The 72,089-nt window shown below is 28.4% G+C and overlaps 5 protein-coding genes across 9 annotated transcripts in view; 3 read left to right on the top strand and 2 right to left on the bottom strand.

Annotated features, from left to right (window-relative positions):
- LOC111310846 (AMSH-like ubiquitin thioesterase 1) overlaps positions 1 to 514 on the bottom strand; it is a 10,346-nt gene extending 9,832 nt beyond the window's left edge. For all 4 annotated transcript variants that reach the window (XR_016345157.1, XM_022910232.2, XM_089765804.1 and 1 more), the window contains exon 1: positions 291 to 514. Coding sequence is in view for 3 of the 4 variants with exons in the window: in XM_022910232.2 (XP_022765967.2) it covers positions 291 to 404 (114 nt within the window). In the remaining variant the exon portion in view is untranslated. The remainder of the gene's footprint in view (positions 1 to 290) is intronic.
- A 7,291-nt stretch (positions 515 to 7,805) lies between these two features.
- LOC149516782 (uncharacterized) lies at positions 7,806 to 8,267 on the top strand. The gene has a single exon (XM_089765214.1). The coding sequence runs from the start codon at positions 7,806 to 7,808 to the stop codon at positions 8,265 to 8,267; it is 462 nt and encodes a 153-aa protein (XP_089621340.1).
- A 21,420-nt stretch (positions 8,268 to 29,687) lies between these two features.
- Positions 29,688 to 33,844, top strand: LOC111310837 (cysteine-rich receptor-like protein kinase 10). 2 transcript variants are annotated; one of them, XM_022910225.2, is made up of 5 exons: positions 29,688 to 30,073; positions 32,000 to 32,210; positions 32,323 to 32,560; positions 32,726 to 32,876; positions 33,390 to 33,844. In XM_022910225.2, exons 1-5 carry the CDS (start codon positions 29,873 to 29,875, stop codon positions 33,759 to 33,761), a joined length of 1,173 nt encoding a protein of 390 aa, XP_022765960.1. In that variant the 5' UTR covers positions 29,688 to 29,872; the 3' UTR covers positions 33,762 to 33,844. The 2 variants fall into 2 exon arrangements, with proteins under 2 accessions (XP_022765960.1, XP_089621929.1); XM_089765803.1 differs by having other exon boundaries at positions 29,959 to 30,073; positions 31,986 to 32,210.
- Positions 33,845 to 40,234: 6,390 nt separating this feature from the next.
- Positions 40,235 to 44,834, top strand: LOC111316905 (uncharacterized). The gene is made up of 7 exons (XM_089765802.1): positions 40,235 to 40,280; positions 40,979 to 41,074; positions 42,767 to 42,851; positions 43,623 to 43,647; positions 43,727 to 43,810; positions 43,926 to 43,956; positions 44,053 to 44,834. The coding sequence occupies exons 2-7, from the start codon at positions 40,991 to 40,993 to the stop codon at positions 44,161 to 44,163; spliced, it is 420 nt and encodes a 139-aa protein (XP_089621928.1). The 5' UTR covers positions 40,235 to 40,280; positions 40,979 to 40,990; the 3' UTR covers positions 44,164 to 44,834.
- Positions 44,835 to 45,053: 219 nt separating this feature from the next.
- LOC111316897 (small ribosomal subunit protein eS7-like) lies at positions 45,054 to 47,191 on the bottom strand. Its single transcript, XM_022919135.2, has 6 exons — positions 47,034 to 47,191; positions 46,493 to 46,576; positions 46,321 to 46,394; positions 46,110 to 46,233; positions 45,574 to 45,756; positions 45,054 to 45,367 (listed from the first exon to the last, which is right to left on the bottom strand). The coding sequence occupies exons 2-6, from the start codon at positions 46,565 to 46,567 to the stop codon at positions 45,248 to 45,250; spliced, it is 576 nt and encodes a 191-aa protein (XP_022774870.1). The 5' UTR covers positions 46,568 to 46,576; positions 47,034 to 47,191; the 3' UTR covers positions 45,054 to 45,247.
- Positions 47,192 to 72,089: the final 24,898 nt, after the last annotated feature.

The following is a 72,089-nucleotide window of genomic DNA, read 5'->3' as shown; positions in this document are numbered from 1 at the left end:
ATTAAAATTATATTCTTTTTAGAGAACGTAATTTTGCTGAAAAAAAATGTTAAAATTGGGGTTTCATTTTAGTTATTTGTTCATTTTAAATCACTAATCATTCTATTTTCCTCTATTTGCTTTTGATTTTTAGCAACTATTTAGGAAGCAAAACCGAATAGCAAAATGCAAATAACAAAAGAAACATCCAAACGAGGCTTAAGTCTCCTTAATCCACTAAAATACCAAAATTATGGAATGCATTACAAGTAATTTAACAGGAAAATAAATACATTTAATAAGAAATAAACCTGTTTGAGAATATTGTCGGCGATCCGGTAGTAATATCGGAGAGAGATCCGATTATCAACATCGAGTTTTTGCGCACTCGCCGCTATGTTTATTCTCTCCGTCGAAGACCTCATCCCTTCTTCTTCAAATTTTCCCTTCTTTTCCTTTACTGGTTAGCAAAATAAAGTTCGGTGGACCGGCGAAGTCCGATCATTTGAGAAACGTCGTCATCGGCGGATTGGGCGAGAAGGAAGGGACGTGGTACAAAAGAAAAAAGTCATTCAGCAATCTGTTAGGGGCAATTATGGAATTGCGTAAACTTTTATTTCGTCATTATTGCAATATTTCCTACTCTTTGGCAGCCGGGTTTCGGCACCCCGTGTTCGGCCCGAGCAAGAATTTTTTTTTTTTTTTTTCTTTTGTTTCAAGAGCAACACGATCTTAACATGTCATTTATGCTGGAATATGTTAAAACTTTTATCAATTACTTCCTCCGTTCTATTTTTTTATTTATTTTTTTAATATTTTAAAATATTTAGAATTTTTATATTTTAGAATTATTTATTTAAAATTTATTTTATTTTTTATATTAAAAAATAAAAAATTTTAATTTTATAAAAAATAAATTTTAATATTAAAAACACCTCAAAATTAATATTTAAATAATTTAAAACAGATAGAGTATTATTTATAAATTGATTAAATACAATAATGATACCTAAATAATAATGTGAATATTTAATTAATTTGATAAGCTTTTTTGAAAAAAAAATTTTATTATTGGGTTTTTTTTTAAATATAAATTGGTTATCTAAAATTACAAAAATGACATCGCTACATAAACATAATGACATAACCAAAAACTTGGGTCCATATGCATTAAATTTCATTTTATTTATCAAAAAAAAAAAAAAACTTGTGTCGATGACATCAATTTAATAGAATTAATTTTTTTATTTATAATATTTTGTTACTTAATACAACTTTGATAAAATAAAATATAAAAAATATCTCATAATATAATACAATTTTTTAATAAATAAATATTTTCTTACAATTTTATCTATAATAGAAATGTATCTCAATAATTTTGTTAATGGTGTCATATATTATTTTTCTTTTTTCTACTATATATATTGTTCAATTTAAAAAGTTGAATGAATCAATTGACCCATTCAACATAAGATAGTTATGTCACAGCATACACATATTCCATACATATAAACTATACACATCAAATTTTATTTTTCTTCAATTTAATTTTTTATGTTGTTAAATCTTTGTATATGTAAATTTGTATAATTGTTACATGTATATAAGTTTTCTCCCTTGTAAAAATATTAATTAAAATGATCATTTGTTAATATGTTTAGTCAAAGATGATAAGATGATTTTCTACCGATAAAAGCACATTTTATATAATACAACATGATAAGAAGCGGCGTACTATCAATAAAAACAATAAAAACACACCATACGTAATGCTAGTAGGTAACGTTTAACTTGTTGAAAAAACAGACTAGCACCAAAAACATAAACTCAAACAATTGTTCTTAAATAAATCACCATTTGTTAACCCGACCATCATAAAAAGAATGTTATAAATCTTTTAAATGTTAGGCTAAACAATTCCAACCTTATTATATCAGCGAAAACGAAATCAAATAATCAATTAAGTAAACACAAGAGATAATTCAATTTAATCGACTTACGTCCACAGATGAAAAATAAAATTCACTAGTTATAAAAAATTAAAAATATACAAATAAAATCATTAACTTCACTCAATAATTAATACTCATAAGACATTCTCAATCTCTTCTAATCTTATGAAGTATTCTCAACTCAAACAAACACATATCCATATACACCCTTTCAATACAAACAAATACATACTCATATATATATATCAATTCATCATACCTATGTGAATTTTTTCAATCTCTTTTAGTTCACTCATAAATATACACATCCATAAGATATCATCAGTATTTTTATAGGGTGTCTATCCCACAAAATCTTACAACTCTCTTATATCTTTTTTTCATACTAACTTTATAGAGACTTCAAATATTTATAAGTATATAAATTTACTTATTAAGAATTTTTTTCCTCTTAAAATTCTTATTCTATAAGTTTTTTTGTCCATAAAATAATATCTAATAAATCTCAAACAAATTTATCATGCAATTTGAGTTATTATTCTTAACATTAAATACCTACCAAATGTCTTAATTAATAAATAAAAATTTTTGAAAGATTTTTTTTTATTTATGTTAAAAAATATTTGAGCTGTTATTGGTTGACTTGATAGGATTTGAATATTTCCCTTGTAAAACTTAGATTTGAATTCCATTATCAATAAATTTTTTTTTATGGACAATCTACAATTGATGTAAGTTTGTTGTAAAGTCTGTGATCTATGTTGATTTTGAAATCGAAACTTTCTTGACATCTCAAACTTTAAAAAAAAAAATGATATGAGTTGTTAATGTGGGAGAGCAAAAGAGATAAAAATGGAAGAAGAAGATAAAAAGGGTAATAATTGTTCGAACTATATTCGATTTGAATTTTTTTAGATAATGTATAACATTATAAATTTTTAAAATTTAATTTAAATTTGAATTGATTTAGATAATGTGTAATATTATAATTTTTTAAATTTTAATTTGAATTTGAACAGACTTTTTTAAATTGATTTATTTGAATTAAATTTTATTAATTTGGTTTGATTAATTGGTTTTTAAAATTTAAGATGTTTTATATATTATTGTACTATGATTTTTAATATATTTAAATAAATTTAAATATAAAATAATTATTTTATTTTATAAAATTTTAAAATATATAAAAACTAAAAATATATATACTTTGGTTCAATTCAATTTTTTACATTTCAATTCGAAATTTGATATAAACCTAATATATATATTTAACATTTAAATATAATCCTCATTGAATAAAAAAACCGATATAAAATGAAGTAAATAATATAATTTCAAATCAATTTTCAAGATTTTCGATGTTTTTCATCCTTTCTTCTGGGTATGAGCTGTCGGTATTAACAATGTACATGAAAATGCACCAATGTGTTTTTTTTTTTTTGAAAGAAATACCATTTCATTGCATTTTAAAATCGATACAGCATCTCAGATTCAATATTACAAAGAACCTCAGGTACTTCATCTAGCCAAGCTCTATCTTCTCTGATCTCACATCCAAGCTTTAGGAGCTTGTGGGCTGCTACGTTGCACTCTCGGCTTGCATGCATGAAAACACAGTGGGAGAACTGTCTGGCCATCATTCTTGCCCCTTCTATGATGGGCCTTATCATTGAGAGGTCCTCATCACTTACTTTCAGTCTCTTTATGATACTAAGTGAATCCCCTTCCAGCATTATTTTCTGAAGCCCCAGACCTACTACGAATTCCATTGCTTTTACTACTGCATGTGCTTCTATCACAAACGGTTCCTTTACTCAGTCAACTTTTGCGGCCAAGCCCCAACAATTCTTCCTTCTGCATTTCGAACACCAGCCCCAGTTCTTCCCTCGTGTTCTTTTTGTTTCAATGCACCGTCGAAGTTCACTTTATGAAAACCACGTTCACAAGGTGTCTATGCTCATTGGTGAGCCATTTGTTCAATCTCCATTGTCCTTTGTGCCTCAATGAACTCACAACTGTACTGCCGAATAAACTCTGCAACTTGATTGGGTTTTCTTCTCCCCTCCCCATGTAGCTCCCTGTTTCTATCAGACCATATAGCCCAAAATGCTATGGCTAACCACTATATTTGTTCCTCGTCTACATCCCGGACCATTCGCTGAGCCCATTCCTTATCTTTGTCAGTGATTGTGTCTGTCACGTTCCAATCATGATTTAGTTGTTTCCATACTCCAGTCGTTACTGTGCAATCCTTCAAAGCATGCTGTATAGTTTCTGTTTCTTGCCCACATCTGAAGCAAATGTCAGTGACTGGTATTTGTCTACTCTGTAATTTTGATAGACTGGTAAGCATCCTCTACATGTTTTCCATGGAAAAACCTTTTATCTTGTTCGGTATTGCAGCATCCCATATTTTCCTCCGGCATTCTTGATTACTTCTTTGCCCTGTACAATCCTATTATGACTCCCTTGGCATAGATACTTGTAGCCACTTTTCACCGCATAAATACCTCTTTTGTCATAATGCCATACCAGTTTGTCTTGCATCCCCACCTTGCTAATCAGTATTAGACTTATGGCTAAAGCTTCTTCTTCAGAAAACAGTTCCTCGATCCCATGCATTTTCCATTGCTTGGTTCGCTCATCAATTAGTTCTTTAACCAGCCAGTCCTCATTTTCTCTTTTCGCTTCTGACTTGGGTATGAAATTTGAAGCCCCTGCCAACCATTTGTCCTTCCAGACTCTGACCGAGTGCCTATCCCCTATTCTCCAACGTGTGCCTTATCTGATGATAGCCAATGAAGTCCAAATACTCTTCCAGACTAAATAAGGATTTTTCCCCAGACCATAATCCAAAACAGAGTTGCGTAGAAAGTACTTTGCCCTCAAAACACTATAAGCCAACGTGTTGGTATTGCTATGTTGAACTTCTCCATATCCCGAAAGCCCATCCCTCCCTCATTTTTTGGTGTGCACATGCTTTCCCAGCTAATCCAATGAACCCCTTTCCTATCTTTATTTTGTTGCCACCAGAACCTGCTTATCATACCATTCAGTTCGTTGCACAAAGCCTTTGGTAGTAAAAAACAGCTCATGGTGTATGTTGGCACCGGTTGAATTATTGCTTTAAGAAAAATCTCCTTGCCTCCTTGAGAGAGAATTCTATTGCTCCAGCCACTCATTTTTGCCCGAACTCTGTCTTTGAGCTCTCTGAATGCCCACCTTCAATTTCTCCCTACCAATGACAGCAGGCCCAGATATTTTTCTAGTCAAGTGATACTTCAATATTGAGGATCTCCTTTATTTCATCCTTCTGATTCTCAAATATGTTTCTACTAAAAAATATGGTCGATTTGGCAAAGTTGATACACTGTCCAGATATGTCTTCGTATCTCTGTAGCACATGCTTCATCTTTTTGCTCTCATTCCTATTTGCTTTTACAAATAACAGGCTGTCGTTAGCGAAAATAAATAACTTTCAGACCATTTCTGCTTGCTTGTAGCCCGTGTATCAACCTTTCCTCCTGCACCTTTGAGAGGAGGGCTGAAAGTTCTCTTTGACGAAGACCTCTTTCTGGTTTGAAACTGACAGTAATACCACCATTTTCCACTAAAGAATATGTAACAAATGTAACGCATCCTATGATTAGCTCAGTTCATCTCTTTTGCTCCAAAAAATTCCACTCCACCCTATCGTAAGCTTTGCTTATGTCTAACTTAAGGGCAAAAAATTCATCCCTACCCCCTTTTTCTTCTTTAATATATGTAGCATCTCATAAGTAACAATCAAATCACATTGTCAAAAATTAGGCGATTGGGTACAAAGGCACTCTGGGCTTCACTAATCACCTAGGGAGGATTTCTTTTAGCCTGTTAACTAATACTGTTGCCACAATTTTGTATAAAACATTACAGAGGCTTATAGATCCAAATTGGGCCACTGTCTCGGGTTTTTTACTTTGGGTATAAGCACAATGCGAGTGTTATTGATATCCCCAATATTAGCTATACCATTCAAATAATCAAGTAAAATTGTATGATAAATTTACCAACAGTAGAACCAAAATTTTTGGTAAAAGAGGGCAGGCATACAGTCTGGTCCAAGTGCTTTGGTAGGGCGCATTTGTTTGATGGCTTTGTGTAACTCCTCTTTGAATTCTGTCAAGAACAAGCTATTTATCCCATCCGACACTCGGGTTTCCACTGCCTCAAGAACATTTTCAAAATTATTTGTTCTTTTGGATTGGAATAGATTCGTGAAGTAACTAGTGACAATTTCTTGTATTTCTTATTCATCATAGTTGCAGTCACCATTGGTTCTATTCATCCTACTAATACTGTTCCTCTTTCGCCTTTGAGACGCCTGAGCATAAAAGAAAGCTGTGTTCTTATTCCCATCTCGTAGCCAATTGATTCTTGATTGTTGCATCCGCCAAACTTCTTTTTCCAGAAGTCCATTTAGTTCCTCTGTCAATATTCTTTCGGCCTCAAAGTTACTTTCATTTATTACAAAGCTCATGCAACTCGTCCCTTAATAAATTAATACGGTTTCCCATGCACGTGAAGCTCTTTTTATGCCATTGACTTAGTCTTGTTTCTACATGGGAAATCTTTTGGTCCAACTTGTTGTCCTTCTCATCCTCCACGCGTTTTCCACTATTGTCCTACACTTGGGCTCATGGACCCACAAGTCTTCAAAGTGGAACTTGCACTTCTTTTTCTTCGCCTTGTGGTCCTTTTCATATCCAAGTTAACCACAATTGGACAATGATCCGAGATGGATGATACTAAGTGTAGTACTTCTGCAAATGGGAAAAGATCACATCAAGATTTTATTGCTACCCCTCTGTTTAGCTGCTCCTTTATGTTGTTCGCTGTTGTCCTACCCTTTTCCCACGTGAACCAAGTCCCGTTGTAGCCAATGTCTTTGAGCTTATAGTCTTCCAAAGCTTCTCTAAACGGTCTCCCATGCAAAGTCACAGCAAATCGCTGCTTACTGCTAACTCCTAAGCAATGTCCATGACGCATGTCTCCTATTATGATTTGGTTCCCCATAAAAACCCGTGAATCTCCACTTTCCTGTGTCCACTTCCTCAGTAACCTCTACATCAATGTGAAATTTAGAGAAACTTCAGGGTGTTACTTATCACTATTTCCTCCTTCCACAACAGAACTAAACCTCCACTTCTCCCATCAGCATTCACACCAATACAAGATTGCATGCCACTGCCTCTTCGTTTTTTGTCCAATTTATTTACATGCAGTTTTGTCTCAATCAATGGGGTTCTTCTTGTTTGATTAACGCTTTCAGAGCTCTTCTGCGCATGGGTTCCCAAGGCCCAAGCCCACGGTAATTCCAAGCTAAGGCCTTCATGTTTCTTGGCGGGACTGGGGCCCAATCTCTGCCATTATTTCAATTTCGGCAGCCACTGCTCTTTTTCTTTTTTGCTTGGCTTTTGGTTCCTATGGTTCCTCTTTTCTGTTCATTTTCCAGCTTCATTTTCCCCATTTCAGTTTTCTTTTCTGTCTACCCTTGTCTCTTCTGAACATGTTCCTTGAATGTGTTCTGTGGGAGTGAGTTTCAATCTTGTCTTTTACAAGGTGTTTCTTCCTTGGGATCTCCTTAATTATTCGATCTCTAAGGATTGGTTAGTTTTCTTTCATAGTAACAGTGACGATTTTTTTATAGTTTGCAAAGGTGGTAGGGAAGGAGTATCAGTTTCTTGGGACTGAGATAGGAAGGTAATTAATATAAGTAAAGAGACATAGTTAGAAGAAGTAGAGAGAAACCTAGTCTTAACGGAGAAAGAAAAAGACCAGGTTATCACTGAGGGCTATGGAGAGGGGCCAAACGAGGACGAGAAAATATGGATGGTGGCTAGAGTTTTAACCAACAGATCGATTAACGAGGACGCATTATTTAGAACCTTGAAAGTGGTATGGAGATTAACAAAGGAAGTCGATTTCTTCGCCTTAGATACGAACCTATTTCTACACAGATTCGCAACCAAGAAAGACAAACAAAGGGTTCTGGATGGTTCACCTTGGTCTTTCAATAAAAACTCGGTTCTGTTCTATGAATATGACGGAAATCTTAGGCCAACAAACTATGTCTTCGAAAGGGCAAGCTTTTGGATTAGAGTATATGGACTGGCATTAAACATGTTGAACCAAAAGGTGGCAGAAAGCATTGGAAGAAAGCTAGGAGTTGTACTAATGGTAGACAATAACACAAGCAATTACGAAGGAGTGCGTCATTTGAGAAACAGGGTTAATGTGGATATAAGAAAACCTTTCAGAAGGTTTGTATCAGTAACGAGTGCTGATAGGTGAGCCTCTGTCAGAGGCATGCTATGATATGAGAGGCTCCCTACTTACTGTTATATCTGTGGATGTTGCTAGTGTAGAATGTAGTACATTAATGTGATTGAAAGATTTAATTATTGATAAATAAAATTATTTTTTGTATTAATTTTATTTATATTTTAAATAATTATGTTTGAATAGAAACAATTATCATATGACAAATAGTTATAATTATTTGAATATAACTAGATTATTATTCATAAAAGTCATGATTATACAAAAGGTCATAACCTTTTGAATAAAAGTTTATGTATGTTTAGTTATTATAAATAGATTTTTCAGTATAACCATTTTCACTGTTTCTGTTTGAAGAATTTTGAGATTTCATTGTATCTTAGAGGCATAATTACCTTTTAAAAGTATTCTTCACATCTTAAAGCCACAATTATTTTCTATTATTTCTATTCTCTTATCTATTTTTCTAACAATTTAAAGTAAATTATGAAATTCATATTTCACATGAAGAAGATACAAGAAAAAAAATTGGCAAAGTTAGCAAAATCAACTTTTGAAACAAGTATTGAAAACTTTAATTATCCAAATAGTTTTCTTAGTGACATAAATACTAAATACGAGATAAGTTTCTTGATATTATCTTTCTAGTCTTTATCTACTAAAAGAATTGATGATTAATAATTTATAAGAGACATTGAGTCTTATTGAATTTTGCTTTTTGTATTGATTATTCTTTTAATCTTTTGATTCTGAATTAAATTATTTAATTTATGATTCATGATTTTATGTATGTTATATGTGGATTTTTTTTATTATGGCATTGAATGGTCATGAGCATAAAATGGATAGCTTTGATTATGAATCTTTTATAGCCTTGTTATATTTTGGTAAGACCATAGGTATCAAATCAAAATGATAAAATTCTCAAGAATTATTTTAAGGCATAAAAGAAATTGTGAATTTATAAATTTTTTCAAAAGAGAAACAATTATATATGTCCTTATCATAAAATCATATTTGATGATCCATATTACATGATTATATTTTATTGACAAGAGAATAATGCATGATTCATATTATTTGATTTATATAATATTATTTAAACAAGAAACAAACATATTATCTAAGATAATTTCAATTGAATTGGAGAAATTATATAATTTTTTGTAACTAGTTATAATGCTTTCTATTTGTTAGGTGAAAAAATTTCATGTATTTTATAATTTGGACACAGTTTATTGTATTGTGTGGTTATACATGAAATCTTGATTGTTTTTAATGATATAAATCGTGGTAAATATGACTTTAGTGCCCATGATAAAATAAATTTTAAGTGTTCAAGAGTTGGAATGAAAGTCTCAAAAAGAGATTATAAAAAACATGAGTTTACTAGTTTTAAGGGTGATTATATTTAGTATTATAATTATTGATGCACACTTTTCTATTGAGTTGAAATAAAAGTTTTGAAACTTTTATGAAAAAAAATGTTAAAATATAGAATATTTACTAGGGTGATTATATTTGGCATTATAATTATTGATGCATACTTTCCTATTAAGTTGAAATAAAAGTTTTGGAACTTCTATGAAAAGGAAATATCAAGATATAGAATATTTACTAGCTATCTTTCACTAAGAGTGAATTTGGAGGCCTTCTACTTAAAAAAAAAAAAAACTACCAAATAGTGAAAAGATAAATGAAATGATAACTTGGTTAAGTATATATGATATCTTGATAATTGAATGAGACATTCTTTTATAAAAAAAAAAATGCAAATTCGCACTTAGTGAGGGTTATAAGAATCAAAAGAAGTAAAAATTGCCACCATAATATTATAAGATTTTAATATAATTTATGAGCAAATTATATAAACTAATAAGTTTAGTACAACTTATTAAAGTAAAATCATAAAAGTTTCTTAAATATTTTAAAAAGACTGAAATGGTTTGGTCTATTCATTAAGTTTATCCAATTGTACTAGAAAAATAATTGTATTAAAATAGATAAAAGTGTAGAAATAAAATGGTTGAAATTTTATATTAATGAGTATAGAGGTGTGGTTACAACCAATACCATCTATTTCTTAAAATGTAAGAACAAGAAAACAATATCTAGAGTATATAAATGATATACAAAATGAAATATTTGTACATATTAACTTGAAATGATTATATTAGAGATTCAATCTCAAATGGAGATAATTACAATAAAAAAAATTAAATTCCAAGATATTTTGTTACTGATATTACAAGTAGAATATATTTAAACCCTTACTATTAGACAATAATAATAAAAACCTAACTTTGAATTAGTACCTCTAATTACAAATTTTAATGCGTAAAAACAAGTTGTTGTCGTATCTTTTAAGTACTAGTAAAATCTATTTAAATTTTAGAAACTATTATGATCCATTACCTTGGGATGATGAATTTTTATACTTTTAATGAAATTTATTATTTAAATGTTTAAAAGAAATGGAAACATAATAAAAATTCTATCTATATAAACATAAAAGTGGTGTTGTTTCAACAAAAAAAAATTTGGTCTCTCTTATAAATGTTTATGAATAGAATAAGTACATGGCCTCAATAATATTAAAGCAGTTGTAAAGCTCTGACAAAAGAATAAGTAAATATTATATGTGTTATATTTTCAATTCTAACACTAGGAGTGGAGGTTTAATCTATGGATACCATTAATTTTGTTAAAATTCTAAAATATATAAGCTAATTAAATGTTTAAATCGACATTTACTTTTTTGTATTCATAATATTTATTTATGTGAAAAATTAAAGATTTAGCATTGACATTTCAAACTAGTAGAGATTGTTGGTAGTTTAAAATATAATACATCCCACATTGGATAAAAAGATTTAATTATTAATAAATAAAATTAATTTTTATATTAATTTTATTCATATTTTAAATAATTATGTTTGAACAAAAATAATTATTATATCGTAAATAGTTATAAAAGTTATGATTATATAAAAGATCATAAGCTTTTGAATATAAATTTATATATGTTCATTTATTATAAATAAATATTTAATATAATTATTTTCACTGTTTGTACTTAAAGAGTTTTAAGATTTTATTATATCCTAAAAATATAATTATTTTTAAAAATATTTTTCACGTCTCAAAATTAAAAATTTTTTATTATTTTTATTTTCTTATCTATTTTTCTAATAGTAGATGCTTAGGGCACATCGAGGTGGAATGTAACGTGAAAAGGGAAAGCGACAAAGATGATAAGCAAGCGAGGCAATATGGAGATTGACTGCGAGCATCACCGCCAAGAAACAGAACCAGAGGAGTGGGACCAACTTCCAATAACTATGACATACTAGTACAAGGTGATTTTGGGGTACGAGAAATCTAGAGAACAAAAGGGGGGAGAGAAGCGGTAACACCTCAACACCACGGTTGGCTTGCAACGGGGGGATGAAGAAGAAGCTGAATATGGAAAAGTATAAGTAGGAAGGAAAAAAAAAAAGAGAATCAAGGGATAAAATCCGTGATAGAGGCGAGATAGAAGGGATTGAGGATCAACGAATTAATAACGCTGTCTCTAAGCATATTATGGAAAATTAAGAATGAGGTGGGGAATAATAACGAAGAGGGGGGGCCACGTGGAGATATTGGATATGGCTTGCTCAGATAAAATAGAAAGGTTATAAACAACCCAAACAAGACAGCGGGGCAGAAAGATATGCAAGAAGGCAACAAGGTGGATGGAAGAATCAAAGAAGTAGAGCAACACGTGGATGTGGAAACAAAAAATACAACAACCGTGGCATGCAATATTGACGAAGTCACTGAGGAGAAAATGCACCAATATGTTTGAAAGCAGCTAAGTGTGAATTTCTTAGAAAATTACAATTAAATACCTATCAAAAACCGGCTAGTCTACAATTAGAGTTTGACGCTTGGATCAAATCGAGCGTCCTAATACTATTCTCTCACTTAAAAGTTTTCATTGGATTTGATTAAAAAGCTGGTTAACACATTTTGACTATAATATTTCGGTTAAATACTTAATTTAAAATTTAATATATTTGAATAATTTTTAATTAAAGATAAAATTGAATTTCTTTTAATTTGTTCAAATCAAAATTTTTAATGAAAGTATTGTATGCACGCAATTAACTTTATACGTGACAGAAAACAAATATAATATATATATATATAAGACGGCAAAAAAAATTGATTCATAAAATAAAACATTAAATTAAATGAAAAGTTTTTCTTTTTATAAAATTAAGGTTAAGGGAAGTTACTTTAAAAAAAAAACAAAAAAAAAAGTAGTCATAAGGGTATTTATAGATTTTTTTTAAAATTTTTTAAATTTATAAATTATTTATTATAGGAGTATAAAGATTCAAATTTAAATATTTTGCATCTAAAAGCCTTAAATTCTAAATAACTTATCACTTAATATTGCTTTCCTTTTTTCATCTTCGTTAGAGTCACAATAATAAATCTGGGCAACAAAAACCTGAAGAAGGGAAAAAATGGATAAGGCCACGACGGCTTTTGGATTGTGGCTATAAAGATTCGAAGAACCGGAGAAAAATGGGTGTGTGAGAGAGTGTGAAGTACTACAGAGAGTGAAGAGAAAATGAAAGTAAAACAATTAAAATTTTATTTAATATTTTTATTAGTCAGCTGTCCCTTTTTACAGCTATTACATATATATATATATATATATATATATATTTTTTTTTTTTTTTTTCACATCTCACAATTCACGAGTAACAACGGGTTTGGTTAACTTCTGTTAAAAAGTTTTTATACGACCAAATTTGAAGACGTTTAATTTTTATTTGAGTAAAATTAAAGATTATATTTTTAATTAAAAATTCATATAACTATTGAATTCAAATTGAGCACTGACCTTTTGCATAAGTGAGTGTTTGGATGCAAGAGTAAAACCAAATCAATAGTATTCGGTTACTTTTTTAATTTTAAAAAATAGATTATCCAGTTTTTTTTTTTAATTAGACAAATCAGTTACTTAAAATACAATATGGAGCTGATATTTAAATAATAAGTTATTCGGACGCATCGTAAAAGTCAATATGTACACCATCCAATTATATTATGTCACATTAGACAATTTCGAAATTTGTCTATTTTTAGTTGTAAGTTTGACCATGCTTTATTATCTGACTTTTACTTTGAACATATCATTAGTCAAAAAAAGTTTTAAAAATTAAATTATCTAGAAGTCCTTATATTTTATTAAAATTCAAATTTTAATTTATGTTTTGTAATTTATAAAAATTTAATTCTCACAATATTTTAAATTGATAATCTTAATCTAATTATTAACTTCATAAAATTTTTACAGTTAAAAATATTAAAATGATAATTGACCCGATGATGTAAATTTTAACTTTATTAATGTAGGATTGATTTTATTGATGTTGTCATAACGTATAGATCTGTGGACCTATCGCTAGACACGGATGAAAGGAGTTACCATCAATCTTTTTTTGTTAGGTGTGATTGGTCACCTGAAACATATTCTGGTCTGTAAAAGCAGATATTAGATTCGATAATTGATTACACATAAAAAAAGTTATAGTACCCCACAATGCCCATCCAAAGATAATACCAATTTCATTCCAAATTATCCAAACTTTGATTATTTTTTATGATTTATCAAATAATTTAATGTTGAAGATTAATCCTAAAATTATCTCAATAATTTAAAATAAATGAGAGAAAACACAACTTAAAAACTCAAAATATAAAATGAATAAAAATAAAAATAAAAAAAATAACTGCAAAACGGATCAGATCTGAAAGCAAATAGATGAACAGATCAACTAAAACACGCGTGGGTCAGGACCTCCCCATTTCATACAACTTTGCACGAAGCACTTTAAGTGCTTTGGCTTTGTTCATATGCTGGGATCGTTTATCCTGTAAGAAAACTGTAATACCAGTGGGTAAATGTGTGACTCTAACTGTACTGTTGGTGGTGTTTAAATGTTGATCACCCGTAGACACCGGATTTTATCCGAATCTATATTTTTTATAATCTAAAAAAATTAATTAATTAAAAAAATTAAAATTTTAAATAAAAAAAGAAAAAAAAAAAAAGAAAGACAAACAAAAAATCCAACCAAAAGAAACAAAATGGAAAGGGCTGGTGCCAGCGAGTGCTGTGCATGACACCGCTAGCCATCCACGCCCTGCCACTACCTCTGCCATCATACCACCCCCTCGTCCAGTCCCTTCACTCCATCAGCACACACTACCACCATTTTCAACCATATAAAACACTCGATTCTCCCTCTTTTCAGAATTGGCTGGAAACGCTCGGAGATCCCCTCACCAGAACACCAGAAAGATACGCACTCAAACCAATAGGCACTACCAAAAAAACCTCTCAGGCACAAAAAAAAATGCAAACCAAACACCTCCAAAATACCCAAACAAAAAAATAAAACAGATATACACAAAAAAACACAGTCCTCCCCACAGGGAAGAAACTCAACGCTATAGCCACCTGAAATAAAAAAAAGAAATCATCAGTTTAAGGCATCCGAAAAAAAAAAATAAGGAGAGATCAGAAACTTCGAAGACCAATTCATGACTATCAAGGCTCTTTCAGGTCAAACGAAGGTTGGATTCAGAAAGAGAGCATCGAGAAGAATTTTTGACAATTTTTTAATCCTTTTTTGATCATCGATAACCATCGCCGATGGTGACCGCATGACGGCCGACACAATGCCTGGCGTCGATTTCTGGCGGAAGCTAGAGAACCCCAAAGTTTTTTTTTCTGTGAAATGAAATGAACTGAGAAAAAAATTTGATTTTTATAGAAAACATAGGGGTAAAACAATGTCGTTTTAAGCATTGGACCAAAACGACGTCGTTTCAAGCATAGAAGATCCGTGCGTGGATCGAACCCGACTCGAGATCCGCGTAACTCGACCCGACGGTCCACTTCAGCCAGCTTTGAATCTGTTCAGATGAACCGTCAATGAATCGATTTGAACCGCTGGATCGTCGAACCGTTGATTGAACTATCAAACCGATCAGATCGGCCCATACCAGCGTTGATCGGTTCGGGTAAAAAAAAAATTTTTTTTTAAATTTTTCTAATTTTTTTTATATACTATTATTTTATTATTTTAAGTTTTTATATTTATGCATGATAAATATTTAAATTTATTAGGATAAATATCTAATTATTTTTTTAATAATAATAAAATGAAAACAATATAGGATAATAACTAAAAAAATATATTAAAAATATTTAAATAATAATAATGGAATAAACTTTTTATTTTTTCTATCTAGATGTTGGAGGGAATAAAAAAATATTTTTCTAAAGAAATAATTCTGCCTAGATATTGAAGAATTATTATTAATAAATTTTCATAAAAAGAAATATATAAGAAATTTTTAACTAGTTTTCAAAAATTATAAAAAATTAAACTTGCTTCGAAAGTACGCCTAGATTATGAAAATTTTTAGATATATTCGTGTTTTAATTAAACCTCAAACCCTAGACTTAAACTCTAAACCTTTACCCTAAATCTATTTCAAACTTTAAGGATATATTAAAAGGTTACCCTTATCTAAAAAATTCAGCTGTATTATAGAAATAATGGATAAATTCACTAAGTATAGTCACTTTTTTCCTTTGTCTTATCTTTTTACAATTATGAAAATTGCTAAAATATATCTCAGCCAGGTTCATAAACTACATATGACACCAAGAATTGTTATTTCTAATAAGGATCCAATCTTCACTAATCTATTTGGGCAAGAGTTAATGAAATTATTAGGAACCATAGTTCATCTAAGTATAGCTTACCATCTAGAATTTGTTGGGGCAAACGAAAAGGATTAATTTATGTTTGAAGCAGTATTTATATTATGTGTTTTCTCAAGCCTAAGAGTTAGGTTCAATGGCTACCATTAGCCAAATGATGGTATAATATAAGCTATCACACTTATCTAGGAATGTCTCAGTTTCAAGCTTTGTATGGTTATAAACCACCAGCCTTAGCATGGGATACAAATAGTCAAGCAAAAGTGGCGAATGTGTAAGAGTTACCGAAAGATAGAGAATAAGTTAGTAGGTTGATGGTTGATAAGTTAAATAAAGCTTAACAAAAGATAAAATTATATGTTGATGGAAAAAAAAGTGAAAAAGAGTTTTAAGTGGGAGATGAAGTGTATTTAAAACTCCAACCTTATAAACAAACCTCTTTGGCCCTTCAAAAAAGTTTAAAACTTTCATCTAGATATTGTGGTCCATATCCTGTATTAGCCAAGGTTGGTTCAATTGCTTATAAATTGTAGTTACCTTTTATTTCTATGATTCATCCAATGTTTCATGTTAGCTTGTAAAAAAAAAAAAGTTAGAAAACAAGGTAGTCCCAGCCAAGCTCTACCAAAAACTAATGAAGATAGGCAACCGTATGTATATCCTACTGATGTGATTGATAAACAAGAAGGCTCAACAGGGTTGTCACTCAACTCTTAGTGGTATAGTCCAATTTAGAGCCTAATAATGCAACGTGGAAAGATTATACAATATTAAAGTTACAGTTTCCAAATTTTGATCCTTGAGGAGAAGGATCTAGTGAAAGAGGGTATTGTGATGAGCTTGAAGGAAAAAAGTTGTATGACTATGGTAAAGAATGAGCAAGAATCATTAAGAGATAAGCTGAAAGCTAACAACGAAATGGGTGAATACAAGAAGGAAGTAATTGTTGTAACTGGCTAGCATCCAATTATTAGGTGGTTATAAAGAAGTCTAGAATAGCAACTATCGAGAAATTATGAAGTCAAATTGTGAAGTTAACTATTAATCTATTCACTAGAAATACTATAAAATTTTGTATTTTTTGCATTTTTGCAATTCTGTTAGCATGACAGTTGTATTTAAATAATTCATTAGCTGTAATGTAACTTTCATGAATGGAAAAGTTATCTTATCCTTTCAATTCTCCTATATTCTCTTCTTAATCTCGTTATTCTCTAAACTGTTAACCAAGTCACAATTGAGTCGTGACAAACTATGCCTTAAATTATCAATGAGGAGCAATTCTCCTTTCTAAATCAATGGTTAATAAAAAAAAAAAAAAAAGAGTTTGAAGGGGATTATTAATGTTAGAAATGAAGATAACTAAGGTGGCAAAAGATTATTAAATGACGTAAATAATGGGTTTTACAACACTTCCAAATAGAATTTAAATTTTTTAAAAAATACATAGTAGTGTTTATATTGATTATAGTTTTCCTTTTTTTTTTTATAAGAAACCTCTATGGTTAAAAGGAAAAAAATAGGAAAAAGAAGGAAAACTTATCAATTTATTCCTATCTAAGGGTGTAATCGATCGAATTTGAGTTAATACAATATTAAGCTCAAGCTCAAGCTCAACTTCAAATTCGAGGGTCGAAACTTGGCTTAAACTCGATCAAGTTTTTATTTTTTTAGCTCGAGCTCAACTCGAGATAGAAATTGAGCTATTCGAACTCGTTCGATTAACATATAAAAATAAGCTCAATTCTTATATTCGACAAAAGCTTGATTATTTGTACTATAATTCAAACTCAAATTCGAGATATTTTATTAATTAAATTAATTAAAATATATTAAAATATAAAAGCTCGACTAGACTCATGAGTAACTTGAGCTGAGTATAAGAATGCTTGAACTCAGTTCGATCCATAAGTCAAGCTACTCGAGCTCGACTCGATAATAACTTAGCTGAATTTAAGTTTTATTCGAATCAAACCCAAGTAGCTTATGAATACTAATGTATCATTTACACCTCTATTCTTACCTTGCATTGACAACAAGTTATTAGTGGGGGCCTTACGTCTTTATTTGCGTGGCACAACCTTTTTATTTTAAACAAAACATATCATCTAGAACAATTATATTATAATTAATTAATTAAAATTTAAAATTACTTAAAATTTGTTAAAATATTATATGGAGTTTATACTTATAAGTGATAGATCTTTAAGTTCTTTATTACGATTGTACAATTGTAGGATTATAGTAAAAAAATTATAAGTTAAATGCTCATTTTTTACATGGGATCACATTGGTTTAAAAGTTGATTCAAATTTGAAAAAAAAAAGGTATAATGCGTTTGAACTCAATTGAATCCGATTTACTAGAAAAATTAATAATTTGATTTTGTCCAACCCAAATTATTTGAATAAAAAATATTTTGAATTTGAAATGATTCGAAATCGAAATTATCCGAATATAAAATAATCTAAAATTGAAATTATCCAATTCTAATGACCCAAAAAATTTACCTGAAACAAGTGTAGCTTAAATTAAGTATAATTTATTTTTTAAAAAATAATTTAATAAAAATAATATTTATAACATAAATTAATAGTCTACTAATATTTAATAACTTTAAATATTTTTATTTTTGTTGTATTTGTCGTAACGTCTAGATCCGGGGATCTATCGCTAGACATTGACTTTTAGGGAGTCGCCACCAATCTTTTTTTATCTAGGTGCGATTGGACACCTAAAGAATCTGTCCTTTCAGAGAACACCTATATTTAAGGGTCCCTAAAAGAATAGGTTCAGGTCTGCTAACCAGAACAGGGTTCGGGAGTTCGGTTACATGTGAGGAAGATTATAGCACCCTCACAACGCCCATCAAAAGATGGTACCAGCTTAAATTTGTGCTATCCAAAAGCTTTAAAATTTTACCAAGTAGTTAATTATTGAAAATTATTCTCAATTGACTCTAATACTTTTAGCAGAAAATTGAGAAAATTCTCTCACCTCAAGAGTATGCAAGAAAAACTACTGTTTCACTTACAGAGGCTCCGTCGTCGGATTATTTAAAGAAAAATCAAAATCAAAATCAAAATAAAAAGGAAGGAAATGATGATTGTTCTTGTGTAGGGAAAATTGATACTTTCAACTTTTCCCCAAAAATCTTTTTGAAAATTTATTTTTAAGGAAAATTGATACTTTCAACTTTTCTCTAAAAATATTTTTTGGAAATTTTGATTTTCAAGAAAAATTGATACTTTCAACTTTTCCTCAAAAACCCTTTTTTCTGAAATTTATTTTTAAGGAAAATTGATACTTTCAACTTTTCCTCAAAAACCCTTTTTTTTTAAATTTATTTTTTTAAGGAAAATTGATATTTTCAACTTTTTCTCAAAATCTTTTTTTTAAAAATTTATTTTTAAGAAAAATTGATACTTTCAACTTTTCCCCAAAAATAAGTTTGGAAAGCTTTTTTTTTAAGGAAAATTGATACTTTCAACTTTTCCTCAAAAATATTTTTTTTGAAATTTTATCATTTTATTTTTTTTTATTTTTTTTGAATTCACTCAAAAATTAATATATAAATAATAGGCAAAACAACAAAAAAAATATCAAAATAAAACACACCTTGACTCAGGATTGTAACTTGACTTCACACATAAGAAACTGTTCGACTTGTAGCTCAAGCTCCATTTGCTGATGTGGGCTAACGGCTCGGGTGGCAATGGAACACAGGCCATCGTTTCAATTTCTGCCCCTTTTCTAAAGTTTTTAGAAATACATAGCTGCAAATTCCCAAAGGTTTCCAGATTCTGGTGCCAGTGTCGCCCCATGCCTCCATCACTGGTCGCCGTCACTGATATCCGTTGACTGTCGCTCCCCGACCTTCATCCAATTACCAGTTTGCTTTGAAACCTTCGGCCGAACTAGTCTTGGCCTTCTCTTTCACGTATTCTAGCTGGAATTTATGAAAAAAAAAATCCTGGAATTGGTGTAAATTCGAGATCAAAATCGCAGTCTACCTTTCTAGAGACCAAAGCCTCATCGTCAGAGATAAGCTGGTCTGCCCATTCAGGAAAATCAAGAAAACCTGGATCTGTAGACCAAGAACCATTATTTTCTTTATTGTAATGACTCGATATTGTAGATTAAGGCAGTGCTGAATTTGACGATTGTAGTAATGGCAACGCTGCAGCATTAGTTGGTGACACTTCACTATTGGGGGGTACACGAGTTGCATGGACCAGAGGCCTTGTCATCAGTTCCCTTTTTGCGGACACCGGTTGAGTGTCAGGCAACTTTAAATATGTCTTTTCCAAATGTGTTGAAACAGCTGGTAAAGATAATGTCATTCCTCCAAACACCCCCAGGTTACCGGGCTGCCTTGCACCTGGTCTCTGAATGGATAAAGAAGGCCGTGCCTCCATGCCAATAAAAGTTCCCGAAGCCCCCTTGTTACTGCGCCAAATGCCAAAAAAACTAGATAGAAACCTCATAGTATTCAAAACCCACCAAAAAGAATCGAATCCAAAATTTTCACTGCCACCCAGTTGGTTGACGGCCTCAACAAAGGCTTCATGAAGTTCTGGAATTATTGCTAGTTTGATAGTACACTCGTTGGGTTTTTGTGGCAAAAGTGGTGGCGAAAGTAAAGATAGTTTGTGGTTCTTGCCAGTTGGCTGATGGATTTTGGGGTGTGCTCAAGCAAAATTGGTAGCGGGATCAGGGAATATTTTTTGTCAGTTTCTGATCTCTGGATCTTTCTTCCTGTTGCTGCTCCTTAGCTTCCTGTAATTTCTGCAAAAGAGTAATCAGCAATATAAGAGAAAGAATCGAAAGATGAACCAAACACTGTTCACGGTTGCGTTCCAGCAATAAATCAGATGCAGAATTATATTCAGTATCCTCATCAACAAGATAATCAAAGGACGAAGTAAACTGCAGGTCTCCTTTGGACCCTAGAGCCAGTGATGAAGTCGTTCGAACACTGGCAAGAATTAAGTGGAAGAGGCCAGGAGTCCAACCATATACTGGCCAATAAACAAGAGCTGATGCGCCAAGTTGGCAGACGACTTCAAAACCAAGGACAGAATCAGGATAGGGAGAGGATAAATCAGCTGCCCAAGCTGCAAGCTTGGGGCTTACTTCTCCATGCCATCGTAACAATGCCTTTCAGTTTTTCTCCTTTTCCTATTCGGATTCCTCCTACTATTCAGATTCCTCCTCTATCTTTTTTATGTTTTTTTTCTCTCCTATTCGGATTTTTCTTCTCTCTTTTTCTCCTCCCTCCTCTCTAAAAGGCTGAAGAACTCCGGTTGAATGTTCGTCGGATTCTGGAAAATGTCACCGGAATCTGAAAAATTTCACCGGAAGTTAGTCGGAAGTTGGTCGGTTTCTGGAATTTTAGTCGAAAACTGGGCATATCGCCGAAAACTTCAAGTTTGACCGGAATATTCACCGAAAAATTCAAACTGCGTCGAAAAATTCAACCGAAATCTGGAATTTTCCAGAAATTCCCAGAAAAAATCGCCAAAAATTTCTAAAAATTTTTTCTCACTCCCAGAACACTCCTAAACTTTTCTTAGCTTCCTATACGCCTTCTTTTCTCTCAAATCAGTAGCTTTACTTACTGTTTTTTGTGTGTCTTGCATTCTGTTCCAGAGTCCCTTTTATAGGGATTGATCAGGAGTTCCTGATCAATCCCAATTCCTCCTTGGACGGGAATTCAATCTTTGAATCCCACTGGACTCTTCTGATTGAATTTTCATTTCCAATGGGATTCTTCAGCCTTCAATCTCAGCCTTCCAAAATCAAAATCAAATAAAATAAAAAACTAGATAATTAGAGAAGATAAATCAGCAGATATTATAGGATAAATAATAATAAAAAAAATATATCAGATATATAATTAGATAAGTAAAAATACAAAAATGAATAAAATAAAAAAGATAAAAAAATATATATATATACATAAATAATAAAATACACATAAATATTAACAAAAAATAAATAAATAAATATATACATATATTAATACATAATAATAATAATAAATAATACAATACATAAAATACAAAAGAAGAAGAAAAGAGAAAAAAAAATACAAGATAAAATTGAATTGGGCTTACCCATTTGGGCCAGGCCCAATTGATCTGGGCCGGACCCAATTGAGTGTCTACAGTATTTATATAAACCTTTGAGATTATCTTTTTTAATCATGAGTATTTTTTTTAGTTACGATTATAAAAAATTGAAAATTAGTTTTTTATATTATTATAATTAAATTCATTTTATCTTGTTATACACCATATTTAAGTTTTACAATTAGACATCACAAATAAAATTTTTATGATATCAAAAATGAAAATTGAATATATACTATAAGTTGATGAAAATGTAATTTTGAATAACTTAATATTTTCTGAACTAGCTCTGAATAAGTTAATTACAAGTGATAAATTTTGATTTTAAAAATCATTCAAAATCTAATTTGGTTTTACTGTAAAAATTAATAACTTAAACTTAAGATGACACAAATTTGAACGAACCTAAATTTGATCTGATCAAAATCCAACCCAACTAGATTTTTTGTATTGGTTTTCTCTTGGTTTCAAGGTGCATTACCAACATTAACATCATCATTTCAAATGTACTTTCAATTGAAACCCAGCTCAATTTTAGCATTAAATTTGATTTGAAATTTAATTTTGGAAGAAATGATGATATGTGAGGATAAAGACGTTTTATAGTAGTTAATTGATAGTCTCATTTGTATATCTAATTGAATGCACACACTCGTCCGTTAATTAAAGATGAGAGAAAAGATAAATGGTACAACATAAATTTATTATAAAGTTAATGTTAAAATATGAAAGCCCCCTAAATTTTGATGGAAATACAATTGCTCTTTATTAATTTAGAAATTACGTTCACACAACTTCCCTTCCATTCAAAACTTCATCAAGTAATTTTCAATACTACCTTAGAATTTGGTCAAAATTTTAATAAAATTTTAAGAGTGATAATTATTTTTTCTAATTGAATTAACTAATTTAATATATTTAATACATAATTTAATTGTAATTTAATTAAAAATTAATTTTATGGTAAGAGTAAATTTCATTTTAAGAACTAATTGAAACTTCTTTCCCTTTTATAAATAATTAAATCCCATAGTTTTATGATTAAAAATTAAAAAAAAAAAAACCTTAAGCAAAAGAAAAAGGCAAAGAGATAATAAAAAAAAAAAAGGCAAAAAAAGAAATCTTATATAAGTATATGAAAACTTAAGTCTTTGACCAAAAAATATCTAATATAGATGATTTTTTTGACACGTGAATGATTTTAAATAATTGTCATATGTCTTGCATTTAATTATTTTTGTTTGATTAAATTTAAATTTAACAAGTTGTTTCAAATGATAAATTATATTTATTTCTTTTTATATTTTAATTTTCTTACTTTTTTACATTTCACGTGAATATATAATCTAACTTCATAAAAAATGTATAACCATTAATTTAATCCTTGATTGTCAACTTGAATTTAGATTTAAATTTGAATTTAAGGTTAATTCCATATTCTAATAGTTTCTTTTCAAATGTATTGGTCAAATTCAGTTTGACATAATGAGTAAACTTAAAAGGAAAGTAATTGAAAATAAGAAAATTATTTATATATATTATCAATTGACTTTTTTTACAGGCTAATACATATCTACTATTTTTAGTTATTTTTTTAGTTTTTAAATATATTTTAAAAATATATGTCATCTTATTAATATCGCTTGTAGAGTTTAAAATGAGAATATATTTGATAATTTCTCTTTAAAATATATATTTTTTTTATCCAAATTATTTAATAACTCAAAATTTCTTCTTTCAAGTATGGGTGATAATAATTCAGATCGGATCGGATTTGATTCTATTTTTTGAGATAATATATAATGTATGAATTTTTAAAATTCGATCCAAATCCAAACAAACATCTTTTGAAACTGATCCGATTCAAACTAAATTCTATTGGCTCGATTTGATTCATCGGTTCTTAAATTTTAATTTTTTAATTTTTATATATTATTTCAATAGGATTTTTAATATATTTAAATAGATTTTTATATAAAATATTTATTTTTATTTTATAAAAATTTTAAAAATATATAAATTAATAAAATATATAATTCGATTTAATTTGATTCAATTTATTTATTTTTATTTTTTATATCCCAATCTGAATTTGATCCAAACTCAATATATATATTTAATATGCAAAATTAATATGAATTAAATAAAAAAAATTATCTGAATCGAACCGAATACTATAATTTCAAATCAATTTCAATTTTTTTTTCATCCCTACTTTCAAGCAATAATTTACATATGCCTTTATTTTCCATTAATGGTCAACTTTTTACCATCAAAGTTTCTATCATTAAAATATATATTTAATGGTTATTTTTTCGTGCAAGTAAAAATGTTACAAGGTAGACAAGTTTTTTGTTTATTAACTTTAGAATTTCAAATCACACTGTATAAATAGTCATCACATTTTATTGCCTTATTTTAAATATGTTTGACTTAATACTGAATGACTATTAATTAACTTGCAGTCAACCATCGATTTTTAAAATTTATATTTTACCTTTAATCTATAGCATACAATTAAAAAATTCTCCAAAAAAATTGGAGTTGAACACATGTCTCGTATAACAAAATTATTCCTTTATCCTTTGAACAATGAGTATTTTCTTGGATGCCACATATTTTATGAACTGGATCAATAATTGAATTATTTTTATTGATTTTGACAAAAGTAAATGAGCTGAGAATTTGCATAGTCCACTTTTAAAAATAAAAACCCTAAACCAAGTAACATAAATAAATTTTGGTAATTTTTAGTTGAGCTATTTTTATTAAAGCACTTTTTATGTTGTTTAATAAAATTTTCTATTATTATTAGACAATTTATTCAATTATTTATAAAAATTTAAACTGATAAAAATATATTACCATGTATAATAAACTAATTATTTGCAAATTTAAAGAGGAGATTTTGATTAAAACTATAATTTTTTAAAATAAAATTATATTGCTTGGAAAATGATTTTTTGTTTTCACTTTTTGGATATCAAGCATATACATTTTGCATGTCAGATTCCAAAATTTGCACATTATAGCCTTTACATACTTCCTGAGATTATTACTACTTTTTTACCTTAGTCAATTAAATTTTTTTTATCATCAATATTTTTGAAAAAAAAAAATCATGAATTTTAATTATATGTCAAAAGGTAAGTTTCTTTTAATAAAAACCTAATCTATACTTTCATAGATAAAAAGATCCCGAAAGATCTTCGGACTTATACGTGTTCAGTTTGTCTTTCCTTCCCACGGTTTTGTTTTTCATTGTTTTTAACGCTTTGCTTTGGTAGCTGAACTAAAATTAAATGATATTTGAAATGAAAGAACAAAAGTGACTCGAAATACTGTAATGTCAAGTCTGTGAAAGCTCTCATGCCTTTCTCCATCTTTTACTCCTTTTTGTCTTCTTTTTTGTTTTTTAGCCTGTTAGTTTCTTTTTGGGTTTGAAGTTTCTCAATACTTTGGTTTTTTTTTTTTTTTTGTGTTTAATCTTGTGGTTGCCATTTTTTTTTTTTTTTTTTGTTGTTGTGAGTTTCCCAGTGGAAGGAACAAAGCCAATGCCATGAGTAAACGTGGTGTTGTTCGTGCTTAAGGGAAAATAGGTCCTGTCGAGGTGCCACCGCTCTTTGATCGGAGACTCCATATTTGCTTTCCCCAACGATCACCTCGAGTTTAGTCCGTTTCTTTCTCTGCAACTCACTGCATATTTAATAAGTAGTTAACATATTGCTTTGCTTTTTATTTTAATTCTCTTACATTTGAGAAATTGTTAGGAGTAGTAATTAAAAGACAATTGTTGCAAGAGAAAGCTTTAAAAAGTGTAGTGCTAGACAGCTGAAAGAGGAGACGAGTTTGGAAATAGGGAAAGCAGAGTACTTAACAATGACCAACAACCTCTTCGATGACCTCTTAGTTGGCGATATATTGGATGATTTAAATCAAATTCTCACTCGATTTTCGTCAATTTATCAATGTGTTAGAGCTTAGTTTCGTAGAACTGAAATTGAAATGCAGATCCATTGGAACACGTGTTGGGATGGGTCTAGAAGCAGTGTTTATGAACCAAACGCCCAGCTCCAACAAGACCTCGAAAATATGCTAAAAAGGCCAAGGAAGCCAACAACAGCCAACACTTTAGTGTTGAAGAACACCGCAGCTTTGATATCATTTATTGGATTAAAAGCTTTAAATTCAATCATATCAGCAGAAGTAAAATTAAATAATAAATTAAATATACAAAAGATAATAATTTAACATGATTCGATCCAATCAACTTACGTTTATAGATGAAAAATAAGATTCACTAGTTGTAGAGAATTATAAACATACATCAAATCATCAACCTCACTCAACAATCAATACTCATAAGACACTATCAATCTCCTCTAATCTTATGAAGTATTTTCAACCCAAACAAACACAAACTCAAATCCTTGTGTACATTTTCAACATAACTAAACACATACATATATGCTCTCATATATCATATTTATGTGGATCATCTCAGTCTTATCTAGTCCACTCATAAACAAACATACACACCCATAAGATATAGAGCCCCAATACTCTTACGAGGTGTTTATCTCACAAAACTCTACAACTATCTTACATCTTTTTCTCATATCTAATCATATAGAGACTTCACCTATTTATAGCCATACAAACTTACTCATTAAAAATCCCTCTCCTCTTAGAATTTTTCTCCTGTAAGTCAAACTTACCTATTAAGAATATTTTTTCTTTTAGAATTCTTCTTTTACAAATCAAACTTACTTATTAAGAATCTTCTTTCTCTTAGAATTTATTTTTTGCAAGTCTTCTTATCCATCAAGCAATATCTGATAAATCTCAAACAAATCTCTAACAAATTTCAAACAAATCTCTTATGAAATTTGAGTCATTATTCCGAACATTTAGTTTATATTTGATTCATGACTTTGCTTTTACTACCCTATATGGTTTGATTCTACGTTAATTATTTTATCTTAATTCAATGCAAAGTAAGTCACTACATAGATTGTGCTTTCAAATTCGATGCTTCACTATGGATCTCTTTATCTATCTAACCCATAATAAAACTAGCAGCCATCAATTAATTCAAAACAAACATAAAAATAATTATGATCTGCAATCAATTTTATAAGCCTCCAATCCCATTGATAGTGTTCTTACTTCATACAGCTCCAATTCATGCAACTTTGCCTTTGCTTGCATCAATGTTGTACATTTATTTCTCTCCTATAATAATAATTTCACTATTGCATTTGCATGCTCATATACTATAATTCCTCAAATGTCAAAGTGTGATTTGTCCTGTTAAGAAATCAAAATATTATTACGTTTTCTTTGATTCTATTGATTTTGTTATGTTTTTTTATTTTTTTAAGTTAAAATAAGATTCAATTTTAGTAATTTTAGATGCTTATAAATGGGGAAAAACTTTCTTATGAAAGGTTTTATGGAATTTTTTTATTATCAGAAGGAAAAAATTTTATTATAAAAAATGTAAGCATGTACAATCTACAATCAATTGCTAAAATCTTTTTTCTTTTACAATATAAGTGAAAGCAATGTTTCCTCCAAATCTTAAACTATTTATCATAGTCTATCATGACAATTTATTTAATTATATGTTGAATACCATTTAATGTTTACTCTTCCGTTCTATAAAATAGTTTATTTTCCACCACAAATATTTTTATATAATTAATTTTTCTTTATTCATGCATTGCTTAGATGAAGTAACACTTAATCTTAAAAGTAAAGGTTTCAAATTTAAATATCGTCTTCCCTAATAATAAACATTATTTTTATTGTAGAGTTGTTTATTGAAAATTCTTTTTTTATCCACTATTTAAAAATCATGTAAAATTCTATTTGTGTTATATTTTACAAAAATTCTATTGTAAATTATATTTGTTTTGGTACTTAAGAAATGTTATTAAGCTGTATATTATAATATGTTAATGAGCAAAGAATAAAAACTTTTTTATAGCATTTTATATTTTTGATGATGGATTAATTTATATAGTGTAATTTTTTTAATTTTATATATTTTCTAACTTTTGATTTAAATAAATTTAAGGGATGAGACAGATAAAAAAAATTAAAAAAATGATTTAATTTTATCATTGGATTTATTGAAATTAATTATTAAAAAATATGTAAAATTAAAAAGTTTTACACTATGTATGTTGATATCTCCTCTTATATTTTATTAGATAATTTTAGAAGAAATTTTGTTCTTTCCTTTTTTTTTTTTTTTCTATACGTATGAGAAACTCTATCATAAAAACTCTACCAAATCTTATTAATTGATATTCCATTGTATTAAAGCACAAGATTTAATATAATGATTTTAAAAAAATCATCCACGAAATTAAATATAAGTATTATATAAATATATATTACCACTGTTAATGAAATTAGATTCAAACTGTATTATCATGAATAAATTTATTTTATTCAAATTATGAATTAATGTTATAAAAATATAAAAAAAATTATAATAATTTGTACATCCAGTGGACTTTAAAACTAATGGAGAAGTAAATAACAAAAAGGTATATTTTAGATTTAGCCATTTATTTATATTTATTATAAAAAATATTAATAATTTGTATATTTATATAATATTTTATACAAAAAATATATATTATAATTCGTATAAATATAAAATATAAAATATATTTTTTGTTAAATTTATATATAATTTTTATTAAAATTTTAAATTATATAATTTTTATATCTTTTTTATATCATCTTATCATATTATATTTTAAATTAATACATCTAATATATTTGTTTCTTTCTTTTCGTTAACCTAGCAATTAAAATCATTACCCTTCAAAGAGGGTGAGAGAGTACGTTTTTATACTTTTCACTCAATTTAATGACGTACGACGTGCCTACCTGAAAGCATAATTTAAATAGTGTTAATAATTGTGTGATTTATTTATAACATGTTCAATTCCGCGCCCCATTTCTCAATATAACTTTTATATGTGTAATTATAATCTTATGGAGCCAAAAATTTTACAAAGGGCCAAATAGCAAATATATATATATATGAATATAAATGTACATATGCTAATATTGCACATGTATATTTACACACTGAAATATATATAATTATAAAAAAAACAAAATTTTAAATTATTTTCTTGGAATATATAATAAGAATTTTGTCTTAATCAAATATCATATAAAAAGTTTGGGTATTAATTTCATTTTTTATTTTATGGTAATTATAAATTCTAGTATAAGAAAATAAAAAAAGGCACACATACTTAAAAATGGGCTTAAAGATAAAAATATAGAGAACAGCACAACAAAAAACGGGAAAGAGAGTATAGACCGAAACAGAGACCCGAATTGAAGATTGCAAATCCCGCCGCTGATTTAAAAAAAAAAAAAAAATGCGAACATCATTTTCTCTCTGTTTTGGACGACAAAAAATTCAAACATTATTTAGTAATTTGTAACAAAACGACAAGTCAAACCTAAAATTTCTTGCTTGTCGATTTCGTTCCAATTAAACCAAGTCAATTCTCGTACCAGAACAACAACCCAGCAAACTTTCCTTTCTCTTCCTTTCTTAATCTTCTTCTTCATGCTTACTCGTCCTCGTTGTACAGCCCAACCTTGATTACGACCCTCGGTATTCATTGGGGCCGGCCCACTCCTTCATGGGATTCTTCGCTAAACTCTTTGCTTGCATCGAGAAACGCCTCAAAGCCTCACGAAGTGGCTCCACCAGGGAAGACGGAGCGGACGAGGGCTCCGACACTCACGGCCTTTTCTTCGAACTTCGTGCGCTCCAAATTGCTACTAACTATTTCTCTGAACTTAATCGCCTCGGTCATGGTGGCTTTGGTCCCGTCTACAAGGTACGTTTCTGTTTATCTCAATTTTGCCTCTTTTGGCTAGTCTAGTGAATTGTTTTTTCTTTTGCTATTTATTTATGGTGGTTTCTAATAGGGAAATTTTGTCTGCTGAATATTTCACTTTAAAACTTTTGCTTTTTTGTGCAATTTTTTTTTAAAAAAAATTTTAAGCTCTTGAATATCTGATGAACAAATATTCTTAGGTTATTGCTTGTGAAAAAGCAATAAATAATTACAATCTGAACAATTTTAGTTTCTTTTGTTTGTCGCTTTGGTTTTTTACTTCTTCAAAAGTAAAAGAAAATGATAGAAAACAATGTCATAATTGATTAAATATAATAATAAACTAAAATACAAAAAATATCATGCTTTTTTGTTCTCCAAAAAGTTAAAATTGTAGCTTTTAATTCTTCTAAAAATTTATTTGCTTTTGGATCCGACCGACTACCTTAGTGTTTTAGAACAAATAAAATAATATTATCTTTTTAGAACAAATAAAATAATATTATCTAAGGCATGGATCAAAAGCGTTTCATGATCCAGTTACACTTGTTAGTCGTTAGGATCAGGATCCTATAGGCCAAGTTTCTTTGCTATAAAATTACCAACACCAAACATTTTTAAATAGAGGACCTATCCCACCACATTTTTGTAAGAGCACTTAATGGCGTGGAGAATATATGGGGAATGAAATTGAACATACAAGGACAAGGATGGCTGTGGAGGAATGAAAATGAGTCGCGAGACAAAGCCTGTCTATAGAGTGCCAAACATACGTCAAAGGCTCATTAATCATAAAAAAATTGTGCTCAAAATTGCAGTGAGTTGTCGTTGGTTAGAATTACCATAATGACAAAAGGCTGTTACTAGCTTTCTCTGAATCTGGGATTTGAGAATTTGTTTGTTTAAGAAAGACATAGTCTGATACTCTGATTATCTATATGCAACAAAGTTTTTAATTGTGAAAGAGAGCTTTTTAAGGAGCTTCATGTGGGCCTTAATCTAAACTGCTATCACCTGGTGTCTAACTCGGACAAAATCTCATGTGTCACCAGCCCAGCTTTAAACTTCTCATAATGGAAAATTTAATCAGGCATCTGCCTCTCTTATGACATTCCAATGAATACTGAGAAATCAATTATATTTTTCCATGTCTATGTGAAGATTGAAATTTGGACCTAGTAGGAAGAATGCAATCTTTATGCAACATTTACTTGGTGGGGTCTTTGTATTAGGATCTAGAATACAATGAAACTAAAGATGCCATTCTCAGGAAAAATTAGAGAGAGCAAATTTGTGATTCTGTAGTCCACTGAAGATGTTAATCTTAAGTATGCTACTTCTTCCATCTATTGTCTTTTATTCATTTTATCTAATGGTGCCATTCTAACGAGAAGAACAATAGATCTGGGTAGAAAAGAGGAGTATGGATTTGTTTAGAAACAAGCAAAAAGGACAATATCTGGAAACTGATGGTCTGGTAATAACAATTTTTCCATTAGAAGAGATGTTTGGAAGAGTCCATTGCCCCTAGTGTATGCTGATACACTGACATACATGCTATATTGCTGTGTCTGGAAGCTCTATGCTATAATGCCACCTTTGTTGGTTTCCCGTTATCTTACCTATTAAAAGTCTTGTGATGTCAATCCAACAATGTCACCTAAACCATCAACAGACTGTTGTTATATGTATGTATGTGTGTGTGTGTGTGTATATATATATATATATATATATATGTAAAGAAATTAACTTTAGTTAACCCTACCCTAATGCCTCTATCCTAATGATGCCTTTGGTCAAAGGCTTTAGTTTTTATATTTGGTTAGCATTATATGCTATCTTATTGTTTTGCTTGGGTTAAGAAGGAATGGTTGGTGAGCAGAGACTCTTGTGAAATTATTGCTCATTGCAGCTTATATCCTACAGGGTTTGATGCCAAATGGTCAAGAAATAGCAGTCAAGAAGCTTTCACTGGATTCGAGACAGGGACTGAAACAATTCACTAATGAGGTGAAACTTTTATTGAAAACCCAGCACAAGAACTTAGTGATGTTGTTGGGGTGCTGTGCAGAAGGACCTGAGAAGATGCTTGTTTATGAATATTTGCCAAATAAAAGCCTTGATTACTTTCTCTTTGGTAAGAACCCCTTTATATGTGGCATTCACTTCTGTTGCTATGAAAATTTACATGCTCAAACTTATCAGCTCTTTGGTTAATTAAGACTCATAATTGCAATTAAACTTCTTAGATAAGAATAAGTCTTCTTCCTTGGATTGGACAACACGATTTAAGATAGTCACAGGCATTGCAAGAGGTCTTCTCTACCTGCATGAAGAGGCACCTGAAAGGATCATACATATAGACATTAAAGCCAGTAATATATTGTTGGATCAGCAATTAAACCCAAAAATCTCGGATTTTGGCTTGGCAAGGCTCTTCCCTGGAGATGACACTCATGTAAATACATTCAGGATTTCTGGAACTCAGTGAGTAGTTTCTTTGCTTCTATTCCCATCTTATTCTTATGTAATTGTAATTGCAGCTTAAGTAGCTTAAGTGTACTAGGCTCATTTTCTTTCAAGTTTTATAGGGGTCAGTTTTGTTGTTAGCTAAGAAAGATAAAAATAAGTAAACCCTTTCATTGCCTGCAGTGGTTACATGGCCCCCGAATATGCCATGCATGGATATTTGTCTGTGAAGACTGATGTTTTCAGCTATGGAGTTTTGGTCTTGGAGATAGTAAGTGGGAGAAAAAACCATGATAGCTGTCTTGGTTCAGAGAAGGCAGATCTCTTGAGCTATGTAAGTTAAATACCCTTATATTATGGATAATTTTGATTTATAGTATATCCACCTAATTCTTTTCTTTATCCTGCTAGAGGTCTCTACTTGAACTTCTATTCCTTATATAAGTTTTTTTCATTTTTTTTTCTAATGTCAATAATCTTTCATAAATCACAACACATTCTGTACCCCTCGGTCATTGGTGGTGCCACCAGTGTCTTACACAATGTTTTGCTGCTTTGATCTGCTACTTCATCGGTAATCCTTATTGGATAGATATGCCACAACTATCTGGCATCTGATATTTTTCTAGTCTTCTAAACCTTTCACATCTTTAGTAGAAGCTCTTGTTGTTGGAATTCAGAAAGCTAAAAACTTATATCGATTTATTTAGTGGTGAGATAAAATCTGATATGAAGTGCTGTAAAATTGAATACACCTTAGAAGTGCTGTAAAAAGTTGCTATGCTAAGAAGAGATAAAGTACATGTGATAAGTCTAATCCTGACTGTTTTCTCGCTTTGTTATACAGTCATGGCTGCTCTTTCAAGGAGGAAAGTCATTGGATTTAGTTGATCCATCCCTTGAGAAGTACAATCGCGATGAGGCAGCAATGTGCATTCAGCTGGGTTTGTTATGTTGTCAACAGACTGTTGCTGAGAGGCCTGACATGAACTCTGTTCATCTCATGCTTTCAAGTGATTCATTTACTTTGCCAAGGCCAGGTAAACCTGCAATTCAAGGCCGCGTAGGACGGTGGACAACAACTTCTACTTCTGCTTTTACTAGTACTAATGCCAATAGCACGAACACTGGTGTCACAAAGGCTTCGGGAGGCAGTAGTTTTGTTGAGGATTATTCTAGAAATTCCATATCATATTCTTCTATTGATGAGGGTAGATGAGCTACTTGTAGTATAGTTGTGATCTCATGTAAAACATTATTTTTATATGATTTAATGTTAATATCATCTTATTTGTTTGGTGATGCTAAATTTCTAGTTGAGGTAGCGGAGAGAAAAGAAGGGAAATTTATTCTTTATTTTTATTTTCTACAGAATTGTTTTTATTTTTTAGTTTTTATTTTCTAAAAAATATATTTGATAAACAAAAATAAAATTTATTTTCTACAAATGCAAAAATAAATAAATAAATAAAATATTAAATGATATTACTATTAATGATATCTAATTACAAATATAATATATATTTATTAATTAATGATATTAAATAATGTTCAAATATGATAACTTATAAAATACAAAGAAAAAAATGTACATGTCTTGTTTTTATAATTAAAAACATTTTTTTTCATATTTCAATCTATTTTTATTTTTGTTTTTTAAAATTTATTTTCATTTTTAATTATTAAATACGTTTTCATTCATATTTTTTATATTTTTAAAAAATAAAAAATAATAATTCTATTTTCTTAAATCAAACAACGGAATGGGTGGATGTTGTTTTTTATTTTGTTGCTAAGTGGAATGCGTGGAAATTGTATTGATTGTTTTCTTGTTGGTTATGTCGTAAGATAGAGAAACTCAACAATTTAAATTTATTCAATTGAGATCAAAATGATTCAGTTTGAATATCATGTCATGAATCTTATTAATTTAAAAATTTTAATAAAAATAATTTAAATTTTTATTTAAAATAATTCAATTCAATTCATATCATACGTTGAATTAGGATAAAAGATCTTAAATAAAATTAAAAAAAAAAAAATTCAACTCGATTGAAAAATCCTATTATGGACGCTGCTTAAAATTGGAGATGCCCTAGTTTTCTTTCTTGCATTCTACGAATGTAGCAGGATTGGGACTTTGATTTTGATTTTGATTTCTCATTTCTCTTTCACTTTATTTAATTCATTAATTAGTGAAAAGAAGATTTGAACGGGAAGGGGCCTCCTGATTGGTGTTTCTAGTTGTAGACCAACCCGTTTGCCTGCCGGCCGCCCAAACAGAGCTGTGACTATCCTGTCCACAAACATCCCTACCTTCTCCTTCAACTTCAACTTTCGTTTTCTTTATTTTTTTATCAAAAAAAAAAAATAACTTCGAGAATTTTGAGGAGAGTTCCATCTTCAATGTTCAAACTTACAAGTCAAGAGTCAAGACAGGAAATCTCCGACAGGCACCTATTCCGCTAATTATTGCACATAGAGTCATGCAACCTTTTAACTTAATTCATAGGAACTTTTATTATAAATTAAAATTTTTTTAATATTATAAGATTATTGAATAATAATTATTAGATATAAAGAATTAATATAAATTATTAAATTTTTTAATTCTAAAAATAGTTAATTATCTGTTAACCTATTAATTTGATTTTAATTAATTACATTAAATATTATTTATTAAATAAAATAAAAAAATTTAATAAATAAATATAATTTATTTAAAATTTCTAAAAAAAAGGTAAGATAGTATAATATTTTAAAATATTTAATTAAAAATTTATTAACGTAAAAAGATAAAAATTATCTTAAAATTGATATTATTTTATATAAAATATGTTAAAAGTGTCGTAACACTCTAAAAAAAATTATGATAATTCTAAACGTAATAAAAGTAAGAACAAACTTGAAAATATATTATTATAATATAAATAATTAAGTTAACAAACGTAAAAAAATTATTACTTTAAACCTAAGGAATAATTCTAAACCAATAAATAAATATTAACATAAAAATATAAAAATAATCGTAAAATTAATGTCATTTAATATAAAATGAGTTAAAAGTATTGTAACACTCTAATAAAGAGTTGTGATAGTTATAAATATAATGAAAAATAACAACATACATAAAAAGATTCTATTGTAACAAAAATAATTAAGTTGGTAATGTAAAAGAAATATTATTACAAGTAAAAAAATAATTTTAAATCAAAAAATAAAAGTTAATGCAAAAAAGTGAGAATAATGATAAACTTAGTATTATTTAACATAAAATAATTACAAGTATCGTTATATCTTAATAAAACATTGTGATAATTTTAAACGTACAGAAAAATAATAAGTATAAAAAATATTATTAAAATGTAAATAATTAAAATAGTAATGTAAAAACTTAGTATTATAAATAAAAAAATAATCCTACCCAAAACATAAGTGTTAACGGAAAAAGATAAAAATATCATAAAATTGATTTTTTTTTTTACGTAAAATTGTTATAAGTGTCATAACACCTTTAAGAAAAAGTTATAATAATCCTAAATATAATGAAAGGTAACAACAAGCGTAAAAATATATTATTATAACGTAAATAATTAAGTTGATAACATAAAAATTATTATTGTAAATAAAAATAGTTTTACTAAAAAAGTGTTAACATTAGAAAGTGAGAATGATTGTAAAATTGAAATCATTTGACGTAAAGTGATATAGAAGTGTCGTAATGTAAAAAAGTAAAAAATAGTTATAAAATTAGTATCGCTTAGCATAAAATAGAATTAAAATTATAGAAACACGTTAACAAAGAGTTGTGATAAATTTAAATATAATAAGAAAAAGAACAAGTGTAAAAAAATATTATTGTAACATAAATAATATTTTCGGTAACGTAAAAGAATTATTATTACAAATAATCAATAATTCTAAACCAAAAAATAAGTGTTAATAAAAAAAAAAGATAAGAGTAATCGTAAAATTGATATTATTTAGTGTAAAATTGTTAGAAGTATCATAACATCTTTAAGAAAAAAGTTGTAATATTTCTAAATGTAATGAAAAGTAACAACAGGAGTAAAAAGATATTATTAAAATATAAATAATTAAGTTGATAATATAAAAAACTACTATTATAAATAAAAAATAATGTAAAATAAAAAATTAAGAGTTAATGTAAAATGGTGAGAATAATCATAAAATTAGTATTATTTAATGTACAATAATTAGAAATATCAGTTCACCTTCAAAAAATTATAATAATTCTAAATGTAATGAAAAGTAACAATAAACATAAAAAAAATTATTGAAACATAATAAATTGGCAATGTAAAAAAACTAATATTATATATAAAAAAATAATTCAATAAAAAATAAGTGTTAATGAGAAAAATGTGAGAATAATTGTAAAATCAGTATCATTTGACATAAAATATATTAAAAGTGTTGTAACACCTTACGAAAATCTTGTGATAATTCTAAATATAGTAAAAGCTAAGAACAAGCGTAAAAGATTTTATTATAACATAAATATAAGTTGACAACATAAAAAATTATTATTATAAATAAAAAATAATTTTGAATAACAAAATGCATGTTAAAATAGTAAGAATAATTAAAAATTTGAAATTATTTGGTGTAAAATAAGTTATAATGTTGTAACATAAAAAGATAAGAATAGTTATAAAATTAGTGTCATTTAGAGTAAATTGGATTAGAGAATATAGTAACACCTTAACAAAAAATTGTAATAATTCTAAATGTAATAAAAAGTAAGAACAAGTATATTATTGTAACATAAATAATATTTTTAGCAACATAAAATAATTATTATTACAAATAAATAATAATTTTAAACCAAAAAATAAGTGTTAATATGAAAAATGTGAAAGTAATTATAAAATTGATATCATTTGACGTAAAATGGTTAGAAGTGTTATAACACCTTTAAAAAAAAGTTATGATAATCCTAAGCATGATGAAATGAAAGAACAAGTGTAAAAAAAATTATTATAATTAAGTTGGTAATGCAAAAAAATTATTATTACAAATAAAAAATAAAAGTTAACATAAAATAGTGAGAATAATCGTAAAATATATACTATTTTACGTAAAATGGTTAAAAGTATTATTATACCTGCAAAAAAAATTATAATAATTCTAAACGTAATGAAAAATAATAAAAAATATAAAAAGATATTATTAAAATGTAATAAATTTGAAACGTAAAAAAATTAGTATTATAAATAAAAATAATTCTAAATAAAAAATAATGTTAAAGTAAAAAACTGAAAAATAATAGTAAAATTGATATAATTTGACGTAAAATATGTTTTAAGTGTTATAATATTTAAGAAAAATTTGTGCCATTTCTAAGTATAATAAAATGTAAGAACAAACGTAATAGATTTTATTATAACGTAAATAATTAAATTGATAATATAAAAATTATTATTATAAATAAAAAATAATTTTAAACCTAAAAATAAGTGTTAATATAAAAAAAGTGAGAATAATCATAAAATTGGTATAATTTAATATAAAATGTGTTAAAAGAATCGTAATGTAAAAATGTAAGAAAATTCATAAAATTAGAATCATTTAGTATAAAATAGGTTAGAATTATCGTAACACTTTAAAAAAAAGTTGTGATAATTTTAAATGTAATGAAATATAAGAACAAGCTTAAAAAATATTATTTTAATATAAATAATTAAGTTGATAACATAAAAATTATTATTATAAATAAAAAAATTTAATAAAAAATAAATGTTTATGTAAAAATGTGAGAATAATCTTAAATTTTGTATCATTAGGCGTAAAAGTATATAAGAAGTGTTATAACACTTTAAGAAAAAAGTTGTGATAATTCTAAATACAATAAAAGATAAGAATAAGTGTAAAAATATATTATTACAATGTAAATAATTAAATTGGTAACATTAAAATTATTATTATAAATAAAAAGTAATTCCAAATAAAAAAAAGTGTTAACATAAAAAGTAAAAAAAGTAAAAATAATCATAAAATTGTTATCATTTGACATTGTAATACCTTAAGAAAAAATTATGATAATTCTAAACAAAACAAAAATAAGAACAAACATAGCAAAAAATTAAAGTATATAATTAATTTGAAAATGTAAAAGAATTTATATTTTTAAATTAAAAGATTCTAAGTAAAAAATTTGTTAACCTAAAAGGGTAAAAATAATCATAAAATTTATATAGTTAGATGTAAAATGAGTTTGAAAATTTTTATTCTTGAGAAAAGTTTTAATAATTATAAATGTAATCATAAAAAAGTATTAAAAATATATTATTAAACATAATTAATTAAGTTAATTTCGTAAAATAAATTGATATTATAAAATTATAAAATTATTATTATTTATTTGTTAAATTAATAGATTAAATAAAATTATGTATACTTTTTTTTAATATTTACTTGTTAACCTATTTTTCTTTAGAAAAATTATATTATTCTTATAATTTATTATGATATATTATTAAATATCATAATATCTCATGATTTTAGAATAAAATTGATATATTGCGACCTTACTATAGGCCAACCCCTTAATTCATTGCTTAAATCATCTAAATCTAAATATTATGTTTATTTTTTAACCTTTTCTTATTTTTTTATATTTAAAATTATTAAAAATTTCAACACCCTATTAACAAATTACATAATTATTGATACTTTTATTCTATTTTCATATAATGCCTTTTTACAAGATTTTCGAAAACAAAAAAGTATACAATTAACACTAAATAGATGATATAAAACAAAGACCACTTTCTGTATTTGGGCGATTGTGAAGAATTTAAATTTCATTACCAAGATGTTGACATGTATGAATTTATTAATTAATTTTTTAATTTATATGAATACATTTGATCAAGATGTTTCTCAACTCTTTAACTGCTGTGGCAGAATTTAAAAGCTTGATGTTAATGCATAAAGTACTTTTTTTTTTTTTAAATATAATTATAATAATTTGATTTAATAATAAATTTATTAAGCATGAGTTTTTTATTATAAAAATTACGTTGTTTCTGCAACCCACATTTAAAAAACAAATGCTTCCTCTTTTTGAAGATTACTTGTATAACCTTTTCTTTTGGGATCACTGGGAAACGTAAATAAAGAAGAAGAGAAAAGAAAACTTTTGAACGGTATTTCCACTCTCGGTCTTCTACAACATTTCTGAAACAAAAACTTGGAACATTACAAAGCAAATTTGGTTCAAACTGGCGACCAACCAACCTTCTTTGAGTAGAGAAGATCAAGAAACAAAAAGACAGAACCCCCCAAACTCTCTCCTTTTTCTTTCTCTGAACAATAAATCCAATTTGGAAAGTGTTTGCAGTTGTTGGGTCATTCTCATTTCTCAGTAACAAAGAGATGATGAAACTGAAACCCAACTGGAACTCAAAAATTGCTGCAACCATGAGCAAGCAGTCTTTCTTGTCACTGTCCCTGTCTGCACTGTTGTTATACTAGCGGTACATCTCTCTTTCCTTTTCTCTTTCTTCTTTTACTTGTTTACCAAATCTATGCCACTTTCCTTTTCTTTTTTTTTTCCATATCTGATAAAAAAATGCCAATGGTTTTTCTTTTTTTTTTTTGGGGGGGGGGGGGGAGATAGTTTGTTTGTTTTTTTTCTTTTTTTGGGAAATGGGGAGGTGAGAAAGGGCTTTGTTTTAAATCGTGGAAGTTTTTGGTTCTTTGGAGTAAAGTGGTTAGTACTTTTCTAAAACCATATGCATATTTATTTATAGTGCATTGAAATTTTGCATGTACATTTTGTTGAAAGGAAAGCCTGCTTCTCGTTGCTCAAGATCACTGCTCTCTCTAGTAATTGGATTCAATCTGAGCTTATCAACAAGTTATAACTGTAGGTTTAAGGGATATAAAATTAGATTTCACTTATAAAATTAGATTTCACTTTTGGCTGAAAAGGCATTTGGGAAAAATAAATGCTGTGCTGTCTGTTTGGAAGCTTTCCTGTGGTGCATGCCTCTACATATCAATTCTCCAAGAACAATTTATTGATTTTAGTGTATGGTGCTACTGATTTAGTAATTTTAGTACAAGCTATAGACAATGGTTCATCCTGTTTCAAATTGTGCTAAAGTTTAGCCAATTTTGATGTGGAATCGATTCATTAAAGTTTGTTGATGTTAAGATAAAAGTGTCAAGCCTACTGAAATTTTTTAAAAATTAATTTTACTTAAAATTCAGTCATTTAGAAAGCAGATTTATTATTTGATTGCAGATTTATAATATGCTGAACTTTTTTTTAAAAATATTATGCTGATTAGAAGTCTTGTTATATGCTATCAATTTCTAGGCATGTTGTACTTTGATGTTTTTCTGCTCCGTGTGCATTGTGCAATGTTTCTGCTTTGTGGTTTAAATCTTTATTTATATTTGTAGCTGTGGAGGACAATGATTCTGACACCTTTCAAGCTTGTGACTGTATTTCTTCATGAGGCAAGCCATGCTTTTGCTTGTAAACTCACATGTGGTCATGTAAGTATTTCTTTGCGTTCACACATGCTATCTTTTGAAATTCATAATAATTTTTTAAAAATGTTAGAAAAATGCTTTGGTTAGCAATGCTCACTTTTAATGTATTAATCCTTCACTATGATGACATGGTCTCTCAGTAATTAGCATTTTCCTGTACATTATTGTTAGATGTTGATTGTGCATTGGCTTTATTTTGCCCAGTGTAAAGCAATATTGTCATCCAGTCTTAATGTTGAATTTCTGTTTTTTAGTGGAGAAATTACTCACTGAACCTTGTTAATAAATCGTTGTGCAAGGGGGGGGGGGGGGGGATGATAGACATGAGATGCCAATTTGACGAAAACAATGTTGTTTCCCCAAAATTCTTGATCATATTTTATGCTAATCAAAGTTTTTTTGGCCTTTGTATCTCTTTTTGTTAAATAATGGGCAATCTTAATTCTTTTCATGTTCAAGCAACATCATTTGCATGTGGCTATGGGATTACTATCTTAATTTTATCAGTAACTCTTTATGAAATATATCTAGTTCTATGAAGAACTTGTTGACATTGTCTGCTTACATATTGCTTGGTAAAATTATCCATATACAGTCAGAAAACCACCGGGGAGTCAGACATACTCTTCACACTTCAGGGCTAGTGTCTCTGAAGTTTCATCTCTTTGAGCAGTCTATATGAAAATATACAGCTCACAAGTTTATTGGTAGAGATACTCAACTTTATTTAGTAAAAGTAGAATTTACTCCATGAATATATTGCCCACTCTAGTCATTTATGCATCGAAGTAACACATCTACAGATATGTACTTGACTCGCATTTTTCAGACTAGGACAGTTTTTTTTTTTTTTTGTAGCCAAGGCAATCGTCTGATGGTACCCAAACCTTACTGCTAAAGATGAGGTTCTAGCTTCAATTCCCCCTCACCCAACTTAACTTTCCAAAAGAGAAAATATAAACACCCTTAACTGTCAAAAAGGAAAAGACAAAGCAAAAAAGAAGCATCTTGGCACCAATGTTTACGTTAACCATGTATGTCCTTCAAGGATCAAAGCCTTGTGGATATAAAACGAAATGGCCTTATGCAAATTAAGTTTGAAACTCGGTATAATCAACTTTGAGTGTATATTATTCACAATTCACAATTTTGCAATTAAAGAGTGATTTTAGAAATGAGAAGAAAAGTTTAATCTATATCATATTTGGATTTTGGGCCAAAACATCAAATAAAGTGCTTGCAGTAAGCTAGTAATCATGTAAAATAAATCATTAAATTTCTCAATTAATTAAATGAAGGGCATAAGGGTAGGAGATAGAGATGAATTTCACTCACATAGAGGAAAAGTTTCATTCTTGTTTTCATGTAATGGTTTGATTTGATAGGACAGGTAATTCTTTTTGTCTTTCCAAACACAGGATTAGTAAAATGGTTAGGGGTCCTTGCATCTGTGAATCACACCATAATGCCTATGCATAGGATCAATGAATGACAAAATATTAGGTCGGTCAGTTCCATTTTTATGTGTAACCATGGTGCTGCCTGGGCAACTTATTTGGCTTACTGCGTGATGCTGTCCGATTGGTGCATCTTGGAAGGGTCAAATTCCAAGTAATGCAGTGCTTTGTTGATTGCATAACCTTGAAATGTTGTCTGTTATGTGTAATCCAATTTCTAAGGGGATGAAATATGCAGGTGGAAGGGATCCAGGTTCATGCAGATGGTGGTGGAACCACAAAGACACGTGGTGGAATATACTGGTTAATCTTGCTGGCCGGATGTAACTTCTTTATTCCTTAACTGCTTGCATACAAAACAGATAAAGGCACATATGTACAGACACATGCTCACATAGATGCATAATTATGTCAACATTACGTTCCAATTACAGCCTTTTTGAATTGTCTTTTTCATCCATGTATTAATATGTTCATGCATGCTATCATAGATATAAAATTTAAAACATTGGATTCACTATCGGTTAACTCTTTGTGAGTTTGCCTGCATTGTTACCAGAATTAATGTTTGTTGTTACGCTTCAGATCTTGGTTCATCTTTTTGGGGAATGGTTTTGATACTAGCATCGACAAATCTTCTGACTGCAAGAATTGCTGCAGGATGTTTTATCTTTGCTCTATTTGTTGTACTCTGTGTAGCTAAGAACGTGAGTATTGATGAATACCTAGGATGGCTTTTCTTTTTTTTTTTTTTTATATTTCATTGGTAGATCATAGATGCTAGATTGCATTTGCAAGGTTATTTGGAACTTAGTTTGGTTCTTTTGGAATATGAATGCAAAAATTGAAGGAATAAAAGGGAACCAAAACCACATTGAATGTAAGATATAGAGATATTAGCACAAAGCCCTGAAATAAGACATACTCTTTTCAGTCTATAACAAAATAGTCATATTCTTGCAATTAAAAATAAAAATAATAGCTTTTCATAAACATTTGGCTTGCTTTTACATTTAACTGCATCAACATGCATTGTCACTACTATTATTCTATGTTTGTATGGCTCTTGATTATCTTTTAAGTTGTTTTGGCAGTGGACACTAAGAGGACTTTGTATTGGTATGTCTTTTGATAGCTTGAATAAATTTGACTGATATACCATGTGAGTAACATTAATCCCTATGTATTGAGATGTCAGGCTTTGTTCTTTTCCTTGGTGTGGTTTGGGTTCTTCAAGAAACAACAAAGATTTGTATACTTCGGTACATTATTCTGTTTATTGGTAAATGGATGTCTTGTTCTCTTTCTGAACTTTTTTTCTGAAATTTGACTATCATGCCCAGTTTTTTTATCCCCTTTTTAGTGTGAGCAGACTAAAGTGCTATTCCTTACTGCAGGTGTAATGAACAAGCTTGTTTTCAGTCTATGGTATGGTTTTGGAGCAAGAAACATTGAATCTGGTGATTTACATACATGTCTGTTTTGTAGTTACTGATTCTTTACATTGTATACCTGATGATACAGATATATATGATGACTTCATATCTCACTAGAGTTAACTCTAGTGATGCCGAAAAATTCACAGAAGTGTGTCCTTGTCATTGCAATGGCGTTGGTTGGGTTGTCATCTGGTGAAAATATTGAAGTTTATAGAGTAATTAATGATAAATATATGCATGAAGATTACTTTATCTCCTTGTTTGTTAAGATTTGACCAGCAAGGCTGTTGAATCTTAGGTTGTGTTGTCTCCTGAATTAAAAAAAATAATAAAATTCTTTATGGCAGGGGTTTGATATCATTCTTATTTCTTTGTGGAGCAATGTATCTTGGTCTTGTAATACTGTCTTGAGGTAAACATGCTTCCATAGTCTCGGTTAGTTCAATTAGCGTTTCATCCTCTTTATGCATGATTTTATAATTTATAGACAACTTAAATGTCTACATGCTTCATCAGATGCTGACTTTCTTACCATATGTCTCCCATATTTGTGTAAGAAGCTTTACTTATTGAATCATTCACTTTCTGAATAGTTAAGACCATCTCCATTTTGGTCAGGGGATGTTTCTATGTTTCTTTTTTTTTTTTTTTTTGCCCCTATTTGTTTACTTTTCTGGCATAGAAGATTCATGCCCAAAATGAGATCAAAAGTGAAGAAACAAGGCAAACTGATTTTTTTTTTTTTCACATTGGCGTTTTGGTATCAATGAATACATCATCATTCAAATTTTTTTAAACAAATAAATTTCAATGACTGCAGCCTGCACTCTAATTTATAATCCCAAGAGCTTCCCATGCCTTAAATATGGCATTATGAAGAGAACTAAGCCCCTAACCAATAAAGCAAAATGGAATTATTGAAATAAGTCTTCAAAACCTGGAATCGGACCTGCTTTCTGATCTGCTTATTGCATGGAGCAATGAATTGTTCTATTCAAAAACAGAACCCACGTCGATTGTTTGTTGGAACCTTGATCTTGTAAACCTAATCTTTACTTCAATAACAATAAGGAGGCGAGAAATAAATTTGCCAACTGATAAAAACCTTTTAAAACTCATAATCCTACACCACTAAATGCATACCACACAAAGAAGTTGAATCCACCATGGCACTTAACTGTTTAGCACCTCATAAATGTCAAAATTTTAATTGCCCCAAACAGTAATTTTCGGGGAAAAAGACCAGAAACAAAGTGTCACAACACTTAAAAAGGAATTCTCTATGCCTCTGTAACGGGGAACTCAAACACAACATCCTTTCCGGCAAGCTTTCGGTAAACTGCAGAAAAGGTCTCGAGCTTATATTCAGTGTTGTTTCGTTCCTTGGGGTCCAAAAAGACCTGCCAAACAAGGGTGGCAAAGAATGAATCAACATTAGCCTTTAAAAAATTAAAGATCCATGAAAGATGACAACAATCATTATTAACAGGAACGATTGAACCCAATATATAAAAAATTTCTCAAGATCACAGGTCTTCAACTCATCACTTGAGACTTTTTCATCAACATTTTGCAACCTAATAATTATATGACAGCAAGGTTCTACCTTCATTATCTTTGATCCATCAATTCTATATCTAGTGCGCTTCCCAACAATCTCAGCAGGTAAGACAATATCTTCTAGCACTGCCTCATGTACAGCAGTCAATGTGCGGCTGCGTGGCCTCTGAACAGCAGAACCTTTCTTTGGAGGCCTCAATATCCTCCGGGTGGCAATAAGAATCACATCCTATCATATATGTATAAACTAAGTTAAAACTTAAAATCAAGAACATGCGCATATCAATCAAACCACTTAATAACCATCACTATAAGTACAAAATAGAAATTTATGTAAAACATTAAAGCTAGATCATGCAAAAGAGTTCACAAAGACATCAATTTATGAATAAAACAATAAACATGATTATTTCTCTTGTTTCTTGTGTAACTTAAATGTATCAGAGTCTGGAAAGAGCAATTCAACCGACGATAGCATCTTATGCAACGCATGCGAATTAGAATTGTTACTGAATTTTGTATTTAAATGGTAGTGCACTTAAAATAAATTGTAAACTAAAAGACCTAATCAACTTTTCTCACCTTGCCACTGAACTTCTTTTCAAGTTCCCTCACAAGCTTAACATGAACCTTGCGAAAAGCTTTCCTCAATCTGTAGGGGACATGGATAACAACTGCTTTTCGGCTGCCAGAAACATCAATTTGGCTGCATTTGAACAAATTTATATTAATCATTTGATGGAAAAATACATAAATGATTTACAATTAATGCATCCCAATGAATCATTCTTACACAGCTGAATTAATGTAGAGATCTTTGAGGTCACTTTTCAAATCCTGGTTGGTATTCTCCAAATCAAAGAATGCCTGATACAAACATAAGTGCAAACGTAATGAAATCATATCCAGTATTACACCCTTTCAGAATCTTTTCAAGTGCAACAAACATTATAACATTTTAAAACCTGGGCAACTGACTCCTCGAATTCTGTTGGTTCAGCATCCTTATCTTTGTGGATCTTCTTCATTGATGTATACATCTTCAAGATCTGCATTGTGGGATCAATAAAAATTTGAAAAGGAATTTTCAAACAAGAAACTGTAATTACAAATCAGATTGAACTAGAGCTTCGACCACGTATTTACTGTCCATACGCAAAAATTTGCATACATAAACTTCAAAATTTAGTGTTTTTAACACATTTTACAGCAAAACGAGAAATACAAAATGAGAAAAAAGATTCATACAAAACCCAGCCGCACTACAGAGCTCTTATTAGCTCAGTAAATAATGAATGCTTATGAATAGATAACGATGAAGAAACCTAAAACTCATAGCCGAAAGTCCAGTAACGAAATTAAATTATTAAATATAAGCATACAAATCAGGTTATAATATAAAGTGAAAAGAAAAGCCCTATCACTCTCCTTGGTTATAGGAGAAAACTTAATAGAAACAACATAAGTAGAGAAGAAAACAAAAATAAAGAGAAATATGTTCATTACATTTTCTTTTTCAGCACTTTCTAGGAAACCAGGCAGGTGGTAGGAAAATGAAAAGGGGCACCCGAGAGAAGCGAGAGATGAAGAGATGAGAGAAGAAAGAGTAAATGGCCCTCTCTGTCCAGTCTTCGGCGGATCGGAGAAAACCCGTAGGGTTTTTAGCTAAGTTTAATTTTTATAGGAAATATTGAAGCCCACGAATTCTCAGTTTACGCGTGGACGGCAGTGATCGAATTGGGAGATTAGGAGTTGGGCCGTGTTTTGAATAATATGGTTTATATGGGTATTAGAATTCTGAAATTAGGTCACGTATCAAGTTTAGGTTCGGATTGATCGTGGGCCCTCGATTTTAGATGTCAATTTTTTTTTTTAATATTGATATCTTATCCCTTCGGCCCGCCATATTTTTTAACTAAAAGTTTTTTTTTTTAAATTTTAATTGAATTATTAACATAAAATTATGTAGCAGATTTTTCATCTTAATATTAATAGCTACAATTTTTTTTCAAAAGTAATATATTTCAATTTACACACCTTATATCTACAAAGTGTCTAATACAAATTATGATATACTAAATTTAACATAAATTATTTCAAATTATATACAAATAAAAATAATGATTCTAATTTAAGTTTTGGTCTCTCAAATTTAACAGTAAAATTTAAATATATATATATATTTATGGATAAAAAGTGTTGGGAAGGATTTTGGAAAAGATGGTGTGGACAAGAGTTATTGGCATGAAGCCTTGTTGAAAGTGAGGTAGAGTCGCCATTGGTGTGGAAATGCACCCAAAAAAAAAAATGTTGGATTTGTATCGATCGAGATAAGGATAGTATCACGCCTCCCATTTGAGTTCTAGTTTAACCCATAGCGAGTCTTGATCCAAAGATGGTAAATTACAATTAAGAAAGTTAGGTTTCATGGCTATGACATGGTTTAAGGTTAATCTGTTGTTGGTAGTTGGAAAAGCTTAGCTTGCAGGAAAGAAATTACAATAAAGGAGTGAGAACAAAAGAAGCTCAAGAATGCTCTGATTTGTTTTGGACACTTGAGAATTCATCAAAAAGTATCATATATATATACATATCAATAATTAAGCTCCATATATATGATACTTTTTGATGAATTCTCAACAATTCATGCATGGTTGGAAACGGATAGTTGGAAAATTGTATGACAATTGCTATGATTAGCTAGGGTTGCAAAAATCCACATGAAAGTCATGCACAAACTATACCCAATGACTGATGTGTTAATTTGCTGACCACATCATTATCGATTGCTTTGGATTTTATGTGTGTGTATGTTTATATATATATATATATATATATTAAAACTTTGATGCAAAAAAAAAATCCTGAAATGGAATCATCGGACGAGGTCATCAATTTCTACAATAAGTTGTAAAACTATCCCCTTCGAAACTATGGTTTTTGATAACCCTATGTCCCGACCTGATATTGAAATATCAGCCATCAATATCAAGCATAAAGCTAAAAAGAGAGAGAGTGAGAGTTTGATGTCGATATAAAGCAAAAAGTATAATATTTAAACTTGTATCTATTCAAAAATAAGTGAAAAATTTAAATCCATAATAATATAATCTCAAATAGAGTTGATGTGACTTCGGCCCATTTGTACAAATGCCTTAATGTTCACCTTTGCAAAGTACCAACAATGTTATTTAAATTGAACTTTTCTTGGTTGTTTGTGAGAGACAGTAATCAAACAATATCTTTTAAATTAGATATATTTCATTTGATTATATAAATAAGTAGTTTTGAATTAATAAAGATTGATTTTGGCTACTATCCAATATTGAAATATTTATTACACTATCACTATTTTAAAAGAAATTATATAATTTTATAAATAATTAATTTTTTTCAAACTTTATTGAATTTGAACCTTACTATCAAGTACATGAGTACGCTTATACATGATCTTAATACAAGCTATACGTTCAAGTTTGTATATAATACAAGCTAAGCTCAAGTTTCTTTTTTAAATCTTATGTAAATTAAGTTTGAGCTTAGATAGAACTAGGTTAATTGTATATAATAAGTTAATTTTGAATTTCTCAAAACTAGGTTCAACTTGACTCATATTGCATCCTATATGTATCATTAAAAATTAGGTTTTGATTTCCTCCAAAAGAATTAAAAAAAAAAGAAGTTTCCTTTCATAATCAAGCAATAATCTATAATTTTTAACATTTACATACATATTTGTTAAAAATTATGTTTTCATTTTGAATCAAGCCATGCATAACCCAAAATTTTTATAGTACCCTTGATGTATTATTATTTAATAAATAAGTAAATTTGTTTTAAATGTAGTTCAATTTGAAATTTATTACCAACTTTGAATTTCTTACAATTTAGTTTGGCTCAACTGGATAACAAAGTAATTATATGCATTATCATTAAAAGTTAATTAATATTTCACTTGATTTATACTTTTATTTTTTTTTTTGTTATTTCCTTTTTGAAGAATTATTATAAAATAAAAAATAACATGTAAAACAATAGTTGATTAGAAATAAAAAATAATTAAAATGTAACATCAATGAGAACACAAGTCTATATAAAAATAGTTATCATCTAAAATATTACATATTTTTAATTGTCAAAATATATCATAGGTCTATGTACTCTTCAAAATTTGAAAATTTAGTTTCTCAACTCTAATTCAAAAAAATTTAGTTATTATACTATTTTGATTTAATAATCTCAATCCAATCATTAATAGTCTCAATCCAATCATTAATAATGTTAAATTTTATCCATTAAGATAATTGACATGACTGTTGATTTGCTGAGGTGGTTGTTGACTTTGCTAACATGGTATTTTGACTGGTTGTTATTATTAATTGCTAACATGGATTAAAATGCTTGCCATATGGCTTACATAAATCCAAATCAGCATTAATAATTTATTTTATTTTTAAATATTATTTCAACTTAATATTTCCCTAATATCATTAACAAAAAAAATTAAAATTGAGAAAAAATCAAAACAAAAAATAGAAACAAAAACCATTTAACCTAAATCTTTTCATTTTTCTCATTTATTCTCATATCCCAAATCTTAAATCAACTTAACTTTAAAACAAAATCAAAATCTTGAAATTGAAAACTTAAAAGAGTTAATTGAAAATGAGAGAGGATTTGGGTTTGACTTCTCTTATAAATAAACTCTAATGAAGAAATTTTTAATTTCTCTCATTTGGAATGAAAACAAGAACAGGTGCGATGAATCATTTTTCTCATTTTCTTATCATTAAATTTTTTTGCACATTGATTGCAATCTCTTATTTTTTCTCATTGATATTTTCACAAAATTGAAAAAGAAGATTTTTGAATACTCTAGACCCTGATCACTACATTAAAGAGATTGGGTTGATAGGTTAGGGTTATATTTTTTATTAGAATTGTTTTTAAAATTTTTTTACAATTTTACATTGATTGTAGTCTTATATCTGTGTTCCTATTTAACGTAGTGATTTCTTATTATAACATGTGGATTGTCTTCTTTCACATTTTGATTAAGTTAAACTTGTCTAAAATTGTAAAGAGAGAGAGAGAGAGAAATCGATGAAAAATTACAAAAAATCCATGAATGGTAACTTTGTTTTTTAAGTTTGAATGTATATTCAACATATTGAGTTTAGGGTTTATCAAAAAAGTTAGGGGTTCAAAGAATGTTAAACCTTACACTGACAACAGATTCACATTTGTTTTATTAACTTTTATATTATGTCTGAATGTTGAATTAAAGTGTCTTTAATTTAACTTTTGTTTTAGAAACCTATGATTATGGAGGTGAGTCAGTGTACTATTATTGTAGATTAAAGGCTCTTCTAGTCACTTCAACAAGTGATGATAATCCTAGAAGGTGTTTCTTTAGCTACAGTAACTATCAGATATATCTGAATTAATCATGAATGTTGAATATTGATATTGAGTCTAAAGCATGGTCTTGAAGTTTGATTAAAAATAAGATTGTCCTTGGTATGATAATAGGTATAATTGAATTGTATGATGTATGTAGGGAAATTGGTGTTGATTTTTTGCTTGGCATGATAAACCAATTGAGGATGAACATCTAAATCTATAGATTATTAATTTAAGGGATGCCAACAGAGGTTTAAAAAGAGAGAGTCCAATATTGAAGGATGAGAACAAAGCATTAAGAAGAATGAATATCGAGTTGAAGAGTGAAAATGAATATAAAAGAATAATGTTTAACACTGATGATTTGTTTGATGAAGTTGCTGTATTGAAAGTTGAGAATGATATGTTACATACAAGATTGAAAAATGTTCTGTTAGACACAAAAATAAAAGCAAAGTAAAAAAGACTATACAAAATGGATTTGATGTTTAGTTTATTAATAGTATATTTTGTATTTGAAGTAAGTAAGGATGATATGATTAGGAATGGTATGTTAGCTCTACCGTGAGTAATTATACATGTATGAATGATATATTGTTTAATGATATGCAAACTTTTTTTTGTCATTCAAAGGTGTATATAGTATAGAATTATGATATGGTTAATGATAATATACTTACTTGCTTTTGAATTTCCTTCATGTAATACTTATTATGAATAACACAAACTATATATTATCAATTGATACCACCAAATAGAAGTTGATTGCAACCATAAAGCTATATATTTTCATTTATATTTGAAATTATAAACCATAATGTTTTCAATAAAACATTGTTGTTTACATTTACAACAAAAAATGACTAGAATATTTGGTATTATTAAACCTAGGGTTATAAAACTAGACAAGTATTTGTATCAATATCAATACATATAATTCAAGCCTGGTATAAAAAAAATGTTAAACCTTTTTTCAAAACCCAAAAATTAACTATCAAACTTGGAACTATAAACAATTAGTTGGTATCAATACCACTAAAAATGCAATGCATGCCTAGTTTGCAAAAAAAATATTAAACATGTACCCAAAAGATATACTTAATTCATTTAAAAAAATAGACTAACAAAAATCTTGGTATTCAATCTGGTTGTATAGAATCTTCATGGTAGAGCTAAACAAATTGGCCAGTTCGATTAATTTAGTTTGAAAAACTTGAAAACTGATTTAATCGACTTAGTTTAAAGATAAAATCGAACTGACAAAAAAGTAATATAAAATCGAGAAAACTGAACCGATTGAATCTTGTCAATTTTGGTCGATTTTTTTAATATAATCAATTTTGATTTCTTGTTTCTTGTATTCAACTTTCAATGTGATTCATATAGTTCATAAACACAAGCTTCACATAGTAAGTCTAAGCTTCTAATGAATAGTAAACAATACACAATACATAGTAAGTTCAAGTCTAAAAAAAATCAGTGAACAATATACAAGCTTCATAAAGTCTAAATCAATGAGTAATACATAAGCTCTAAATTAGTGACTAATACACAAGCTCTAAATCAGTGACCAATACTCAAATAAGATCTAAATATAAGCTTTACAAAGTCTAAGTTTAAGTCTCAAACAACATAAACACATACAATACATAGCAAATTAGAATCCATAAAGTCTAATTCTCAAACAACATTCAACAAGCAACAACAAACATCTTAACCCATTACAACACTTAAATTTCAAATCTCAAACATTAATATCCAATAGATATCAAGTAGTAATGAGCAGCAAGCAACAATAGGCAGCAAGCAATAGCAAATAGAAGGCAGTGAGCAGCAACACCCTTTAAAATTTCAACAATAAATAAATAAAAGCAAAGCATAATTCAATGAAAAATTATTCCATTTAAAACTATCTAAAAGAAAAAGATTTAACTGTATGGATCACATTCAACATAAGTAATGCCAACATTACCTTAATTGATCAATAAATTTTACTAATTAATTATGTGGTCCAATCTAATCTTGGATAAATCTAAAAATACATAAAAAAAAATAAAAAGTTAGCTTTAACTAAAATATTTAAAGAAATAAGCATTGAAAAATATTGATATAATAAAACAATTACTCAAATCAATCTTATCAACTTGTTTCACTTCATCTTCTAAGGTATTTGAATCAAAATCTGAAGCTTTATGTAACCAATCTTGAGCACAAATAACAGCTTGAATAAGTTTAGAAGTTAAAAAACTCTTATATATATCTAGTACACGGCCACCAATGCTAAAAGTAAATTCAAAAGCAACTGTGGATATATAAATTGCCAACACATTATGAGCTAGATGAAAAAAGATAGGAAACCTATGCATATTAAGTATACACCAAAGAAAAATATCAAAGTTCACCTTTTCCTTAACAGTATCAAGCTCTTCATTAAAATATTTATCCAACTATAATTTATTCTCTTCTCTACCTTGTTGTTTCCTAAACTTCTTAAACTTAATCATAATAGCTTGTGAGCCATATATGTCCATAGTTCCAAGTTCATTTGTGGGCGGTGGTGGTTGACTTGCATGGTTGTTATCACCAATTTGTTTAGATTGAGGTTACAATATGTTTTTATATTTATCAAATAATTTAACTATGTTTTTTTATACTTTCTTAATCATCACTAAAGTTTGATCACGAGAATACATTTTCATAAAATAAAACTCCACAAATAAAAGTGTTTTTTGAAGATTAAGAATAGAAGCAATATAAAGTAATATATTCATTTTCTCTATGTTCTCCCAATACTTGTCATACTTATCTTTCATTCTCTTAGCCATTGTACTCAACTCAACATCAACATTCAATTGCTAATCATTTTGATTGGGCACCCTTTTCCAACAAAAGTTCAATTCTATAATAAGGATTAACATTATTAAATGCCTCAAAAGCACTTTCAAAATTTTGAATTTGTTCTAACATCAAGAAAGTAGAGTTTCACCTAGTGTCAACACCTAAGCACAAGCTTTTACTTTGAATATATTTATTGACAACACACTCTTTAAACTTGGCTAATCCAAAGGGTGATTGTCTCACATATCTAATTGTCTTTTTAACACGAGCAACTAAATCAGTCAATTCTTTTAACCCATTGGTCATAATAAAGTTAACAATATGAGCAATGCATCTCAAATAAAGATATTTGCCTTCTATAATACTAGTTCTTACATTATTAAAATTTTTTCTTCAAGTAAGAAATTGCAATATCATTAGAATTAGCATCATCAACTGTGATAATGAAGACTTTATAAATCTCTCAATCATGTAAATATTTCTCAATTGCTCTACCAATAGCCTCACCTTTATGATTAAAAATGTGACAAAAGTTTAAAATCCTTTTATTAAGTTTATAATAATTGTTTACAAAATGAGTAGTAAGACACATATGATTGACTATTTATAATGAGGTCCATGTGTTAGTGATCAAAGATACTCTTATACTAGATGATTTTAAGAATTGCTTCAAAAATTTTTTTTCATCTATATAAATTTGATAGCAATCCCTAGTAGCTATCCACCATGATGGCATACAAAATTTAAGGCAAGCAATAGACATGCATCGATTAAATCTTTTAGCTTTTATAAATCTAAAAGGTAATTTGTCTATAATAATTATCTTAGCCACATCTCTCTTAATAGCATATTGATTAAACTTTCAAGTACCTAAAGATGGATCTCCTCTTAAGCTTAAAACTAATTTTGTTTGAAAAGGATCACCACTAGCATAATAAAATTTAGTACAAATAATCATGTGATTCTTTAATGTAGAGTTTTTATTTTTTTTAGGGTGAGCATAAAATTATCTATCACAATAATTGCAATTAGCTTTGAGATCACCATTATCACTAATAAATTTGGTGAAATGATCCCATAACTCTGACCATGTGTTAGGTAATTTTCTTTTCAATTTTGTGCTCACAACTTCACTTTTTGTTCTATGTGTGTCTTTTTCATCTTGAGGGATTGATTGAGTATCTATTTGTGTAGTTTCTTTATCACTTGTCTTCAACAAAAGAATAATAAAATGTAAGTAAGTTTTAAGAGTAAACACAGCTTATACACACTGAAAAAATAATAAAATAAATGCCAATCAAATATGCATTACATGTTAAAAATAAATGCAAATCAAATAATAAAATAAATGTCCAATCAAAAAATAAATAAATAATAAATAATAATATCATTATGTAAATTATTAAACAAAAGATCCAATCAAAAATGCATTACATGCTAAAAATGAAATGAGATATACATATTAAAGTATACAAAAAAAAAAACTGTACAAGAAAATTTTGGATTGTTGGTACATGAATAAAATAAATGTCAATTGGTGCAAAATATTATTAATACATGTCAATCGGTGTAGAATATTATTATGAAGTTTTGTAATTTTTAAGTCCTTCTCACCAGAGTAACAATCTTATAAATACATGAATAAAGACAGGTTATAAATATTATGCTTTCATAACTACCTAAACAATAAATAGTCATATAAAAAAAATGCATTGGATATATGCAAATACATTACAACAGAGTGCTGGTTGAGTTGAAAATGATAAGATGGATATATGCAAATGCAAGAAAAAGAAATAAATTCATTCAAAAGAAAAATGGATCTAAGCAATCAAAGTCTACATGAAAGGAATGATCTTACATCATTAGGTCATTTGCAATGCAGGAGTAGGAGACACCAAGTGGTCGGTTAATTGATAGAGAGACTAAAATCATGTCAATACTATTAGTCAAGAAAAGAAAATTTTCTACTCAAATAAAAAGAATATGGGCTAGAGTTTGCATAGTAGAGGGAAAAGATTCTGTGGTTGCTTAATGGGATTAAAAGTTTAATCACTTAAATTTATCCATTAATAATTTCTTCTTTTAAACAATGGAAATGAGCTTTCAATGTATAATATTTAACATAGAAAATTTGAACCTAGTTTGTGGTAATAATTTTAATGTATAATCAACGAAGAAGAATTTTATTGCAACAAAGTTTGATTAATTTATAGTAAAACAAAATTAGTTTATGGTATTCAAGGGCATTATGCATAAACAATTTACATCATTAATTGTAGAAGCTATGAATTTATAGAAAGCACACTCAATGTATATGTCTACAAGGAAGAAAAAAGACCCATATTACATACCCCAGTTCTCAAGGGTATTTATGCCTTTGAAGGATGGTTCATGAGGCAGTTAGAAACCAATAAAATATTTGTCACCAAAAACCTAAGAGAAGCCCACTTGTTTTACTCACCTTTTAGTTCCAAAATGTTAAAAAAACCTTATATGTGCTTGATTCCCACAATCATAAGAACTTAGATTCTTTTAAAGCACAACTAAATAGATTGCAAATGGATTGTTTAATAGAAGTATCAATTGCTTGTTAAATATATATTGATTCAAAAAGATCTTTTATATTTATTTGCTTATGAGTATTGGGTGGCAGAACATTATGAACTCATTAATTAATAAAAAACTTAATTTTATTTAACTTGTAATTCTTTTGTATGATAATTATGAGTTTAGCTAAACATGCTTTGGATAGAAAACAAGACAAGTATAGGGTAGGTTGAGGATATATAAAAAACTGCAAGGTTTTACTTAACCAAAAATCCATATATATATTTATTTATTTCAACTTTCAAACCAACAAACTACTTGTACAACAACATAATATACAAAAACTAATAAAATCTAAGGTAAAAAAGAATTAAAGATCTTACCTTGATTTTAGTTGGGTTGCATAGGAGAAAAGATAGAACAAATAAAGAGTTATGAGAGGTGAGATGAGTCGATTGAATTTTGTGAGGGTTGTCATTTAAAGCTTGCAGTGTTGAGATTGAGCGAAAAATGGTAGTGGTGACATGCAAGGGTTAGTAGGTGAGGGTTGGCCGTCAAAGATAAAAGGTAACAACATGCAATAGGTTTTCATTTTCAGAGTTTTAGTTTTGTATAAATTATAAAATGTAAAAGAATATAAAAAATTAAATTAATAAAAATATAAAATATTTTAATAACATTTAATATGGTATTTTGGTCAGTTAATTCATGAATCTTAGAATCAAAAATTAACTACCTAAATCGATTTAACTGAGACCTAAACTAATTTAATATGTCTAACCAAAAAGACTGAAATTGATTTAACTTATAGACTAGTTTTTGGTTGATTTTTTCAACCAAAATCAATTTTTGCACATTTCTATCTCATGGTTAATCTTTTTTTTCCTTTTCACTGAAGTTGGGGCAAGACTTTCTTATGTTGAGATTGTTATAGTTCCATGTTCTTTCCCACTTATTGACATAGTAGAATCCTTTTGTTCTTTTGTGCCTAAGAATAGAAAATTTAAAATAGTAAGTGAAATGCAATACGGAGATGAAAACAAATGGTGATGTATTGATTAGTCAGTGGCTATTTTACTAGTATTTTAGTTTTGGACATGTATTGACTAATCATCATGTCACTTCTTCCATAATCAACTCACCAAGTCTTTCAGACTATTTATATGAAATCCATAGTGTCATAACAATTTTAGAGATCGCTAGATGAATTTGAAAAATAAAAGAAATTGAGTTGCTATCAATCTTTTTTGGCTAGGTGTGATTAGCCACTTATTAAAACTTACCTTCTTAATAAAATTTTAAAATTAATTAAAATTTATTAAAAAGATAATTTTAGAATCTACGAAAACAGTTTGGTTTCGGAAGTCAGTTACATGTAAAAAAATATTATCATCCCATGACATCTGTTTAAAAATAGTACCAATTAATTATGTGTTATCTTTTGATATTGACAAAAATGATCTTAATTTTGGTATTTAAAAATTAATTTTCTTAATTTTCTTTAAAAACATATTTTTTTTAGTAAGCTTGAAAAATAAATAGGAACTTATATTAAAAAATTCCTAAAAACATTCCAATACTCTAGCAATTTTAAAAAGAACCATCTCACCTAAGGAATTTTTAGGAATCATTACTTAGAATTTCAAAAAATTCTATCCTCGATGGTTCATATTTATTTTTGAAAAACATAAAATATAACATCTATAATTTTAAAGCAAATAGTATTTTTTGAAACTCATTTTTATGCCATTTATCAAACAAAAATACAAAATCTTTATAAAAAATTAATCTTATGCTCCAATACAACGGTGACATTTTAGGTAAATTTTCTTATCTAAAGATTTCTAAAAGATTCCTAAAAGATTACTACTCAAATTTCTTTAAGATCTCATTATCGAAAATTTTTCATTTATTTTTTTTAAATACTAAAAATCATGTAATAACATAATTATCTAAAAATATTTATTTAAAAAAAACACATTGTTATTTATTAAGAAAAACTGTTCAATTTATAAAAAAAATAATTATAAAATGAAAATTTTTTATATTGAAAAGAAATTTTTAAATATTTCAATACTTTGATAATTTTTAAAAGACTTTTCTCACCTGAGAAATTATCAGGAATCATTACTTGGACTTCCTAAAATCCCCTCATCAAAAATTTCATTTGCATTTAAAATTATGTATCTCAAAACAATCAAGTAGAATATGCATATGAAAAATATATTGATTATGCTTTAATCTTCTTTACTTATTTTGTCAATTATCACTAAAAATTGAAAGGGACAAAGCAAATAAAATTTTTATTAAAAATTTTCCTAGATGCTCTGATACTTTGATGATATTTTAAAAAAAAATTTTCACCTAAAAATTTCTTAGGAATCTCTACTCAAACTTCCTTAGAACTCATTCTTGGAAAAATTCATGTTTTTATTATTATTTTTTATTTATTAAATTTCTATGATAAAAAACTATATTAGTTAAAATTAAATTTATAATCCTAATTACTTAAGAATTTTAAAAGTATTATTATTTTTATTATTACAAATAATTAAATATATTTAAATATATGTCTATTTAAAAATGCATACAAAAATAAATAAACAATTAGATAAACAAATTTAAAACAAATTTACCTCAAAATTGATCAAAATGTAATTCAAAGGAAAGGTCCAAGATAGTTGGTTGCAACTTAGGTTTATCCAGATCAAGCAATCTAAGCTTGGTCCAAATGAGGTCAACTTGGGTTTGGTATGTAACATGGGCTTTATCTGAATCAAGTAACCTAAGCTTGGTCCAAATAAATTCAGATTGAGTCGGCCCTGGGTTAATTATCGATCGGGTCAAATTGACTTGATAGCTTTTTTCTTTTCTTTTTTTTTTTTTTTAGCTTAATAAAACCTTAGATTTTTTTTAATTCATTTATCTTCTACTCTTAAAAAAAAATTTCATCCTTAAAAAAAATAAATAGCCATATGCAAAATCTCATATCCCAATTGTTAATCGCTGTTGTCATTACGTAGCTGTTGATGCTGCTACTCATCGTATTGCCACCAATAATGACACCAAAACAACTTTCCTTTCTTGTTTTTCTCATACCAAATGAAAAAAAAAAACCCTTGTTTTTGTTATTTGTCTGACTAAAGTTCATCCCTAAATGAGGACTGTGACTGTTTGTTTTTTTTTTTTTTTGTGATGGGTTTGAGGGTTATTTTTTTCATACTTTTTTTTTATGGTTTTTTTTGGTAGGTTGTATGGGCTACTTGGGTGTTCTGTTTCCTAAAGGGTTGTGTTTGATGATGATTTTTTTGTTTCTAAGGTTTAGGCTCTAATAAGAGAGAAGTTTTAAGGTAAAAAAGGTGGTCACGGTATGGTACAAGTAGGGTTGGTGCTGTTGGTTTGGCTAAATTGTTGTCATGGTAGGATTTTTTTTAGATTTTTCTAGCTGTGGCGGTTGATAGCACCAATGATGGTTGGGTTGGTGTGGGCTCATGTGTTGGGATTGGTTACTTGGGTGTAGAGCTTGGGGCTGTGAGGATCACTGATGGAGAAAGGGCTTATTGGCGAGGTGCTAGGGTTCTGCCAAGGATTCGCGTGGGGTTTGGGAAAAATGTTAAGGGTTGTGATGAAGTTGAAGTGTTTTAGAAGGGGTTGGTCAGTGGCTTGTGCGAGTGAAGGCTAAGGTCTTTGGAAGGGCTTGATTTGATATTGATAAGGGGTTGTACTAAGGTTCTGAAATTGCTATAGCTGGGTGGTGGGTTTTGGCCGAGGTTGTTGTTGGTTCTGACAAAGGTTGGTGATTAGGGGTATTGCTCATGAAGGCTTGTATTATGTGTAGGGGCTAGCTATGGAATTGGTTTGTGAAAATCAATAGGGTCTAATGCTGGGAGTTCTATAGTGGATAAGGTGCTTGAATGGTTGCTTCATTTTTTGTTGAAGGGCTGAAGGTGGTGATCGAATAAGGGATTGGCATGGATTGAAGGTTCATTGTCGGAGAAGGTTTTTAGGTGAAAAATGGATGCTCGACCTCTTTCCTGGTGTTTGGTTTTTATGATTTTTTTATTTGCGAATGGTTGCAACATAGTCCAAAATGTTTAGAATGTAGAGTAATGGAGTTGAGATTAAAACTGTAAAGTGTAGTATGGGGGAACAGTGGGTAGGATAGTGGCTAGTGGGATAGTGGGCGAAATGTGGGCAGAATAGTGGCTGGGCAATATAGAGTCTAAAAATTCATAGTGGTTGTTAGCCACTTCCTCTGATTTTAATTTCCTTTTGTTTTTGTTTGTTACCTTTTTTTTTGCTTAATTGTAATAATAATAATAATAATAATAATAATAATAATAATTTATTTGTATATTTATTTGTAATTTTTTTAGTTAATTTAATTAATTGTGAAAATATCAATAAAATTAAAAATTACTATTTCAGAACAAGTTTGAGCAAACCTGATTCGATTTAATGTTAAATTAGATAAAATAAAAATATGCAAATTGAATAAATTCGAATTAACCTAAAAAATTGAGTATCTACAGCTGTCCATCTTTGTATATTCTTGAGAATAAAAAATAATGCAAAGACATAATTAATAATTTTGTCCGGATGATGCTTTTGAGAGATTTTTTTGTTTTTTTATTTTATTTTTTGTAAATTAATAAACTAAAGAAATTTAAACAAAAACTTAATAACTTTCGAAAATAAAATAAAAGATCATGACCAAAGGTCTTAGGGATTATGCTTAGAGGTCTTAAAAATTATGCCCGGAGGTCTTACAAATCTCAAAATCTTTGAATGCTCCTCCTAATCAGAGGCATTGAAGCTTTAAAAATTTAAAATGGTTTTCTCGAAGGTCTTAGAGATTATATCGGAAGGTTAAAACAAATCAAAATTTGAAAACAAAACTTTTTTTTTTTTAGATCAAGATGAAAACTGTTTAAATATTGAAACACCTCTTTCATTTTTCTATTATTAGGTAGAGCTTCAAAAATATTTCTTAATGACTATATTTACTTGAGGTATTATCTTATTTCAAAATAATTTTCTTTGAAAACATATTTTTTAAAATCGACGTATAAACATAATAAAATATGATGAATGTATGACAATATACCATGAATGATAATGTATAATTGCATGACGATATAAAATGCATATAATGACAAGATAAAATGAAATGCAAATGTATGATTGATTTTAGGGTTGGAAGGTTGGTTTGGGTTTGGGTTGGTTTAGAGGTCTAGATTAGGGTTTAAAGTTTGAAGTCTAGGTATAGGGTTTATGGTTTGGTTTAAGCTTTGAAAATTTGGGGTTTCAAATTTTGGGGTTTAATGAAAATGGACATGTGATAAAAATAATTTACAAAAATACCATTAATGAATGCCTATGCCAAAAACATGACCTTGAAAAATAATTATAAACTAAAGTATTTTAAAAATTAAATTACAAAAATATTATGCATGAAAATTCAAGAACCAAAATGGATCAAACACAAAACTTTTCCAACTTTTGAACACATATTCTACCATTCATGTTTTTCAAAACCCAACCAAACAAACATAAAAAAAAAAAAATCACAAAAACCACTCACTAAACTAGCATTTTTTTTCATTGAAAATTCATTCAAACATATTGAAAATATTGCCAATCATCATAAAAACATAATCTAATACAAGAATCAAAGTAACAAATATCTTTTAAAATGATGAATAAGGTTCAACTAAACCATGAATCACTATGGCCGAACCTTTATAGGATTTGTATCATGTAATATTCATTTCATTCAAGCCAAACATGCATTGTATACCTTCCAAATCATCACATAAGAACATTTTCACTATAAGAAGAAATTTACCAAACATGAACAAGCTAAAATAACAAAGAAAATATGAACAACTAAAGTATAAACCAAACACTATTATATATCATTACCCAAGCAAAGTTTATAGAAAATACAAGTAAACTAGCAATTTAACTATCATAAGCAACATTGAAATACAAGTAAAACATTAACAAAGGCCAAAAAGAGGTTCAACCATGGTAGGGGAGAGTTGGTTGAACCTCTAACTTAGTTTTTAATGGTAGATTGTTTTGCTTTCTTGATTTCTAACTTCACTCCAACTATTGATTAGTTGGATTAAATTTGATTCAAACTTTGAGCCAAAATAATAATAAAAACCTTTAAGAAAATCAACAAAGAAATGGATGAAACACAATAAAAATGCAATGAAAAATGTGATAAGGATGCCAAAAAAAATGCAAAGATGGATGTTGAAAAATGCTACCTTTAAACAAGCAGGCTGCCAAGATTTTTTTTTCTTTTTTTTCTTTTCTTTCTCATTTTTTCTTTTTTTTTACTATCTTTTCTCTTTTCCACTTCATGACTTCTTCCTCTAGTTTTCCATTTAGCAAATGTCCCCCCCCATTGCTCTTGAAAAAGATGGAAAAATATCTTTGAAAAATTAAATCTTGGCCTCAGGATTAAAACTGATTCGAGAGCCAAAATTTTTCCTTGTTTTCATTTCTATGAGCACATGTTAGCCGTTGGATCAAGATTCTTCATATAATCCAATGATCCATATTATTCACTGCAAATATTGGATTTTTATAGCCATTAAACTAAGTTAAAAAGCCATTTTGCTTATAATACAAAATTTTCAATCTTTAGGCCTTTTTTTTTTTTTTAAATCAATGTTTTCTTGCTATTTTTGGGATTTTAAAGTATCAAAAATCATGAAATATAATGAAATTAAGATTTGAAAATTTTTTGTGAAAATTTGACAGTAAAAAGGTCAAATTATAAAATTACCCTCAAAGGATATTTTGGTAATTTCATACCTCTCGAGATACTGTTGTGGTTTTGAATGCACAAAAAATTATCAAATATTATACAATCATAATTTGAAAAGTTTCACAAAAATCAACCTGGAGAATGTCAAATTATGAAATTACCTCTAAGGGACATTTTGATAATTTTACACATTTCAAGGAACAATTAAGATTTTCAAAATTTTAAAAATATTCGAATAATATCAAATCATGATCTAGAGTGTTTTGTGAAATTCTTACCTTAGGAATGTCAAATTATGAAGATACTCTTAAGGGTATTTTTATAATTTCACACCTCTAATAGTATGATTTGGGTTTTCAATGTATAAAAAATATTAAAAAAATATTCAATTATAACCAGGATGTGCTTTAAAAATTGATATTTCAGTGTTTTAAAAATCTTAAATTTCAATTTTAATCTATATTGATTCAAATTAGGTTGTGAATTTTGAAAATTGACTCGGGTTTTATCCATTTTGACAAGTTTGATCAATTTTGATAAATTTGATTAATTTTGACTTTATTTGATTAAGTTTGACTAAACTTGACTTTGGGATATTTGGGTCAAATTGATCATAATTTTGATTTTAGAAACTTGTTAAAATTAAATAAATATTGGATTTGAACTGGGTTGGATTTTAAGCACTTCACAAATGGTTGAAATTTTATCCAGACATAATTAGATGTTTACAGTATCCATAAGTCATCTTCATCATTTACCTTGATAGGTTGGTCCCACTCTTTCCTTCAAAGGATTCCTTTTTTTTTTCTTTGTTGGCCTACTTGACATCTTTTTAACTAAAGAGGTAAAATTGATACATGAATGTTTTTAGGCCAATACTACTTTCCTCTAACAAGGTTTAACATGTGCATGTATGTGCATAATTATTTTTTCTTGTTGAACCAAGAACTTATAAAATTAAGTGGATCCAATCCCTCTTATATTATTACACTCATAACATGTTAGCATAAAACTCCACTTACATCCTATCTCCTACAAAACATGAATAGTATTGCAATAGGACAATGAAACTCTCTTTTTCTTGTGTTTCAACATTCTCCTAATAAACTTTATGCCTACCATTGCCATTCCATTCAACTTCATATTTTTTAGATAGTTGCCTACAATTTTCAAGTTTTTCTAGAATTTTAGGCCATAATCAATCTTTTATTTGTTAACAACCATAATTTTTTATACCAATCTCTTCACTATATAAGCCCTAATATCTTCTTGCATGCTAATAATTGCACCTAGCTTTCAAAATGACGACACCATTAAAAATTTCACACATGTTATTATCAATGACATCGCATTTAATGATGTCATTGAAAAAAGCTTGGCAATAATCTTAGACAAGTCATTTTTTTATTAATTTTTCCTTTACTCTAAACCCTCCCTTAAGGCCTCATATGATTTCTAACTGTTTTTTCAACTTATGTTCATTAGGAGACCTAGCACACATATATCCAAAACTATAATTGCAAGTCTTTTCCTCCATGACTCTTCCCTCACCTGTTATAAATATGCCTAACACACATTCTCTACTTTACATATGGTAATATATCCATAACAAATCTTATCAAACAATAACATATTGGAAAAAAAATAAAAAATGATTCATGTATTAGAATACAACAATTATATCAGTAAGTAAAAGAGTATGAAAAAGTAAATAAAAGTTAGGGTAAGTATCGTATCTTCTGTATGTCACTTATCACAGACCATTTAAATCCATCTTCAATACCTGAATCATTATAAAATTATTGTATAAAGCATGTCTAGCTCTTAATATTCTTCTTTTCCACTACTACCCATGCAATTGAAGGCATTTGATTATTTTCATCCCTCTTTATAGCCATAAATAGCTGACCATTAACCAGCCTTCTAAGAAAATAACCATTAAAACCAATAATGTATTTGCATCCCTCAAGAAATCCTTTTTTCCAAGCCCTAAAACACACATATAATTTGTCAAATAAAGGCATTGAATCAAGGGTTGAATTCTTAAATGTCAAAAAAAAAAAAAATTATGATCCCTAGGTTGGTTGAATTCAACTCCTCAACTTAATCATTTAAAGACATAAATTTTTCTTTATACTTTTCCTCTATTCTTTTAAGAACAATTCCCTTATTTGCTTTACAGACATCATAAAATATAATAACCCATAAATCCTTCCTAACAAGAACCCTCAAATGCTTAGGCTTCATCAATGGCATTGCATTAATCTATTCACTAAACCTTCTAGTAATAATAGAGGCTGTCACTCTTTTATTCTTTGAAATGGGTAACATGAATGCTTAAACACATGTTTTTCAAAATATATGTCCTATTAGTACTACACTATGAGCAAAGCACGATCCAGTTATAGCCTTTGGCATTGATATAGCTTTAACTATGATTTTATCATTTTTTTTTTGTACTTAAATTCAAACCCTTTTCTCGTAGAAAAATCACAAAGAACTTTTTTAAACAAATTCAAAATTTCAAATCTAAGCCTATGCATAAAATTTTTTAAAATTAATCTAAAATTATAATAAGTGTTTCTAGAATTCACTTTCTGTGCATCATCTTCATTAGACCCATCACTGGTGTTAGTGTAACCACCAGGATCTAATGAATCAAAGTAATCACTTATGTACGCATCAATATTATCAGTTTCAAGGTATAGCATTAAAGATTCAACTCTAGCTCTTACAACATCACCACCATTTAACTTAACATTTGATTCACCACCATTTGATTTAACATCTAATTCACCATCATAAAAACCTTTTTTCTTCTCAATATAAACTCTGACATTTTGCTTAACTTTCTCCAACTCATCATCAGCTGCAGAATCATCATTAGAAACCTAATTTATATCCATCAACCTCTTGTCACTATCTTCATTTAAATTTTCATCTTAACATTGCCATCATTCATATTAATTGCATTTAATCCCTTAACATACTTTAAACCCTCAACATTAACTTCATTATCATCATTAAATTTATTGATTTCATATCTTTCTTTATCTAACTTATTTCCGTTAAACCACTATGAAAATCAATTAATGTAGGTGTAGAAGGCCTTGGTTGTTTATTAGATTCATTATTGCCATTCACAGCAACCTCATTATCAATGTCATTTGAACCTTCACCAACTTCAATTGGTTCAAGAAAAGCACTTGGAATGTTATTGTCAAGTTTATCATCCAAATGTTTTATACATAAATATCTATAATCCTACCTATCTTTAATTGAGCAACCAAGTCTACCATACTATTATCCTCTTCTGTTAACAACTTTACGCATGTTTTTAATATTTTTCCATACTCCACAAAGTAAATTTTTACCTTATTCTCCAAATCATAACCTAAATTCTTCATAATTTCTAGTGTTATCCAATAACAAATATGATCCAGATTTTCATCAAATTCAATCACCAACCCATTCACATATCTAACTGAATTACGACTTCTTTTGAATTGTCCTCTATGGTGGTATCATACTTGGCATGGTTCCCAAGTCATACTAACCTTAATCCAAATATCAAAATGAAATAAATAAATAAATATATCTATTGTTAACCAAACAACTAATGTTATGTGCAACAAATGGTACACATGCATAATTCAATAAACATTTTATATACTGAATAATCGTACATGTTATTATACAGAAACCAATGTTGCTAGCAAGTTACAGAATTATGTAATTTAACTATGTACAAATAATTATATTCAATAAAAAATTCTTTGGTTTAACTAATTTAAATAACTAATTTAATAAAAAAAATTTATAGGAATGATAACCCATACAACTAGAAAAGTAAGCCATAGAACTAGACAAAGATAATAGAAAACAATAGGAAAACACACCACTACAATCAACTTTTCAATCACATATGCTCAAAAACAGTAAAAGAAATTAACAAACACATTTATTAATAAGTGTAATCCTAAACTCTCAACCTAGTCTATTCAATGTAACAATCAAGGTTTAGGGTTTCAAAAAAATTCCTTTTTTCAGTTCTATGAAAATTTCAATAAACAAAAAAAATGTAGTTAAAGTGCAAAGAAGATGAGGAAAGCTAAATTGTCTAGCCTATTCTTGTTTCCAATCGAAAGGAAAGAAACTGAAAATTTCCTCTTGATTCTAATTAGGGTTAAAGAATCTTACATTCTTTCCTGTAAAAAACTTTTAGTGTTATATTTCTCAATTCTAATTAGGGTTAAAGATTTTTTAAATTTGAGGATGTTTTGTTCAGATAAAAATTTGGATGGCAAGGATTAGGGATTTTGTGATTTGTTCAAGTAAGTAATCATTTTTGTTTTTTCAATTTTAGACTTTTAATTTTTTTGTTAATGATATTTAGAGAAATAACATTAAGGAGATGTAATTAGAGAGAAAAATAAAATAAATTGTTAATACTAATGTGTATTTATGTAAGCCACATGGCAAGCATTTTAGTCCATGTCATCAGCAAAAATAATAACAACCAATCAAAATGCCACATCAATAAAGGCAATTGACATGCAATTAAGTCAACAGCCACATTAGCCATTTTAATAGATAAAATTTAATATTATTAACGATTGGATTGAGATTATTAAATTAAATTAATATAAGGACTAAATTTCTTTAAATTAGAGTAGAAAGACTAAATTTTCAAAAATTGAAGAATACAAAGAACTATGACACATTTTGACTTATTTTTAATTTGAAAACTTTTTTTCTTTATTTTTTCTAATTACTTGAGAAGCGAACGACAAATGATGAAAACACCAATAGAAAAGGAACCTAAACTTTTATTTATAATCAAGCATGGATCCAATTTTTTTTCATTTAAAGCCATAATAAGTTAGAAGCATTAAGCTGTTCATCATAAGAAATTAATGGATATGATGAGTAGAATGCAGTTTGCCATGATTAAGTATATTCTATAATGGCATAATTCGTCATGGTTGAACCATGCATTACTTAATTGTGTTGTGCAAATCCCATGGATGATTTCAACCTTTTTCATGGTCCAACCAAATATAAGCTTTGTGTTAGGCAAATTATTACTTGCTTGTGTTTGAATTGAAGAGCACCTTTGAACCATTAGGCTCATAAAATATATACAAATATTTTAAATAAATAAATGTATATATATACACATTTATGCGTGTGAGAGAGCGAGAAAGTGTGTGTAGACTGTACAGGGAGAAAGAGAGATGAATTGAAAGTTAGCATCAAGAAAATTTACAGTGATAATTAAAGAAAAAATATAATAAGGTACAACAACATAGAAATATATATACATATACATATACATATATATATATATATATACACGTACATATTTATTAGTGGCAAAAAAAATAATAAAAAAATAAGTTTCATTTTATTGATTTTTACTATTTAATTTTTATTTTTAAAAGTTATAAATAAAATTAAAATAATTATAAATAATTTTATAATTAAAATGATTTTTTTTTTCATTTTTGCATGTGGACATGAGACCAACGCGGTGACTCCTAAAATATTGCAAAACTAGATATTGTAGTTTATTTAATGAGCTAATATGGTATCAACACTTATCGGCACTACAAGGAATTTTATATTTAGTAACAAAATTCTTTTAAGTAACTTAATTTAATGGTATAGCAAAACATGTTTTTTACAGCATAAAAGTGTTATATTGCAATTGGATATAATTATAAATGATATTTTCCAACAACAACATACTATAATTATTAGTATAGAAACAGAATAATGCATTTTATAATTTTAAAAAATTACATGTTTTACGTATAGCGTTTCAAAACTATTGTTTGCTTTAATGCATTTATTTTTTGCTTTCAAAACGTGAAAAGTAAGTAGCAAAGCGCCAGTGAAAAAAAAAAAAAAAAAAACACTCTAAATCCAACTTGTTCATTTAAATATTATGTTATTATTATAATAATAAAATAGTATTTATATTAATGTTTTAATGCTTTTAAATAAAATATTCATGGGTCGGGTCGTCTCTGACTAACGTTTGAAAAAACAAACCTAATCTAATCTGTCTATTTAAGTTATTTTATTATTAAAATATAAATAAATATTTTTAATTTTTAATTATTTTAAAATTAAATGTTAAATAAAAATATTATTTATTAATGTAATATGTTCATGTACCAGTTAAGCTCTAAGTCTTAAAATTCCTATTCAAAGCTCAAATTGAGTCTGGTCAAGCCAACAGGCCTGACAGCACGGGGATCGTCCGATAACTTTACTTTTAAATATGTTTTAAAATATAAATTAAATAAATAAAATTTGCTTATTAATGAAAAAATAATGCCCAAGCCAGATATGAATTGGGTGTAGCCTAAGACAGTAATCAAGTCCAGCCAAGTAAATACGTTGCAAACCTCGAGCTTTACTCAAATTTTAAGGTTTAAAATTTGAATTTGATTGAATTTGTTTATGATTTGAGTTCAATTAAAAAAATATACTGAGTTATTTGAGCTCAATTATTCTTTTATACTAAAAAAACTAAATCAATCACAAAATTAAAAAAAAAAATTAAAATTAATTCATTCATTTTGTTCTAATTCTTCATTCTACAACACCAATCCTCTACAAAAAGTAATAATAGGAACTTAAAAGAATATGTTAACAGAATTATAAAGTAATGACAGCTAAAGACGTAAAGCTAAACAAAAGAAAAGAAGAAGGAGCCTAAAAGATGAAAACGCAGAAATCCCATGCTCTTTCATAAACTTTGTTTCAATATTTGAACACAATGGATGTTGACAAGATGAAACCCATACAAGGAGATTAGGCATTGTGATTCAAGAGAGAAGCCAAACAGATTTGTTAAGGGTTGAGAGTTGTGCTTCAACTTTGAAATTGAACATAAAGGAGAGATGGAATAGACATAAGTTGAAAAATATTAAGATTTTTTCCTTATATATTATAAATTTTAAGATTAATGAGGATAAAATTTTAAATAATAATATATTATAAGATATTAAAAATAAAAAATTAATTAAATTTACTTGAGTCAAATATTAAAATATTTGAATTTGAATCACTTAATAACTCAATTTGCTCAAGTTTCGATTCGACAATAACTAAATCAAATTTAAATATTTTCGAATTAAACTCCAGTCGATTGTGACCACTATTGTTTCATTTATATTTTGGCATAGCTCAGAAGACCTTGGTAATTAACTAGATTGTACACCTCCAGTTTCATAAAATGATTAAGATTGCATATTGTAACTAAGATTTGAAGAGATAGATTTAGTTTTCAAATTTAATACAAATCGTGTGATAAAGTACATGCAAATATAATTTTCGTGATTATTTTAAATTTATGAATTTGTTGTATGCCCATTTTATGATGAATTTAAAATACATATAAATATTTGTGAATTTAAATTTTATACTTTTATGTATTTCAAATATATAATCATATTGAATCTTAAATAAATTATCAATAGTGTGCACACCTCATTATTATAATTTATATGGCAAACCAAATTCAAATTCACTTTTGAATTCGTCTTTTCAAATACATCACAAACAAATTTGTATGTACAGAAAGAATAGCCATTTTCCTTCATTTCCTTGTTTCTTTCTCTTTTTTTCTCTATTTTCTTTCCTCTACCAAATAATAGTGTTAAGATTGTCACAGTTAATGTCCTCATAACTTGGAACTAACGTGTACCTATGTCCAAGTTCCAATGACTTAGGCCTAAAATTAATCATGTTCTTCTTTCCTTTTCGAGGGTGCTGAATTTGTAGACGAATTCATTTTAATGGTTGCTACAATTCAATAGTTTGTAAACAATGGGAATACTTAATAGGCACCAAATCGTTTGCTAGCTATCAAATTGTCAAACTATATCCAATTTTGGGCAAAGGGATTCAATTTTATGAATGAAATCCTTTCGATTCCTATATCTTGCGGTTTATTATGGAAGCCTAGCAATGTATGCCTTAACTTAGGAAATTAAATTAAATGCTCACATGCATTGAGGAGTTCATTTATTTTTGTGCATCCAATTCAAATACTATATAGATTTATATATATTGATTTATAGACATGAAAATGAAAGGTATCCGGCAAAAAAATAGTGGAAAATGGAAAAGCAACTTGGTCAGTCTTCACCCAATGGAAAACCATTGGCTTGGCCATTACTGTTGGCCTGATTTAGGTTTCAAGAGGTCGGCAGATACAGATCCAACATAGGTCGGACAGGAGTTTTAATTCACTTAAAATTAATTAGGACATCTCTCATTTTCATCCTCCCTTATCTCTATTCCGTACACAGTAATATTTATACAGTTGTCTTATTTTATATTTTAAAATTTTAATCCTTGAATTGTCTTATTAGGGATCAACATTTTTTTTTGAAAAGAGTTGCAATTTGGGAATAAGATATTACAAGTTGAAATTTAAATTTAAGATATATGAATGTCGTTTTTTAAAAATAAATATATAAATTAACTATATTTATAATTTGCATACTAGGATAAATCTTGTAAGTTACATCAAACATCATACTCACAAAGAAAGATATTAACTTAGGAAACCTATATTTAGCATGCTAATTAGAAATGATGGGCACTTCCAAGTGATAAGTGCATTGTCAAATAATTGGGAATTTTTTTCCAAGTGGAGAAAATAGAAGTTAGGAATGCTTGCATGGTTGCATTGCATATTTGTTCAAAGCTTCACATCTTTGTAACCACTAAAGCAAATGCTTTTTATATACCCATTTTATGTCTAAATGCACTTAGCAGCAATGATAACAGTGGTTGTATGAATCAGGACTGTATTCCAATCACACGATGGGCCAAGATCATATTCTTTCATTCAAATAATTTTATCTAAATTTAATAATTTGTATATTTACCTTATGTTTTAAACAAAAATTATATATTATAATTTATTTTAATATAAAAAATACAAAATTTAAATTTAAATAATG

The sequence above is a fragment of the Durio zibethinus genome, chromosome 9 (genome assembly GCF_047325235.1).
Source record: "Durio zibethinus cultivar Kanyao isolate XHJ-2024 chromosome 9, ASM4732523v1, whole genome shotgun sequence".
Classification (NCBI taxonomy): domain Eukaryota; kingdom Viridiplantae; phylum Streptophyta; class Magnoliopsida; order Malvales; family Malvaceae; genus Durio; species Durio zibethinus.
Note: the sequence above shows the minus strand (reverse complement) of the source record. Positions and strands in the feature narration are given on the sequence as shown.

Excerpts from the sequence above, each read along its gene's own strand:
- LOC149516782 (XM_089765214.1), top strand. The coding sequence starts at position 7,806 with ATGGTGGCTAGAGTTTTAACCAACAGATCGATTAACGAGGACGCATTA.
- LOC111316897 (XM_022919135.2), bottom strand. The coding sequence starts at position 46,567 with ATGTATACATCAATGAAGAAGATCCACAAAGATAAGGATGCTGAACCA. Across the intron at positions 46,395-46,492 it reads TCGAGGAGTCAGTTGCCCAG|GCATTCTTTGATTTGGAGAA; the intron begins GTTTTAAAATGT and ends TGTTTGTATCAG. Across the intron at positions 46,234-46,320 it reads CTCTACATTAATTCAGCTGT|CCAAATTGATGTTTCTGGCA; the intron begins GTAAGAATGATT and ends GTTCAAATGCAG.
- LOC111316905 (XM_089765802.1), top strand. The coding sequence starts at position 40,991 with ATGATTCTGACACCTTTCAAGCTTGTGACTGTATTTCTTCATGAGGCA. Across the intron at positions 43,648-43,726 it reads ACTAAGAGGACTTTGTATTG|GCTTTGTTCTTTTCCTTGGT; the intron begins GTATGTCTTTTG and ends TTGAGATGTCAG. Across the intron at positions 43,811-43,925 it reads GTACATTATTCTGTTTATTG|GTGTAATGAACAAGCTTGTT; the intron begins GTAAATGGATGT and ends TCCTTACTGCAG.
- LOC111310837 (XM_022910225.2), top strand. The coding sequence starts at position 29,873 with ATGGGATTCTTCGCTAAACTCTTTGCTTGCATCGAGAAACGCCTCAAA. Across the intron at positions 32,561-32,725 it reads TTCAGGATTTCTGGAACTCA|TGGTTACATGGCCCCCGAAT; the intron begins GTGAGTAGTTTC and ends CATTGCCTGCAG. Across the intron at positions 32,877-33,389 it reads AGGCAGATCTCTTGAGCTAT|TCATGGCTGCTCTTTCAAGG; the intron begins GTAAGTTAAATA and ends TTTGTTATACAG.